Source organism: Quercus robur, chromosome 8 (assembly GCF_932294415.1).
Source record: "Quercus robur chromosome 8, dhQueRobu3.1, whole genome shotgun sequence".
NCBI classification, from domain to species: Eukaryota; Viridiplantae; Streptophyta; class Magnoliopsida; order Fagales; family Fagaceae; genus Quercus; species Quercus robur.
The window spans coordinates 23,989,533-24,061,621 of record NC_065541.1 but is presented as its reverse complement, the minus strand read 5'-3'; the positions used below and the strand labels follow the sequence as shown (position 1 = coordinate 24,061,621).

At 35.2% G+C, this 72,089-nt stretch overlaps 3 protein-coding genes across 3 annotated transcripts; 1 reads left to right on the top strand and 2 right to left on the bottom strand.

The window, feature by feature from the left end:
• Window positions 1-3,873: 3,873 nt before the first annotated feature.
• LOC126696071 (uncharacterized) lies at window positions 3,874-9,475 on the bottom strand. Its single transcript, XM_050392855.1, has 6 exons — window positions 9,230-9,475; window positions 8,585-9,106; window positions 7,997-8,476; window positions 7,025-7,804; window positions 4,698-6,913; window positions 3,874-4,564 (listed from the first exon to the last, which is right to left on the bottom strand). Exons 1-6 carry the CDS (start codon window positions 9,473-9,475, stop codon window positions 3,874-3,876), a joined length of 4,935 nt encoding a protein of 1,644 aa, XP_050248812.1.
• Window positions 9,476-34,048: 24,573 nt separating this feature from the next.
• On the bottom strand, window positions 34,049-34,858 carry LOC126696070 (uncharacterized). Its single transcript, XM_050392854.1, has one exon. The coding sequence runs from the start codon at window positions 34,856-34,858 to the stop codon at window positions 34,049-34,051; it is 810 nt and encodes a 269-aa protein (XP_050248811.1).
• Window positions 34,859-58,972: 24,114 nt separating this feature from the next.
• LOC126695047 (protein RICE SALT SENSITIVE 3) lies at window positions 58,973-61,841 on the top strand. Its single transcript, XM_050391656.1, has 7 exons — window positions 58,973-59,495; window positions 59,588-59,638; window positions 59,895-60,023; window positions 60,196-60,301; window positions 60,509-60,550; window positions 60,670-60,726; window positions 60,925-61,841. The coding sequence occupies exons 1-7, from the start codon at window positions 59,365-59,367 to the stop codon at window positions 61,657-61,659; spliced, it is 1,251 nt and encodes a 416-aa protein (XP_050247613.1). The 5' UTR covers window positions 58,973-59,364; the 3' UTR covers window positions 61,660-61,841.
• Window positions 61,842-72,089: the final 10,248 nt, after the last annotated feature.

Sequence of the window (72,089 nt, the reverse complement as noted above, 5' to 3'; positions counted from 1 at the left end):
CTCATCTTCGAAGTCATCCTCGTGGTCGTCATCAGAATCATCTACGTGCACACGCCTTTCTTTCCTTCTAGCATTAAGGACTCTTGAGGGACGCTCCTCACGCAAAGTAGTAATAACAGTGTCTTGCCTATACATCTGATCCTAAATCTCATTAAACACCACGTTCATGCGTTCAAATTGCTATTGCATAGCCTGCAATATGAAGGACGACTCCTCCCCTCCTTTTTTGTTTGATGTTTCGCCCCTGGAAGACATACTTTGAAACTATAAAGAAATGTTAGAAATAATTCCTCACAACACTCCCTCACATGTTTGCACTCAAATTATGTCACTCACACTCATGTTTTACTCTTGGTTTTTTCCTAATATTAGTCTCACACTTTCTTGCCTTTTTGCACTCATAGCTTCACCTTTTCAGTTCTTTATTAAACTAATAAACTTTATTAAGAAATTCAACTTGTAGTATTTAAACCAATACCGACGGCAATAAAATATTACAGAAACAATGAATTAAAGGAAGATGACAAAAGAAAACAATATTTTGGTTTGAGAGAACTGAAACTACAAACAACTTTTTTATGTTTCTTTTATTTTCTGAGAACTTCTTTTTTTCACTTTTTTTTTTTGAACTTGGTGCACTGCAGAAAACAAGAACAAGAAATAATGAATACAAAAGGAACAAGATAGGATGATAATAGGAAACGAAAAAAATAAAGGGATAGTAAACCTGATTTTAGAACCTATGCCCTGATACCAAATGATGCGAACCTCAATTGACACGCTTTGAGACCCAACAAATAATATTGGAATACTTGCCCAAGAAAGCTAAAATTCAGATTTCGATAGAAACCTCAACCCAACGTTTATAAATGAAATGCGAACCAAATGTATAAGTAACAGACCCCGACCCAATGATTATAACTGAACCACGAACCGAAGGTATAAAATTTGAATGCCACAAGGAAGAATCCTTAATAAGTTCACAGTTCTTGAAGAACCAAGAGAAGAAGCAAAACCTTACGTTTTTTTTTTATTTTTTATTCAATAAATCCTTCATTACAATGAGTGCATGCTATTTATAAGACATGACTGAAAATAGGAAAATATAAAAAACGTACTAAATAATAGAAACCTAAATTAAGGTGGATTTGGTCTGAAATTAGTAGCTCCAAAATAGGAAAATAGCTAAAAAACGAACTAAATAATAGAAGCCTAAAATTAAGGTGGATTTGATTTGAAATTAGCAGCTCCAAAATAGGAAAAATAGTTATTAATTGGTATAAAGATGGAAAGTCAATTAGCCATTAATCCACACCATAAATCATGCCCAATTAAGCCAAATCAGCCTTATCAATAGTTTGGATTAAATTTATTACGCATTCATCTTCTTTTGGGCCAAACTTGGAATGTCCTGTGTTAGAATCAGCCTATTAAGTGCTTTGATCTTCTTGAATCTTGCTCTAGTAATAGACCCAACTGGAACATGCAATGGATCTTTTTCTCATCACGGAGTGTTAATGTAAACATGCAAGCTTTATTACCAAAAGAGTAAATTAGAACTTATACACTTGTGGTTTGACCGAAATTTAAGTTGCCTACTTGTCATTTGAAATTTGACACTTTATCCACCTGATGTTAATTTAATTAGAGTTCTGTAACCCACTTCTGTTCAAAACAGGATTAAATATGTAATTTTGTTCCACTTTTATCTCTCTCTCTCCTCCAAAAACACAAAAAACATAAAAATACAAGATCAAATAAGATCAAAAACAATTCAGCGAAACACTTGCATCATGAGATTTCAAACCACATGTAAACAACTTAAATTTCGATCAAATCTCAGATGAATAAGGTGTCAAATTTTAAATCACAGGTAGACAATTTAAATTTCAGCCAAACTATACGTGGGTAAATTGTAATTTGCCTTTACCAAAATGAAAACTTTGATGTAAAAATGCAAGCTTGGATGTAAAGATGTAAACTTGAATGTAAAGATGAAAGTTTTATGTTTCAAATATGAATCTGAGCAAAATCTTCATGTTAAAACATGTATTCCAACATCAAGCATGTAAACCAATCATGGACCATGAGTAATAGAATCAATATTCAAGGATGGGCATGCGTGGCATGTGACACAGATCTAGTAAAGGAACATGCTTGCAACAAGTGCATGAACATGAACATATAAATAACATGTTAAATTCAAGAGTAGATATCCAAACTCAATAGCATAAAAGAAAAATATTTCAAGTAAACAAACATGCATAGCCTGTTATTCAACCAAACAAAGCATGATATGCAAGCAAATCAAAGCATGAAAATGGATGAAGTTTAACAAAATTGAAAAATGATACCCTAGAAAGCTTTGATTTTATGATAATGAATGAAAATAAATTTTTCTAGAGTGTTTGGAGGTGATTTGGGATTCAAAAATGTAGTTGGAACTATCTAAGAATGAGAGGAGAGGGGTTGTTTTTTAAAAAACCTGGACTATCTTCAAGGCCCAGCTTTTAGTTGAGCCTAGTTTTTCCAACCCAATTTTGGCTGCGCTTGGGCTTCGACTTTCCATGTTTTGATACATTGAGTCACTGACTTTGCACACTGATTTGAAGGCCTTTTTGGAATCCGATTTTCACGTTTTCACTGTCCACAGAAGGATCTCGCACCATACTTTCCATATGATCTAGCCTTGTATCAACACCAAGACCAAGTTGAAAGTTATCAGCCTCCAAAGCTGGCTGATCCAAATTAGTTATCATGTTTTTGTCAATTTTCTTGAATCAATATCTCTCAATTCGAACGACCTCTTGGCAAGCCGTTTGTTCCAAGATGCAGAGGAATATTTCTAGTTTAGGAAAGCGCGTGTTTTTTGGGTCCAATTTTCATGAGCGACTAGGAATTTGCGTGCAAGATGGGTGCCAAAACTCATTTTTTGTGGGTTTCCTATGAGTTTGCCTATTTTCACATTAAATCTTTTGACTTTCCGACCTCTATTTTGATAAAGAGAGGTGTCATTGGAAAGCATACGATGTCTATTTTCAAAATATTTTTTCCTTTTTGCACCAATTGTCAAATGAGCAAGCTTGATGCTTTGGAAGGTAGGGTGAAACAAAAAGTTTATTTGGAAAAGTCCTTTTTTGATATTTTCATAAATTCATTTTAATTCCAAGGAATTTTAACAATTCATCACAAGACCTTTCCAATGACTCCTCATTTGGGCCAGTCAACAATAGTTTGATTATAATTCAATTAAGATTAAGTTATAATCAAACTTTTTGACACGTTATAAAAATGATTAAGTATTGATCATGTTTTCATTATTTTCACAATATCTTACTCATTTTAAGTCTAATATCGGCCCATGAATTGTCAAATTAGAGGGAGTTTAATTATTTATAATGTGGGCTTAAACTTATCCTAATCAGATGGTTTGATTGTTAGTCAAACGTGGTTGATCGCAGCCAAACTATGCTTATAAACTTTTAAATGTTTGGAAATATTAATTTTGACATAAATGTATGAAATTTAACATTTGGGTGAATTTTTGACTTTGTTTGACTACTTGTCAACTTGGTCAATGCTTGGTCAACAGGGGCATTATGGTTATTTTTGTCTAATACTTACAAAATTTGGCTATCCAACAACCAATTATTAGGACAAATCAAATTATTTCTGGCATCCTCTTGATTCCATGATCAACTGGTGATTTTTGTAATTTAATGCACAAATTGAAAGTTTTGAAATTCCAAATAAGGTGGATAAAATATGATATCAACAATATGAAACAACCAAAAATTACACTTAAGACAAACTAAGCAGTATGCACAACTAAGCACATTTTTTTTTTTGAGAAACCAACCAAAACCGGCCATGCTATTTTATTGCTAATAAGTCAGAAAGAAAATGCTTAAGGATATCTGGAGGAACAGACTCCTTCCAGATAGAAACAGGAAAAGACAATCTTGCTCTACGAGCTAAGGCATGAGCCAAACCATTACCTTGCCTACGAGTGTGAGCGAAAGAAAAATACTGTAAAGAACTAGCTGAAGAAATAATGTCCCTGACCAAATGACCCACTACAAGATGATGAAAACACTGATTTTTAATTGCCAGTATAGAAGTTTCAGAATCCCCTTCAAAAATAGAGCTGCCCAAACTGAGCTTGTGCAGGAAGGTGACTGCTCTTCGCGCTGCAATTGTTTCCAGAGCAAGAATAGATAATGGCAGAGGAATGATCTTAGATAGGGCTACTAGTAGTTCTCCCGAGGAATTACGAAAAACGACACCAACACCTGCTGCGTCCAATTCTTCAAAAATAGCACCGTCAAAGTTTGTCTTCAAAGTACTCGGGTCTGGTGGTTTCCAGATATTCTGTTTTGGAGGTTGCTTGACGACAGGTTTGCTACGGGATTGCTGGAATTCCTGGAGATATTGTTGGGCCAGGTCCGACAGTTTTTCCAGTGGCGTTACTGCCTCCTCAACTCTGCTTTTGTTCCGTTGATTCCACAAGAACCAACAGTGCGTGATGAACAAATCTACTCCATGGGAATTCTGCATTGCACACCTGAAAAGATCAACAAACGTTAGAAAAGGGGGGAGACACAGCTTTCAACTCCTCAAAGCTAGTGCCCTACACCGGGCCAAGTGTCTCACAACTCCACAGGGCGTGAATGACTGTTTCAGGCTCTCTTTTGCACCTGGGGCATATAAGTGATGAGACAATCTTTCTCTTCACTAAATTATCCAACGTAGGAAGAGAGTTAGTGCAAGCTCTCCAAGCAAAAGTTTTCAACTTATTTGGAACCTTCATTTTCCACAAACCAAACCAAAATTTTTTATTTTCCCCAGAATCCGACGAAGAAGCCAGCTCACTGATTTCCAGTTCTTGAAGAAGCTTGTAACCCGATTTAACAGAGTAATTCCCATCCCTTGTTTTTGGCCAAATTAAAATATCTTCCTGAGGGGTGATACAAACTGGGATGGATTTTATCTTTTGAGCTTCAAAAGGCAGGAAGTTTCTGTCAATCAACACGCCATTCCACCAACTCGACTCAACCTCCAAAAGATCAGCAACTATTGCATCTGCTGGAATCTCTGACAAAGGGGAAGTGATCCTACCCGAACCACCACCTGGAAGCCAGCAATCAGAATATACTCGGGTTGTTAGACCATTACCGATTCTCCACCTAGCCCCAGCAGCCACTAACTTCCTAGCACCAAGAATGCTACGCCATGCATAGGATCCAGATTTTAATTGGGCTGAAAAGATGTCACCCGAAGGGAAAAATTTCGCCTTGAAAACCCGATAAAAAAGGGATTCCTTGTCATGAATCAAATGCCAAACCTGCTTTGCTAACATGGCTTCATTGAATTTGCTCAAATCTTTAAAATTTAACCCACCTTCTTCCTTGGATAGACAAAGAGTTTCCCACTTCTTCCAATGGATCGTCCGCCTTTCACCTTGCTGCCCCCAAAAGAAATTTTTTATCATAACCTCAATATCGTGGTAGAGGCTTAATGGCAACTTAAAACAACCCATAGCAAAGGTTGGGATGGCTTGGACAACTGCTTTCAAAAGGACCTCTCTCTTGGATTGAGACAAAAGTTTCTCCTTCCACCCTTGAAGTTTACCCCAAATCCTTTCCTTTATATAAACCAGGCTCTCTTTTTTTTTCCTCCCCACAACTGCTAGAAGTCCTAAATAACTCTCATACTCCTTTATTTCCGGAACTCCCAAAAAATCTTTCAAAGTGTTTTTAGTTGCATTCGAGACTGATTTCCCAAAGAACAAGTTGGTCTTTTGGCTATTGACCTTTTGTCCAGAAGCCAATTCATACAAAGCTAGGGCATTTTGGACCGCTTGCACGTCACCCAATTTAGCTCGACAAAAAATCAAGCTATCATCCGCAAAGAAAAGATGAGAGATTTGTGGACCATACTTACATAAAGAGAATCCTCGAATATTACCACCATTAATAGCTTTTTTGAGTAAACCATTGAGCCCTTCAGAACAAAGCAAGAATAAATAGGGGGATAAAGGATCTCCTTGTCTAATCCCTCTAGTTGGTTGGATATTCCCACGAGGTTCGCCATTTACCAAGATAGAATAGGAAACAGTTTTCACTGTGGCCATCACCATTCCCACCCATTTCTCATGAAAGCCCATTTTCAACATAATGCTCTCGAGGAAGGTCAATTCCACCCTATCGTAAGCCTTACTCATATCCAACTTCATAGCCATGAAACCTCCTCTACCATACTTCTTCGTCTTCATATGATGAAGAGTTTCGAAAGCAACTAGGATATTATCCGAAATAGCTTTATCCGATTGGAAAGCACTCTGAGTTTCAGATACAACAAGAGGCAACAAACTTCTTAATTGGTTAGCTAATACTTTGGATATTAATTTATAGAGGATGTTACAGAGAGAAATAGGTCTAAATTCCGTAACTAATTCCGGACATTTAGATTTAGGCACAAGAGTAATGTAAGTATGATTTAAGCTAGCTGGGATAGTACCTGAATTTAAACAAGATAACACTGCACAGGAGACATCCTTACCAATGGAACTCCAATAATGTTGATAAAAAATGGGTGGCATGCCATCGGGGCCCGGGGCCTTCAAGGGGGCCATTTGTTTAAGAGCCATGTCAACTTCTTGCCTGGTGAAGACCCTCAACAAATCTGAATTCATTTGCTCAGTGATAACCCAAGATACTGATTCAAGAACTTCACCAATATGACTCGGGTTTGAGGAAGTAAAAAGATCATTGAAGTAATCAATGAAGAGACCTGCCACTTTCTCATCACCGTTGCACCAAACTCCATTTGAATCCCCGAGCCGTTTTACAGAATTACGCCTAAAGCGTTGAGAGGTCTTACCATGGAAATACCTTGTGTTTTGGTCCCTTTCCTTCAGCCAATGCAATTTTGCCCGTTGTTGCTAAAGTTTTTCTTCACTAGAGAGAAGGTCTCTCAATTCCGCCTTAAGCATAAGAAGCCGATCTATATTGCCTCCTCTGACAGCCTCCTCTTCAACCTTCTTCACTAGATTTTTCTTTTCGATAAGAGCTAGATTGATGTTCCCAAAAGACGTCTTACTCCACAGACGTAACTTAGATTGACATTGTACCAGATTTCCTTCTATCACTGACATCGGAAAAGGGGAGAAGATAGCTGGGGACCAAGCAGATTCCACTGTAGAATGACACATCTCATCCTTTAACCAAACCTGTTCAAATCTCCATGGTCTCCAGGAACGAGCTTGAATGCCATTAGGGTGAATAATGATCGGTTTATGGTCAGAGAATACGGAATCTAGGTGCTGGACTGATGAGCCTGGGAAGAGAGTGAGCCACTCTGGATTTGCAACAGCCCTATCCAAATGCTCCCACACTGTGATACCCCCAGACAGACGCTTAAACCACATGAACTTTGGCCCCTCATAACCCAAGTCAGTGAAACTACATTCATCTAGAGTATCACGAAACTCTTTCATCTGATTCTCTGGCCTAGCATGACCACCCAACTTCTCATGAGACTTAGCAATCTCATTGAAATCTCCCGCGCACAGCCATGGCAAAGAAGAGCAGAGGTTGAGATGTTTCAGTTTAGTCCAGGATTCATGATGTCTCTGAGTTTCCGGATAACCATAAAATCCTGTAAAGCGCCAAGAGTTTGTCTTACCAGCATTGATCACAACGTCTATGTGATTAAGAGAGGAAGAAGTGACAGAGATATCAAAATCCGATTTCCACATGAGAACCAAACCGCCACCCTGGTTGATTTTTGATACAACGTGTTTCTGCTCAAGATCAAAATTTTTGTAAAAGGAACTTTAGCCTAGCTTCATCCAGCCATGTCTTAGCAATGAACACAGCTGTAGGATCTTGTGCCCGGACCAAATCACCGAGCTCCCGAATTGTCTGTGGGTTCCCAAGCCCACGACAATTCCAAACTAAGAAACTCATTGTTTCTGGCAGGGTTGCTGAGCAACCTTTGCCAATATATCACAGTGAACCTCTTCTTGATGAGAAACCAGACGACGCTTGCATGGTAATTCATTAGGAACATCCAGAGAATTAAAGGAACGTTTTGGTTGGATAGGCTTATCCCAGTTGGATTTCACCCGTGGGTCAGCTTGAACTAACCTTTTCCAAGTACTCTTTTTAAGTGCTGGAACCTCAGTAGAGATCGAAATAGGGACATCTGTTAGTGCCGTACTCATCAAAACAGGAGGCATATGAGGAATAAAAGAGTCACGTGACTGGGATGTGGGTAACTTAGTAACACACTCCTTGAGGCTAGAAAGATCAGATGGGGGTGGACTTTTTGTAGCTTCAGATTTTGAATTTCCTCCCAACTCGAGATTTGAGGAATCAAACTTTGATAATCCCTTGTCAATATTGTGGAGGACAGCCGAGAATAAATCATTGCATTTACTGGGGTTCGGAAAACTAGGAGATTCCAAATTTATCTACACAGTTGACTCAGATATATTTGGAATAGAATGCGTAAATTCCTCCCCCGTTATTTTCTCTTTTCCTCTTTGTGAATTTGAATTTGAAAAGGATTCGATATTAACTTCACCCCCAGATTTTTCGGTTTCCAAAATTGGCTGAGATTCCATCGCCGGAGTTTCCTCCATCACCATCTCCGCCGAACTAACCACAGGGACAACAGGAGACTGTTGAACTCTCTTTACCCGATCTTCATAATACCCAGGCACGAAAATAACATCTTTACCCGCTGTTGTATACAGTGCTACCCTCAAACTTGAGTTGAATTGTTGATTTTCAACTTTAAGAGTACCCTTACTTTGGATCCAGAGATCGCAATTTTTGTCATCATGAGTTAGTCGCCCGCACCAGTAACAAAAATTTGGCAACCTCTCATACTTGAAAGCCACCCAGGATTTGCCACCATCCACAAGAGTAATCACCCTTCCACGACAAAGAGGTAGGGTTAAATCAATAGTAACATGGACCCTCATAAAATGACCTCCTTCATCATCAACGGCACCTGTAGATTTTCTGACCTCCCCAACTGTTTCACATAGGCACTTAGCCATTTCCTTAGTCATAAAACGTAGGGGTATATCATGAACCTGCACCCAAAATGTAGCTTTATTAAATAAGAGTTCCCTAGCTGGAGTATCAGAATCATACCTCTGGATAACAACAAGGTATTTATCAAAACTTCAAGGTTGGTGGAGAATGATATGATCCACATCAGGGAGATTGTCAAAGACAAAGAGAACTTTATGATCCCCAAGATGCCTGATCTTAAAACCATTTGTTGACCTCCAGAGTTGCTTGAAGGTTTTAGCAACTGCATTCATGATCAGAAAGCGGGGGGTTAAAAATTTAGCAGCCAACAAATATTCCCCCGTGCGATGATCAGATCGGAGGACGTAGCCCTTTTGCTCCCTATCCGACAAAGAAAGTCTGTTCCATGTGTTTGCTAAGTCCTCCATTAGAGATAGGAGAAAAATGAATAGAAGAAAAGATAGGAGAAAAGAAGACTGTTTCCCAAGACCCCAAAGAAAAGACCCACGAGCTCAAGGGACACAGAGGTGTCACAAGAGGGAGAAACAGAGAAAGAGAACAGAGACAGTACAAGACAAAATTGAAACAAACTCTCCTTACAAACGCAAGGGACAAAAACTTCTACTGCACTAAGAGAATAGGGAGGACCCAGCTTTCCTTAGCGACAGAGAGACTTTTTCTTATGGTTAAATAAGAGATTTTTTAACTAAGCACATTATAATAGAACAAATGATCGATTCCACCAAGTTGGCAAGATTAATGAAAAATCACCAAATAGATCAAATTCCACCCCCCCCCCCCCAAAAAAACCAACATTAGAATCTACTTTTAAACTTGGAACTATAGATATAAGAATAGGTATAAATTCAGGGACGGAGCCATTCTTTGGCTTTGGGGGGCCATGCCCCCCCCCCCCCCCCCCCCCAATTTTGGAAAAAGAAATCAAGGAGTATATATATAGATTACAGATTTGAGTAATTTTGCCCAAAACAATTACACTTGCCCCCCCCCCCCCCCCCCAAGCAAAATCTTTTAAACAAAAAGAAAAAGCCCATTAAAAATTTACAAATCTAAAATCCTAAAAAATGCAAATTGGTAAACCCAAAAAATTAGGTCACAATCAGACAATTTACCAAAAACATTAGCCCAACCCTTAAAAATTTTGAAACAAAATTAATTTGACATCAAATCATTCCATCAAAGTGCCCGCCCCCCCCCCCCCCCCCAAAAAAAAACCTAATCCAGAGAGAGACACAAGTACAGAGACATGAGGCAAAGGGAATGAAGACTGAGACCAAAAATGCAGCAGCACCGCATAGCACATTGGTAGCAAATCAGCTTCAAAGAGAAACCAAGAAAGCTCTAGCATGGTATTTCCCTCTCTCATCTCTGTTGAGCAGAGGTAGAGCCTCTTTTCTCTCAATCTCTGTCTCTAACTCTCTTCTCTCTTTTTCAATGGAAGATGGAGAACTCTTTTTTTTTTTTTTTTTGTTTGGTTGCTAAATGAAGAATCACTGTTTCTGTTTCTATATCAATACTTTAACTCTCTTTTACTGTTTAGAGTTTGGACCCACATACTGGGTATCTTTTATTTTTATATTTTTTTATGAACTAACCATCTGCTAATTGGTTTTTTTTATTTTTTATTTTTTATTTTTTTTAACATATGCCGGTATGAATAAAGGAGCAACAATACCAATGAATAGAGGAGCAACAAATAATTAATGGTTGTGCTTGTCTTTTAATGTGTGTGTTTTTTTTTAGTTGAGATGGTTTGAAATTTTAATGGTTAGTAGTTAGTATTTAGTAAAGTTTGTTGATTGTAGTGTTATGCTACGTGCGTGGTGTTGTTATGTGCTTTTTTTATTTTATTTTTTTAACTTCGCCAATCCTAACTTGAACTTTTGCCTCCGTCCCTGTATAAATTGAATAATATTGTGCTCCATACTAATTTTCGTGTTTCAATAATCAGTTACAGATGAGATAGGAGTAATCTATTATATTGCTAACTTCAAACTGATGATTTGATTTTATCACTTTGTTGTAGTGGATGTGATTATCTTGTTAGGAGCCTTATCGGATAAGCTCTGCTTCAACAGTAGATATGCATACAAATGAGCAACCACCAATAATCCAAATCCAAAACTTCAAAGGAACTGTGGGAAAAGACAACTAGCATAATCAAAGGAGACAAAATAAAAATTACCTACAAAGGCCTCTGAAAGCCTCTTCACTGAAGAACGATTCTAGGCCTTCCTTCCTAATGGAATAGCTACACAAGGAAATGTTAGTATTTAATTCTCTATAAAATTTTATCGTTTACATGCAAAAGACACAGAATTTTGGAGGTCAAGTATATACAAAAAAGAGAAAATACCTCCTTGTCAAGTATAGGAAGCAACGATGGAACCTGCTATGATGCTAGACAAAGAGGATTTTGGAGTACTTTTTTGATGAGACAAAGGCAGGTCTCACCAAAACCAGGAAGGTGATAAGAACTTGATTGTGAAGAAGCACAATATGTGAAAGACCAGCAATGAAAACAATTCAGCATATTCAGCAGCTGTGAACAGTTTGTAAGCTTGTAGCTGTTGTTGTAATAGTTGTAAGCGTGTACTAGTTTAGTGCCAAATTCCATTTGGCACGTGCATAGCATGTGCCAAATTCCATTAAGCAGCTTGCAGTTAGTTGAGCAGGCGCTCGAAGGTAGTGATAAATATGGATTTGTAATTGTAACAAGGCAAGCTACGGGCCTGAAGTTTGTTCTTCTTCTATCATGTTCTTAAACTCTTATCTCTCCATTTTGTTCATAAGCTCTACCATTCTTCCATTGGAGACCTGGCTATTTCGAATAAGCCACCAAAATCCTTATCTTAGGTTAGATTCTTATCACAAGGCAGGGCAATGGTTGTGCCGAAGACAGTCACTCAGGCTTGAGAGAGAGTTTTTGCCTTTTCTGTTTCAAAGGGGAAAATTTTGAGTCATTAGATTATATCAATGGTTGAGATTTGAGGTATTGCACCTCTAATCCTTTTGTAATAGAACTCTTGCGTTTGGCCTAATTTGTCCAATACGTGCTAGTCAAATTTGGACACGCAATGTAGCTCTCATGCATTTTGCTTAGTGATAAGCTAGTCCAATGTAAATTATTTTTTTGGGGTTGGGCATACAAATTTTAGTTGGACTATCCATTTGCTAATCCAATGCTAATGCTCTAAGAGTCATATTTTCATTGGAAAGTGTCCTCTAACTTCAATCTGAATACAATGAACAAGTTTCTAATGTTAAAATAGTCAATCCTAAAATAAAACCCACTAAAACCCTACAAACCTATATATACAGGAGCAAACCCTATCATTTTAAAATTTCCCCTTGTTTCCTATATTTTTGTTATAAAAAATAAAAATTTATAGATAAAATTTAATTATTGATCCCTCTTAGAATTTTAAAATAAACGTACTACATTTATATAAACAATTAATGCATTCCTATATAAAAAAAATGATTAATGCATCATATTATTTTTTTTCCCTTCTTACTCTTTTGTCATATATATAGCTCCTTAAATCAAAATGTATTAAAGATGTATCTTCTTAAAAATAGTCAACTGACACATTTGTGGCGTTTCCCACATAAATAGCCAGATTTAAATTCCCCACCTTTATTATTGTAACTATCAAATTATCAACCAAAAAAAAAAAAATTCAAAATATGTGTTTATTTAATTAAATAAGTAAATAACTTTAATAGAAGCCTTCTTGATTAACCAAAAACAAAATTTTATTTATTTATTTTGCATTTAGAGAATTAGAAATATAGACAATATGTTTTTATTTTTTAGAAGAAAGGATAATTTCGAATTCTATGGTTAAGAAAAAAAAAGGGTTAGAGATCCATATAGAATTTTCATCCAAGAAAAATAATATTTTTCCTTATTATATATATATATATATATATTTTATAATGACTTGTATATGTTTAGGAATGTAAAATGATGTTTAATATTTAATTATTTAAAATCATAATCTTTTGATATGTTTTAGAATTCTAGAACTATTAGCATACTGTAACTGTATAATCTCAAAAATTATTTAGTGAAAATTTTTGATCTAAAATATTTGAATAATAATAATAATTATAATCAATATGAGTTGAAAGATAGTTCATATATATAGTTTACAAACTGACTTGATAAAACAAAATTGAGTTATGTAAAGGCTAATTAGGTGTAAATTATATTTTTTGTTATATATTAAAAAATAATATAGCTTAAATCTTGTTACACATATTTTTGTGTGTATATATAAAAATCCCATCTCAATATTAGAAGAAACAGGCCATCCTGCCGACATAATGTTAAATAGATCACCGACACTTGACCGTGGTAGTGTGCATGAACAAGTTTTCTGTTTGAAAATGTTTGCTGGATCGAAGTTGATCGAGTTACATCAGTATTATTGACTTTGTTGTCGGTGTTGTTTTTCTTCGATCCCTATCCTCCTCAGACCTCAGTTCATAACCTTTATTGTGAATTACATGCATGTGATGTGGATGGCAATAAAACATCATCCACATTATTGTCACGCAATTAATCTCAAGACATAATACTATCAGGCTGTGCTGCACTCTACTCATGAAAAAGGAGAATTGCATGAGAAATATTGACTAGCTAGCTAGGAATATATCTTCTTGATCCAAAGATAGCTTACGAAAAGTCTAAGACAATTATATTATTTTCCATGGTCTACATAAATGTTGGCTAGCTATTTCTTTTTGTCGTGTGGATTTTGTTTTTTTTTTCTCATTCCTGTACTGGTGATTATTAGGGTCCACCTGCCTTTATTTTTTTTCACACTTTGTCTCTCGCCGCTCAACCAGGGATCCTTTGAAAACCATTGCAATGGCTAGAGGTATATACTGACCAAGATCTTCTTCAATTTGTCGGCTATATATTTATAGTTGTAAAATTTACAACTATATGTTTTGTTGGTTTTAATTCCGTGCCAAATTTGATTGTAATTATATTCAATCTTTTGTACCTTGTATTTAATGTGGGATTTAATTGTAAGGGTTGTGTGTGAGAGAGAGAGAATGTGAAGACTCAAGCAAATTGAAGACAAAAGAGTTTTCGCAGGTAGCTCGCGACTAAGCATCCCGCAAAATGATGCATGTGCCCTACACATAACTGGAATGTGAAGAGTTAAGATAGATGGAGACAGCTTTGTTTCGCGTGTAACTTGTGGGTAAGGCCTTCCCACGAGACACTCGCGAAACATTCTGTTTTGCCAAATTGTCCTATCTGATATACACTTTCTGTACCCACACTATATATACCGTCATTACCCACAGATGTTGAGGAGTGCTTCAGAGAGAAAACCCTAGCGACAAACCATGAGAGTTAGAGATTGTTATACCCACATTTCTCTACACAATTGCTTGTGGATTTTTCTCAACTCCTACCTCTCAATTTCCATACCATTGAGAGGTTGATAGCCCAAACACTTACCATACCTTTTCAAAGTGTTCAGTGAGGTTTTGGTGCTGCTAGGAAGCATTGGAAGAAGCCAAGGATGGCAGATGCAACATGGAGCTTGTTGCGGGATCCGGAGAGCTAGACAAGACACGGTTTCGAGAAGCTTTGTTGGAGTAGGAGCTTGGAGGGCTTAGGTACATTGAGTAGATTAGGTTTGGAGGGTCTCTTGTTAACCCATGTATCCCAACTGATTGTTTAGTGGATTGATTACCACTTGGAGGGCGGCGGAGAGGTTTTTCGCCGAGTTCTTCGATTTCCTCTTCGATAACACATCGGCATGTTATCTTGTGTTTGTATTCTTCTTCTCTACTTTTTTACCTTTCATTTTACTGCTGTGTTATAATGATTATGGGTTAGAGTAGCTTGTTTGTTTATCCGCTCGCATTTACTCTATTCCGCACTTAATATTAAGTTAGAGTAAAATCAATCGAGCTGTAACTTTAATTTGGGGGTTTAAATAGCTCTTGTGTTTTCACACATTTTCGAGCATTCAATTGGTATCAGAACAGGTACACTCGTTGTGGTTTTATTACCTGAGTGTGATCCTAGACCCCTTGGCTTGTTATGGATAGTGCTATGGCAAAGGCCGATATGAAGTGTAGTAAAGGTGTTTGTGATAATGACTCTATAAGCATATTTGGAGATTGTCCTAGTAATGAGTTTTTAGAGTTATTCAAATCAAAGAAACATGCTAGAATTTTTATACAAATGCTGAAATCATTAGTTCATAGAAATCATGATATTCATAATAGCTTATGTGAGTCGAATTCCTTGATTGATAAACATAAGAGAAGGAGTAGACATTTGTGCGATAAACTTGATGGTTTAAAAAGAAAGCTTCACTCATCTATGAATGAAGTAAAGAAAGATGAGTCTTGCTTTGATGGTCAAGAATGCCTATCTCATGCCTGTCTTTTTGTTCATACTGCATTGAAAGTGTTTAATTCATGTTTGTGGTATCTTGACAGCAGTTGTTCAAGGCATATGACTGGAGATAAATCTTTGTTCAAAACCCTTAAAGAGAAGGAAGATGGCTTTGTAACATTTGGAGATGGTAGCCACTCACAAGTTCTTGAAAAGGGAATTTAAGATGAGTATGGTGGGAGAGTTAAACTATTTCTTAGGGCTACAAGTGAAACAACGGAAAGATGGGATATTCATTTCTCAAGAGAAATATGCCAAAAAACTTGTCAAAAGATTTGGTCTAGACTCTAAGAAACATACTTCCACTCCCATGAGTTCCTCGGCAAAATTGAGTCTTGATGCAGCCGGTGTGGACGTAGACCCAACACTATATCGAAGCATGATTGGCAATCTTCTCTATCTCACTGCAAGTAGACCGGACATCACTTTTAGTGTGGGGGTATGTGCACGATTTCAAACAGCTCCGAAAAGAGTCCCACTTAATGGCAGTCAAGCGAATCATTCGCTACATTAATGGCACATCTGATTATGGAATTTGGTATTCAAGGGACTCAAATGAGTGCTTGGCTAGATATTCAGATACTGACTGGGTCGGGTGCATTGATGATGAGAAAAGCACTTCAGGTGGTTGTTTCTATCTCAGAAATAACCTAGTCTCATGGATGAACAAAAAACAAAATTCAGGCTCTCTTTCAACGGCCGAAGTTGAATATATTGTAGCAGGGAGTTGTTGTGCATAACTATTATGGATGAGGAAGCTCTTACATGACTATGGAATTACTCAAGACACTATGTGTGTGTTCTGTGATAACACGAGTGCCATAAGTTTGTCAAAATATCCAGTTCAACACTCGAAATCAAAGCATATTGAGATCCGGTATCACTTCATTCAAAACTTGGTGGAAGAAAAGATTGTGTGTCTAGAGTTTATCAATACTGACAACCAAAAGGCAGACATATTCACTAAAACTCTTGATGGACCGAGGTTTGAATCTTTGCGAAAGACAATTGGTGTCAATATAATTCCTTGAACTCTATCTCCCATGTGATCTCAGTGTATTGATTGTTGCATATTTGCTTTATAAGTCACACATGTATTGTTGGATGATGTCATGTTTCTTTTACAAGTTTTTGTTTTGTTTTTGTTTTTTTTCATCTTACTTTAGTTGTTCTGTTTTTGAGTGTGTTCAAAAATTCAAAAACCCATAAAAATTGAAAAATCTTCAAAAAGTTTGATCGCTTGTGTTGTGTATATCACATATGAGTTTGGCCTAGTATCTTCGTACTTATGGTGTAGTGCATTTACGAGCTTAGCTTGTTATGTATACACATATATCTTTGTGGAAGAAATCTTGAAAACTATGTGTAACTGTTGTACATAGATCTTCAAGCTTGTCATGAATGATTGGTTAATAGTGATGGTCTTGATACTTGCATAGATTTGTACCTATATATCTTCCCACCTTTATTTTTTTTATGTTTTTGCAATAGAGCTCACCAAATGTAAATCTCAAAATGAAAAAGAGATTATGAGCTGCAAAAACTTGTCGCACATACTAGTATTTGACTAGGAAAAAGGGAAAGCGACTTTTGTATTGAAATGTATGGTGCTAAAAAAGCCAAAAGGCTAACTCTCAATGTTAAAATATCAAAAATTTCAAGCACTGATCTCAAAAAGGAGATGTATTATCCAAAAATGATCAAATGTCATGATTTATGCAGAAGCCAAATGAAAAGCTTCTAAGTTTTGTAATCATTCTCTTGTGGAAGGTCATATATGCTCATTTCTATAATTGAGATAGCCCACTAGACTGAGTACTAGTTGTGTATGACTTGATTAAATTGATCATTGAAGCTTCACTCTAGTCTAAGGACTATTCCACATTTGATACTCACCCACAACACACAAGACTTTGATTCAAATAATACTTATCTCATTTGTGTGATTGTACATGTTCAAATGTGATATGTATGCTCAATTACTTGTCGATCAAACCCAAAAATATTTTTGAGTGTTTTATTTGTTTTTGAAAGTGATTTTATACTTTCGTGCTTTTAAGTTTTTGTTTAAAATGCATTTTTGTTTTTTCTTCAAAAACTGGTTTAAAGGCAGTTTCACGAGAAGCTCGCGACTTAGAGCTTCCCTCGAAAAGTGCTCAAGGGAAATAAAATTTTTTCAACTTCACACAGAGAGTCTCACTATTGTCTCGTGAGTATTTCGCAACTAAACTCTTCTCGCGGAATGGTTTTAGGAAAAAATTGGAAATTTTTCAATTTCATATAGAGGCCATCGCAACTATCTCGCGACTGTTTCGCAACTAAAAGCTTCTCGCAAAAGCTTCAGTGTGTCTCGCGACTAATATTGCGACTGCCTAACCCGCAAAAAATGCGTGTTTTCAGTTTTATATAGCAGATGTGACAGTTTTTCAAACACTTAGTTTTTCCCTCGCACTGCCTCTCTCGAACCCCTCTCAACCCAAAATCTCTTTTCACTCAAACCCCATCATTTTCAAGCAAAAATATCTGCAAAATCACTTCAAGGTATGTTTTCCTAAACATTGTTTTCACTTTTGTCTTAAATTTTGCAGATTTTAGCTTAGAGTTTTAAAAATTGGGGATTTTTGAAAATTGGGTTGGGGTTCTTATTTTTGTGAAAATTTTTCAAAATTTTGATTGGGCTGAGTCCCATTTGCTATGTTTGTATCTGTGTTGGCCCCATGAGGCATTCTAATCATGTATTGAGGCAGATTTCATCTTGTTCATGCATTATTCATAGGTGTTGCTCACTGTTGCATGTTAGGTTTTTGACAGAATGTCCTAGTGACATCCTTGTGTTGAATTGGACTCAAATGAGTTCCAATACTTGGGTTTCCTTTTGATTGAACATGCTAGACATGTTTTGATCAATGGGAGTGTGTTTTACACACTTTAACCTTTTTGTGCCTCAATGCCTTACCATGCACACACTAGGCACACCCCATGCACCACCTATTGCACACACATGCACAGTCACTTAGCTTCATGCATTATGCGTATCTTTACATGTTTTACCTTGTATAGCATGTTGCTTTGAGCATGTTTTGCTCTGTTTTAAGCATATTTTCTTGTGTTTTGGACTAACTTGAATCTAATCAAGTTTTGTATTTTGTTTTTATGTTATTGCACTTGTTATTCTCTTGCTTGGTAATTATGTGTGCAAATCTCTCCATTTAAGACTTCAGCAATGAAAGGGGGTAGCAACAAAGGAAAGGAGCCTATGATTGATGTTGATAACCTCACACCAAGGCCAAAGAGGACTCAATCACCAATAGGAATTTTTGATCTGAACTATTTCAGATCCTATGTTGCATCTCAGAACTTTGAGAACTACTTTAAGGAAGCTCCATTGTTGGTTGAAAGGGCTATTGATTAGCCATCTTTTCTTGACACCAATATTCCAAAATGGTTTGCCACCAAGGATTGGAACTTTCTCCTCTCTAATCTTGATGACGCATATGAGAACTTGGTGACAAAGTTCTATGCCAATGCCATATTAACGGAGAGGGGCTAAAATGTTGGGTTAGAGGAAAGAGTTTCTCAGTAACATTGGTTTATCTAGCAGAGATCCTACACATTAACCGGCCAATACTTTCTACACCACTGGTATATGATGAGTTGAATCCGGATGAGGATGTTCTTAAGGAAGCTTTAGGAGACAATTTGGAGTTCGCATCAAATGGAAAGTCAGTAAGTGTGGCATCTCTATGTCCCGAATTGAGGCTACTCACGATGATCATGTTTAGCAACCTCTATCCTTTGTCAAGCACTAAGTACATGAATCTCGGTCGAGCACTATTCTTGCATGATCTGATCACTGACGAGGATATTGATGTGTGTTCTCATATTTTTCACATCTTGGCAAAAACGGCTGAATTGACTACTTCAAGGAACTGTCTTCCTTTCTGCCACCTTATCTCAAAGATTTTGAAGTTTAAAGGCGTGCATCCCTCTGAAGATGAGCATCCATATCCTCGGCCAAGTCCAATTAACATCCGCACACTCCATGCTAGTATGAGTCACACCAAAAAGAGTACCAAGCAAGAAAGTCATGCTACTCCGGGAAGTTCAAGCTCTTCCTCCCATGCCTATGCTGAACAGCTAAATAACATCATGGCTGCACTTCAAGAGATTAATACCAAAATATCCGAACTAGCTACCATCATACACTCCCAGCATATTTGCTTCAACACAAAGTTCACATCTCTCCAAACTCAGATGGACCAAATTCAAAGGAAGCTAGAAGAACATGGGGACTAGCTATTCCATGACAAAAAGGGGGAGATGGTGTCGTTGATAGGGGGAGTGTAATGATAGGGGGAGGAGAAGCTAGAAGTTGATGTTTGTTTACCGTTTTTGTTGCTTTCTTTTAAAGCTTTAGTACTCTGTTTTTAATTTCAGTTTATATTCAATAGTTGTGTTTATCTCAATGCTTTGTAGCATTTCTTTGTGCTTTTAAGATATTACTAATATGTCTTAAATACCCTAGTAGGATCTTGCTAATATGTCTTAAGTACACACTTTCTGTACCCACACTATATATACCCACATTACCCACAAATGTTGAGGAGTGCTTTAGAGAGAAAACCCTAGCCACAAACCTTGAGAGTTAGAGATTGTTATACCCACATTTCTCTACATAATTGCTTGTGGATTTTTCTCAATTCCTACCTCTCCATTTCCATACCATTGAGAGGTTGATAGCCCAAGCACTTACCACACCCTTTCAGAGTGTTCAGTGAGGTTTTGGTGCTACTGGGAAGCATTGGAAGAAGCTAAGGATGGCAAATGCAACATGGAGCTTGTTGTGGGATCTGGAGAGCTAGACAAGACACGATTCCGAGAAGCCTTGTTGGAGTAGGAGCTTGGAGGGCTTAGGTACATCGAGTAGATTAGGCTTTGAGAGTCTCTTGTTAACCCATGTATCCCAACTGATCGTCTAGTGGATCAATTATTACTTGGAGGGCGGCAGAGAGGTTTTTCGCCGTGTTATTCGGTTTCCTCTTCAATAAGATATCAGCGTGTTATCTTGTGTTTGCATTCTTCTTCCCTACTTTTTTACCTTTAATTTTACTGCTGTGTTATAATGATTATGTGTTAGAGTAGCTTGTTTGTTTATCCACTCGCATTTACTCTATTCCGCACTTAGTATTAAGTTAGAGTAAAATCAATCGAGCCGTAACTTTAATTTGGGGGTCTAAATAACTCTTGTGTTTTCACACATTTTCAAGCATTCAATAGTCAATGGAGCCCGTGCATTATATTGGAAAGCATTTGAGTCTTGTGTTGGTTCAAGTCTATATATATAGGAGTGTCAATTCAGGTTAACGTGTCGGGTTCGTGTCGTGTCGAGGTAGGTGTATTCGACTAAATGGCTCAACCCTAACCCGATCTATTTAATAATTGTGTCATGATCCTTCAACCCTAACCCGACCTGTTAATAAGGCGGATTGACCTGACCCAACCCATTTGACCCGCTTAATAAACGAGTCATGTTGGGTTGACATGAATGTAACACAACCCATTTCAACCTGCATAATATTAAATATAACATCCATCTAGAAATATTTTTTTTTCGACATCCCAAAAGCAGTGCATATACTTCAAGTCTTCAACCTACATTCAAAATAATATAGTTCAACAAAAATATAACATTCATATAGAAATAAGTTCTTTACACTCCAAAATAAGTGCATACACTTCAATCTAAATTCAAAATAACATAGTTTAACAAAAATAAAATAACATAGTTCAACAAAAATATAATATCCTTGGAACTCGCTAAATGCTAAGTATCAATATTGAAAGAATTAAAGCAAATAGTAGGCTAATCCCGACTATGACTACAATTATCATCCATAGATTCTAGTTTATAAACTATCTCAATAAACCCACTTGCAAGATATGCAGACAGTGTCCAACACTAAGACAAACACCAAAAAATACACATGGCACAAGACAAAAGCTACAACTGTGGCTTTAATCAACAATTAATATATGTCATATATTAATAATAGCACATGGGTTCAAAGTATATAGAACATAAATATTATGCAGAAAAAATTACTTTAGAATTTTGAAACACCAAGAAAACGGTTTTCTTTAATTCTAAAACTCACTAAACACATGAGAGAGAAAGAGAAATAACCAGTTTGAGACTTTGAGTTTTAGAATTGGGCATGAGAGTATAAGATAGTAGAGTGAGTAGTACGGTTGAAATAAAAAATAAAAAATAAAAGATATATATAAGAAGATTTAGAGATTTAGGGTTTGTAAAGGGAGTTCATAAGGGAAGTGAAGGGAATGAAATGGAATGATCATAAGGGAATGGAAAGGAATAGAATGGAATAAAATGTATTTAAGTAAGGAAAAGGAATGGAATGGAATTAAGTAACCTTGATTGGATGTTTTAAAATAAAGGAATGGAAAGGAATGAAAATGAATAGAATGTAAGTAATCTTGTTTGGAAGCAACATGGAGGGAATGGAATGAAATCATTTTATGACAATATTACTATTAGACCTTAATTTTAAAATAAAGAATTGAATATACGGGGGTATTTTGAGAGTTTAAGTAAAAAAATCATTAAATCTAATTTCATTCCCTCCCATTCCTCCCAATTTCAAGGGGAATGAAAATTTGAGATTTTAAGGGAGTAGAGAGGAATGAGTGTTCCCTTCTACCCATTCCATTCCCTCCCACTTAGGCTTCGCTTGGGAGTTCATAAGGGAAGGGAATGAAATGGAATGGAATAATAATAAGGGAATGGAAAGGAATGAAATTGAATGGAATGTATTTAAGTAAGGGAAAAGAATGGAATGGAATTAAGTAACCTTGATTGGATGTTTTAAAATAAAGGAATGGAAAGAAATGAAAATGAATGGAATATAAGTAATTTTGTTTTGGAGCAACATGGAGGGAATGGAACAAAATCATTTTATGACAATATTACTATTAGACCCCTATTTTAAAATAAAGAGTTGAATATACAGGGGTATTTTAGGAGTTTTAGTAAAACAATAATTAAATCTAATTCCATTCTCTCCAATTCCTCCCAATCTTGGGGGGAATGAAAATTTGAGGTTTTAAGGGAACAGAGAGAAATGAGTGTTCCCTCCTATCCATTCGATTCCCTCTTACTTAAACTCCCAAATAAGGGAATGAGCTTTCCATTCCCTCCATTAAAACTCCCAAACAAGGGAATGGAAGAACATTCCAAAATGATTCTTTTCATTCCTTTCTATTCCATTCCATTCCCTCCTCCCAAGTGAAGCCTTAAACTCTCAAACAAAGGAATGGACTTTCCATTCTCTCCATTAAAACTCCCAGAAAAGGGAAGTGAAGAATATTCTAAAATGATTCTTTTCATTCCATTCCATTCCATTCCCTCCTCCTAAACGAAGTCTTAGGGTTTGTAGGGTTTAGAGATCTAGAATTTGTAAAATTTTAATTTCCAATTATATCCCTTATAAGTTTTTGTAATTACTCACTTTTCTTTTTAAATTTAAAATATATGTTGGATATAAAAGGTATTTGACAATTCTAAAATAAAATGAATATTTATTTGTTATACGAGTTAAATGGATTGTGTTAAGTGCGTCATTTCGGGTTGACACAAATAAATTGACGTGTCAAACGTGTCTATTGTGGGTTGACCCGTTTATGACACGTTTCTTATCGTGTCGCTTTTAGGTTGACCCGTTTATGACCCAAACCAATTAAGGCTCAACCCTAACCCGCAAAAACCCGTGTCGAGTTCGTGTTGTATTCGTAGGTTGAGTCGAACATTGACACCCCTATATATATAGTTCAGCTTCAATAATATTTATAAAAACAATAATAGTCTTATAAAGAGATCGATATCGTTGTCAATTTTCTTTTTCTTCATCCAATTAATTCAATAGTTACCACATGCACTACAAGAAATTTGGTCTTTAGCGATGGCATATAGTCATCACTAATGCTGTAATTATCATCGCTAATTATATTGAGAGTACTTAATTACTTTGGAGGTTTCAAGGTTATTTTGGTCATTGTATAAGTTTGGGGGTATTTCGGTCATTTCAACGAGGTTATTGGTATTTTAATCATTTCAAATATTTTAAAAGAATTTATGCCATTTTAAATATTTTAAGAGGCATTTTGGAGGATTTGATAAAAAAAAATCATATTATATAAAAATTATTTTGGCTAGATATTAGTGACGACAATCTTTGTCATCATTAAAAGATCCCTAATAGTGACGACCTAATTCGTCACTAATATATAATCTACTTCCCTCCATTAATTCCAGCCACGTTTTTTTAGTGAAAAATTTTCCCTCCATTATATTTTGGTAGATATATTTGCGACGACATGTTGTGTTGTTGCTAAAAGGTGACTATTAGAAATGACAAGTTATATTGTTGCTAATAGCCTTCTATGAGCGATGACCAATGTGTTGTCGCTAATAAAAAAAAGCATATATATAATATATTTACTATATATTTTTGGCGACATATCAGCGATGACACAGAAGGTTGTCACTAAAAATGATTATTAGCAATGATAGATGTTGTTAAAATAAATCTCATTTTAGCAATGCAAATGTCGTCACTATAAAATATATTGTCGTTGCTAAAAATTTCCCTCCATTTTCCAAAAGTAAATAAAATTCTCTCCATGATGTTAGCAATCACTTATTAGCAACTACCTTAGCATCGTCGCTACTATGCACTTATTAGCGATGGCCATATATTATCGTCGCTAATGTGTGCCTAATAGTGATGACTTTTTGGTTGTGGCTAAAACATTGGTCGCAAAAGGCCAAAATTCTTGTAGTGATGCATGGATTCATGTTTCGCATAGTTAAAACTTTAAAGTGTTAGTGAGGGAACTAAACTGCAAAATTTGTGCCATGTTTCGTGCACTTCAAGTTGAAATGGTCTCTGTCGACTGTCATTATTCTTGGTATATACTTAGTTAGTGCAACCCACTGTTTAGAGGGAAAATTCAAAGTGTAACCATTCTAGTGAAGGGAAGTAGTAGTGCAATTCTTGGGGCATTGATATTTTCCATCCTTTTTGTAAGGACTAGATTAGCGACCTAAGCAAGACTGGATTAGCGACCCAAGCCCATTGAGAACAATGAAGGTCAGCTCAATAAGTTCAAAATAATTAATTTGTTAGAGAGTGGATCTTATAGGCGAACTACTAAGCCATGTAAGTTTAGGCTCAAGATAGATTGGGTTCAAATTGATTGGATTAGACACACAAATTCAACAAAATATCTTCCTCAGACCAATCCGAGGACAAATTTTTCTTATATTGATCAAATTTTTTATGTTTACAAAGTATTCTTCTCTTTCTCCTTTTTCTCTCTCAATCTTGCATGCCCATTTTTATGAAGGCAATTTCCTTATATAGTCCCCCCCCCCCCAATACATCCTAACCTTCCACCTGTTCAATATCTAGGAAATCCTTTGGATGCTTGTCCCATCAAGGCCTTTTTGGAGGTAATAGGAAGGGCTGTGAGCTAGGAAAACACTGTTTAGGTGTCATTTCTCCATAAACGCAACCAGTTCAGTTGGTGCAGTGCATTTAATGTGGTGGTGGCAATCACCTTCCCAGATATTTCTTTTTTCTATTGCTAATATGGCTTTGCTACATCCCCTAGAGCTCACCTCTCCAGAATGATTGACTTCCTAAAGCGTTCTCCAGGTGCCTTTGTTCCTCGACAACCTTGGTTCCACGTCGGACTCCTCTTTCCTCCTTAGCCTTCCGACCCATGTACACATGGATCTTTTAACCGTTCTCGGGTATTTGATCATCCTCAAACAAGGCCCATAGCCCAAAAATGTGCTTGGATCACCTACCCCCACAATAGCCCTTAAAAACTCCACCCCTTTCCCTTTCCCTTTCAGTGAAGATGGGGTTTTGATTTTTCTCTTTAGCTTTCACACGCTTTGAGAGTGTTCCCATGGGGTAGTGTCTTTTCATTTGCTCTGTGCACGTTCTTGATGCTTTGGCATTCGCAACGCCTCATTTATTGCTTAGTTTGGCGCTATGTTCCCCATGTTTTACGACGCAATGAAGATCCAACGATGGAGATTTTTCATGGAATTTTCAGTAGGAGCTTTCCTGCTCATCTTTTCTCCCTATATAAGGGATGTGGGGGGACTATTTCTTCCATTTTCCTAACTCCCAGTCTCTTAAAGAAGCGGTTTGAGGTGCCCCCTACTCATTTCTTTGTAAGTACCTTTCAGTTTGCACATAAATTTTAAAGTCTTTCCCTTCCTCGTCTTACAATTCTCACTCTCACTTTTTCATTTCCTAACATGGGTAGGTTTGCTGGTTTAGTTGACACACTCGAGGGCATAGAAGCCTTTAAGGCAAAATACAGCATACCACTCGAGGTGACAATAGAGCATTGCCTCTTCCTTTTAGGAGATTGGCATGCCCTTAGGCCAAAGGGGGCCGTGGTAATCCCTATGATTGCCTTTATAAAGGGTGTAATGCAAATTCCTATAGGAAGAGTGACTAGGGACTTTTTGATTTCTCATAGGCTCTGCCCGACCCAATGCTCACCTAATTTATTTAGGATACTAGGTAACGTAGATGCCCTAAATCATAAGATGGGAGTGATCCTCACCCATCACGATGTTAATTGGGTATACAACTGCTAATACCTCAAAGACATGGGGTACTACTTTAAAACTAGGGTTCCTTCAGTCAGGCTAATCTCGTGTCTTCCCGAATCCAAAATGGCCTAGACCAAGATTTTTTGATCATTTCGGGTGAATGGCATGATGACTTGCACTATCCAACACGAGACGGGCAGCCAGGTGGGGTATTTGTAGGTTTAAGTAACCATTTTCCTCCCATAGATAACGAAATTTTCTACCTTGATCTGTTTGGTTTTGCTTTCTTCTTCTTCCTCTTCTTCTTTTTTTTTTTTTTTTTTTTTTTTTTAAATTTTTTAATGGAAACTTTTCTCTTCGGCATCAATATTTCTTCACTTTTGTGTCTAATCAAGTCTTCACTTTTGTTGTAACAGACAAAAAATTTATAGCCCACGTCATTCTTGGGTATAAGCCCATCTCCTCCAACTTCCAATCTCCCAAGAACCTAATCAAGGCCAAGGATCCTCGGCTATACCTGATTGATGTCACAGTTCCTGGGTTCATCACCAGCCCTCCCCCTAGAGGGACCCGTCACGTCAATCTACCAAAGCAATAGACTGCCGAGGAAGAAGTGATCCCTTTAGGTTCAAAGCAAAAAGAGCAAGAAGAAACTATCTGAGTGCTTGAAGTAATGGACTTGGAAGAAGATTTTGACGTGTTTGATCGACCAAATTTTGCAGAATCCTCAAGCATCAACTCGAGACCTCTGCCCTCAACCCAAGTAAGCGGCAATCAAGAAACAATTGACATCCCAGAGGTAATGGTGTTACAGTGGAAGAAAACCAGCCTGCTTGAGTTGCTAGAATCACATGCTGGAGGAACCACACTTGAGGTGGCTATCAATCATTGGCCTCCTACTCCCTCCCCTCCCCTCTCGAACTTCTCCTACTGAGCTCCTAGAGAAGAAAAGAAGAAGGGACAAGAAAGGCAAAGAGACGTTGGAGGAGGGCGAAATTCAACCCACCAAGGACCAGGAGCCTTCCAAAGGGGCCAAAGCTGTGAAAGGGTTGTATAGGAGCACTATCAAGGGCTCTGGTGCTAAGGTGGTGCCAGATTGACGCACTAAGGTTCCAGCGTGGAACCCAGTGCTAGAGCTTGATGGAGTCCCTCTACCAATGAACTCCTCCATTAGAGACTTCCAACAAGGGAAGGCTGGCTACATGGCCAATGCCCTTGAACAACCTTTGCTTCTTCCTCAGGATATGGCTGACCTAAGCAGTTTGAAGAAACATGAGGTCTTTCTGACCTTAAAGTGGGATCTAGCCATGGTAAGAATTTTGAATTTCCATCTTCCTTTCTTTTGTTTTTAATTTTTAATTTTTTTTAGAGAACAGTCTAACCAATTTTTCCATTCTGTTTACTTAGGCAATTTAGACAGCTCACGTGGCTAAAGAGTGGGTAGATCATGCCCACTCTAAGTTGAAGGACGAAGAGGCATGCCGGGTTTCAGCCATAAAGAACCTGGTCGTTGCTAAAAAAAAAAAGAACAAGGATCTTGCTATAAAGCTGATAAGGAGAGGAAGAGTGTTGAGGCCAGGGACGGACCTAGGTGGGGGCCCAAGAGGGCCCGGGCCCCCCCGGGCCAAAAAAAAAATTAGTAGGTTAATTTTCAAAAAAAAAAAAAAAGAATTTAACTTGGGCCCTAACCATTAATCCAACAGATAGCCCATGTGAATCTTAAAAAAAAAAAATGTAAATCCAAAAAACTGTAAACCCAGTGGTCTAAATGGAAAAACAAAAGAGAAAAAGAAAAGAAAAATTAAGAATGGAGAGTGTGAGACAGAGAAAGTGAGAGGCGAGAGAGACCTAGAGAGTAGAGAGTAGTCGAGACTTGTGACAGAGAGAAATTGAGAGGCAAGAGAGACCCATCTTGTCGCTGTCCATGCCGTGATGCTGCCACCACACGAGACCATCTCACCGCCCACACTGCCACCATGAGACCTATCTTGCAGATGCAGACCCAAACGGCCACTAGCCATAACGCAGTAAGACCCATCTGCATCTTGCCGCCAGTTGCTCGATTTGTGCAGCCCAGCTTCGTTGCTCCAGCCTTCACAATTTACACTTAAGTATTTAATCTATCTTTCAAAACCTAATATAGTGTTTGTGAATCTTTGAATCTGTGCTTGTGGTGTTTGTGTTTTTAGTTTTTACTGATGAGAGATGATGGTGATTGTGGATTGAATATATGAATTTGTGCTTATGGTGTTTTTTTTTTTTTTTTTTTTTTTTTTTTGGCTTTTTGGCTTTGTGACTCTCTGTTTTTGTGAGTTATGAGTCTTGTGACTCTCTGTGTTTGTGATTCTCTCTTATATTATATAGAAAAGATCATAAAAGAGAGAGAGTAGAGTCTATAGAAATTAGAAAATATATTAGTGTTTGACCATTTGTTGTCTAGTAGTTGAACAATAAAATTGTGACAAGTGACAGAAATAGGAATAGATTGAACAGTGATTCAACTTTCAAGGAATAAAAATGGTAAAGTTAGGAAAAGTGTTTGTTAGTAGTGCATAATAAATTCATAGTGTCGGTAGCGGGACTGGGTGAGTGACAGAAAAAAGATATAAAAACAAAAGACAAAGACAAATCATATAATATACTAAATTGTCACACAAATTCAAGAAGATAATAGTGATTCACTTGTGCCTATTGTTAATTCATAATGCTATAACTAGTAATTTGAAATTAGATAAATTTATAAAAGAGCGTCGAGTTCCCTTTTCATAGATAGTGTATTAAGAAATAATAGTGTTTTGTGTCTTTTATTTTTCTTGGTAGGTGATTGTATTCTAATATATTAAGAAACAATGATTTTTGTATATTTGTCTTGGTTGATAGTTTGTTAATATTATATGGATGTGTATTTGAATTTTTTTGAAAATTTTTTTTCACTTATCTCCGGCCCCCCTAACTTGAAATCTTGGGTCCATCCCTGTTGAGGTTGCCTTGGCTGGTGCCGAGAAGCAGGTTGAGGACCAATGCCAGCATCTCTGTAAGGCTAAGGAGCAGCTGGCCATTGCTTTGGAAAAAATTGAATCCCAGCAAAAAGAGTTGGAAAGAAAGGAGGAAGCTGTGGCGTAAGCAAAACAGGTCGGGTATGATGTTGGTGTCAAAGAGACAGAAGAAAACCTAAAGGCCCAAGTCACAAAAGTCTATCGAGGTTATTGCCTCTGAGTATGGACTAAGGCACTGAACCTAACTGGGGTGGATGCCTTTTCGGAGCTGAGGAGACTCGAGAATGTTTTTTATCCACCAGCTTTAAGGATAGCAACCAACCTCACCACCGAGGCAGCTACTACCCTAGCATCTCTGCCCGCTGACCAGCCAGCTGTTGCCACTTTGCCAAACACAACTCCTACCATTATTACCTCTTTCGAGCCAGCCAACGAAGGAGAAGTTGGACCCGCCAACCCCACCCTCGAGACCATTTCCTGGGGGGGGGGGGGGGGGGGAGGAGTTCCCCCTTTTTTTTGTAATATATTTTTTTGACGCCTTTTGTACTCTTCTAGTATTAATGAGAAGTTTAATTTTGGTTCAATTATGTGCTCATACCTATAAAATTACTTGTGCTTTTCTTACTTCCCATTTGTACATCTTGCTTCTTTTTTCTTTTTTTAAATCAACTAAGGTAGAAACCCTTACTCGTTCTCGCAAAGGATAACTTAACCCTCTTTTGGAATGAGGGACTTTTTAAGGCCAAGGGTACGACAAATACCTTATCCACTATAACATAATACTCTCTTAATCCAGAGGAGAATCCCTTAATTTAATCCTCAGATCCCAGGAACCTAATACATCTAGGGTTTTAACTTGCACCCAATTATTCCAGAGGCTCAAATCCATTTAAAATAAATGATGTATGGGACTGGACTTAGCCAATATTTCCCTTTAATCATGTCATCAATTTTCAAACACTAATTGCTTTCTAATATAAGGTCTAAGGGACCGAGCATAAAAAATTTTGTTTAACACTTAACAAAATTTAGGCATTACCTTATCTCAGGCCCATGGTCCAAAGAGCCAAGCATGGCCGAGATTTTGCTTAACACTTAGATAAATAACAAGCATTAATTTACCCAAGGCATATGGTCCGAGAAACCAGACATGGCTGAGGTTCTATTTAACACTTAACTGGATAACAAGTATTAATTTACCCAAGGCATGTGGTCCGAGGAACAAGGCATGGCCGAGGTTCAGTTTAACACTTAACTAAATAACAAGTATTAATTTTCCCAAGGCATGTGGTCTGAGGAACTAGGCATGACCAAGATTTTGTTTAACACTTAACTAGATAACAAGTATTAATTTACCCCAAGGCATGTGGTCCGAGGAACCAAGCATGGCCGAGATTCTACTTAACACTTAACTGAATAACAAGTATTAATTTGCACACACATCAACTAATAGAAGAATTTCAACAACCATAATGAGACTAAAAGATGGCTCTGAAGCCTTTCATTAATAGTAATATCTTCGAAGATTATTTACATTCCACGGTTATGGTACAACGTTTTCATCCAAATCTTCCAGGAAATATGCCTCTATACTAGTTACTAAAATAATGCGGTAGGGTCCCTTCTAATTAGGTCCCAGCTTTCCCCATGATGGGTTTCTTGCAGTACCTACTACCTTTCTCAAGACTAAATCTCTAGGAGTCAACGGTCTTGACTTTATTCCCTTGTCATATCCTTGTTTAAGCTTTTGTTGATAATGCGTCAACTGGACCATGGCTACTTCTCTTCTATCATAAACCAAATCTAGGCTATCTCGAAGTAGTTAGTCATTTTCATTAGGGTCAAATTGGCTTGTCCTCAAAGTCGGGAACCCCGTTTCAAGGGGAATAACCTCCTCGAAACTATATGTCATGGAGAACGGGGTCTCCCTAGTTGACCTCCAAGGAGTGGTACGGTATGTCCAAAGCACATATGGGAGTTCGTCCACCCACCTACCCTTAGCTATGTCCAGCCTTTTCTTCAGTCTAATGACTATGACTTTGTTGATAGCTTTGGCCTGCCTATTCCCTTGCGGATTGGCAGGGGTTGAATACTTATTCTGGATGCCTAACTTGCAACAATATCTCCTAAAAGCCTTACTGTCGAATTGGAGTCTGTTGTACGAGATCAATGTATGGGGAATTCCAAATCTATTGACAATATTCTTCCAAATGAACTTTTTTTGCATCCACGTCCCTAATGTTAGATAATGGTTTAGCCTTGACCCACTTTGTGAAGTAATTGATCCCAACAAGAAGCCATCTTCGGTTCCCTATTGCTCTTGGAAATGGCCTAACTATGTCCAAACCCTACTGCGCAAATGGCCATGGACTAGAAAAGGGGTTCAAGGTGCCTCTAGGTTGATGGATGCTCGGGGCGTACCTTTGACATTGATCACACTTCTTGGTATAGTCTTGGGCCGTTTTTTGCATACTCGGCCACTAGTATCCCTGATTAAGGGCTTTGTATGATAAGGGCCTTCCTCCTGTGTGACTGCCATAGATTCCTTCATGTAGCTCCTCTAGTAATGGTTCTACTGCCTTGGGATGGACATAAAGTAGATACGGCCCGAAAAATGAACATCTATACAACTTCAATTCCTTAGAAAGCCAATACCAAGGTGCATTTCTTCGTATTTTCTTAGCTTCGCCTTTATCCTCAGGCAATACTCCATCATTTAAAAACAAAACCAAAGGATCTATCTAGCTCGGGCCAACTTTCATGTGGTGCACTCCAACCATGGTTTGATTCTGGTTGTTAGGCACTAGCAAATCTTCGACAACTATAATCCGAGGAAGACCTTGTTTTGAAGAGGTGGCTAGAGTTGCCAAAGACTTAGCATGAGCATTCTTGCTCCTTAGGACCTGCCTTATTGAGAAGGCTTCAAAGCTAGACTGCAATCGCCTAACTTTGTTTAGATGCCCTTGCATTCGCTGATCTCTGGCCTCAAAATCACCACTGATTTTTCCAACCACCAAACCTTGAGTCAGATAAAATTTCTACAGCTTCACCTTCCAGTTTCTTTACCATTATTATCTCGACCAACAAAGCTTCATACTCGGCCTTGTTATTTATGGTTGAAAAGCCCAATCTCAAAGATTTCTCAATAGTTATCTTCTCTGGAGATACCGAAACAATTCCAACACCAGACCCTTTTTAATTGGCCACCCCATTTGCGTAGAGCTTCCAGACTGGTCGATAAGGAACGGTAACTATTGTGACCCATGCCCCTATCTCTTCATTCTCCTCAACTATAGCCTTTTTGAGGCATTCAATGAATTCTGCCACTAAATCTATTAGCACTTGCCCTTTTATAATTGTACAGGTCAAATATTTGATGTCAAATGCTCCTAAGATTGTTCCCCATTTAACTACTCTTCCTATGTAATTGGACCTCCAAAGTAATGATTGCAAGGGAAGTTGAGTGAGGACTACAATAGTATATGCTTGGAAATAATAGGAGAGCTTCCTTGTGGCATGTACAATGGCTAGAATTGCTTTCTCTAGAGGTAAATAATGAACCTCTGCCTCTTATAAAGACTTGCTCACATAATAGACCGGTCTTTGCACCTCCGTTTCCATCCTAACCAATACTAGACTAACCGTGTAACATGTAATTGCAATGTAGGCAAAAAGAACTTCCTCTTTCTCTGGTCTTGAAAGGATAGGAGGATGAGACAGATACTCTTTTAGCTTTTCAAAGGCAACATTACACTCTTGAGTCCATTGAAACCCTTTCCACTTGTGGAGAAATTGAAAAAATGGTCTACATCTGTCTGCTGACCGAGAAAAAAACCTATTTAAGGCAGTAGTCATTCCAGTCAACTTTTGAACTTCTTTAGGGTTCCAAGGAGGTCGTAAGTCATTTATGGCTTTGATTTAATCAGGGTTAACTTCTATCCCTTTATGAGTAATCATATACCTTAAAAACTTACCTGAACTAACACCAAAGGAGCACTTCGAGGCATTAAGGCGCAACTTATGTTTTATAAGCACCACAAACACACTTCCCAGGTCATTTAAGTGCTCAGATACTTGTTTAATTCTCATGACCATATCGTCAATATATGCTTCTACATTCTTTCCGAGTAGAGACTCAAACATTCTGGTTATCATCCTTTAATAGGTTGATCCAGCATTTTTTAGTCTAAAAGGCATCACACGATAATGATAATTTCTAGTAGGGGTTAAGAAGGCTATTTTTTCCTAGTTGGCCAAGGTTAAAGGTATCTAATGATACCATTGAAAAGCATTTAAAAAGCTCATCCGAGGATGTTCAACCGTTGCGTCTACCAGCTGATCAATCTGAAGGATCGGAAAAGGGCCTTTGGGGCAAGCCTTATTCAAATCAATGAAGTCTACACACACTCTCCACTTTCCCAACTTCTTTTTCACTACAACTGTGTTAACTAGCCATTCTGGATAAAACATCTCCTTGATTGCTCTAGCACGCTTGAGCTTGTCTACCTCCTCTTTTATTATCTCAGCACGCTTTTTAGAGGAACGTCGAGGTGGTTGCTTCTTAGGGACAACCATTGGATTTACATTCAGATAATGACAAATAAAGTTTGGATCCACCCCCAGTACCTCATACATACTCCATGCAAAGACATCAATGTTCTTCCTAAGAAATCCCAACAACTCTTCTTTTTCCTAAGATGGCAACTGTGTCCTGACTTGAAAATACTTATCCATATCTGTGTCAATGACCACCTTTTTGAGCTCTTCACACAACAGACCCCCTTCCTTGGTCTCGGGGGAGTCTTTAGCTTTCGTTAATTGCTATAGGACTTCTTCTCGAGAAACCAAGACTCCATCTTCTGACTGATGTCTAATAGCCGCCACCAAGTACTGCCTAGCCATTGCCTGACTTCCTACCAACTCTCCAACTTGCCCCCATGGGGTTCTTCACCTTTATGTGCAGAGTAGAAGACATAGCTCCCATGGTGTGAAGCCACGATTTTGCCAAAATAGTGGTGTAAGGGGAAAAGGCATCAACCACTATGAAATCCATTTCAACTATCTTAGCCCTTGTCTGCACAGGCAACTTGATCATGCCCTTGGGGATGACTATCTTCCTATCAAACCCTACTAGAGGATAGTCATATCTAAGTAAGTCCTCGAGCTTTAAATTCAACCTTTTATACAGGTCGGGATACATGATTTCAACCTCGCTTCCTTGATTGACTAGAACCCTTTTTACGTCATACCCTCCAATAAGGAGGGTTACCACTAAGGCATTGTCATGGGGTTGATAAGTCTCAATCTTGTCCTTGTCAAAAAAACCCAGGGTTGGCCGAACTTCTATCTTAACCCACTTGGATTCATGGACCTGTTCCTCGGTATCTTGCCTTGCCGCTATGGACATGACCTCGGACGTATGACTTTTGGTCTGGCTTGGGATGGCGAGAATAACATTGATGGTTCCCAAGGGGGGCTTTGATATAGCCTCTCTTTGGTATCCCGACCCTACTTGGCTTCCCTGCCCAAAGGGCTGGTGCATGAATTGTTTCAGCTTTTTGACTTTAACCAATTGCTCCAAATGGTCATGGAGAGTTCTACAATCCTTGATTGTATGCCCATGACCTTGATGGTATTGATAGTAAAGACATTTTGGCCTTCCCCTTTCCTTGCTGGTGGTCCTCCTTAACCCACTTGTGCTCATAAATTCAATCCATGAGCTGGCGCATGCTCTATACCGGCTTCATCATTAATGACTTCCTCAAATTGTGGTTCGTAGGAAGACCCAACTTAAATGTTCTTATCGCTACATCCTCGAAACCTCTATCTATGATCTATCTCATTAAACGTCTCCCAATACCTATCAGAATAGGTTTTCAAGGTTTCACCCTCTCCCATCACCATAGACAACAAGGAATCCAAAGGCCGAGGAACTCTGCTGCATGTAACAAATCGAGCACCAAAAGCCCTACTAAGATCTTCGAAAGAACTTATTGACCCCTCTTCCAATTTGTCAAACCACCTTATGGCCACGGGTCCCAGACTAGAGGGGAAAACCTTGCACATTAGGGCTTCATTTCTAGTGTGTATAGTCATCCTCTGGTTGAAGTGACTCATATGCTCCACGGGGTCAGTTCTCCCATTATAAATAGTGAAGGTTGGCTGAGTAAAATGATGAGGGAGTTTAGCCTTATCTATTCTACGCGTAAATAGTGACTTGGAGATTTGGCGCAATGCCTTTCTTATAGCATCATTCCTCATGCTCCTAGGAGTTGGAATTTTAGTTCTTTTCTTGCGGTTTCATTCCTCCCTCTCCAAGCGTGAGGATACAGAGAAAGATTTACTGGGAGGTGTTTTGGACCTTCACCTATAACTGTAATCATCAACCAAATCAATCTGAGCTAGGAGGGGATACAACACGTTGCTTGTGACACAATTTCTTGCACAAATGATCAATCTCTAGCTTGAGATTCCTGGTTTCTTCATCATGTGAAACGTGACTTCCAGGCCTAGAATGGTTTCTACTAGTATGCTCTTTATAATTTGTTTCAACGTGTATGCTAGGAGTTCAATTGGCCTCTCGATCTACTCGTTGTGACCCCACAGATTCCTCTTTATTTTGTCCTGAACTCGCCATTTTTGCTCCTTGCTATGAGATGGAAAGCTTGACTAACAAAGGTTGTAGGTGCCTTTTTTCCCCATAGATGGCGCCAATTGTAAGGACTGGATTAGCGACCCAAGCAGGACTAGATTAGCGACTTAAGCTCATTGAGAACAGTGAAGGTCAGCCTAATAAGCCCAAAACAATAAATTTGTTAGAGAGTTGATCTTATAGGCGAACTACTAAGCCACGTAAGTTCAGGCTCAAGATAGATCGGGTTCAAATTGATAAGATTAGACACAAAAATTCAACAAAATATCTTCCTCGAACCAATCCGAGGACAAAGTGTTCTTATATTGATCAAGTTTTTCTTTTACAAAGTGTTATTCTCTCTCTCCTTTTTCTCCTTCAATCTTGCATGCCCATTTTTATGAAGGCAATTTCCTTATATAGTCCCCCCCCCCCCAATACATCACAGCCTTCCACCTGTTCAATTTCTAGGAAATCCTTTGGATGCTTATCCCATCAAGGCCTTTTTGGAGGTAATAGGAAGGGCTGTAAGCTAGGAAAACACTATTTAGGTGTCATTTCTCCATAAATGCGGCCAGTTCAGTTAGTGCAGTGCATTTAAAGTGGTGGTGGCAGTCACCTTCCCAGATATTTCTTCTTTTTGTTGCTAATATGGCTCTACTACCTCCCTTGGAGCTCACCTTTTCATAATGGTTAACTTCCTAAAGCGTTCCTGAGGTGCCTTTGTTCCTCGAGAACCTCGGTTTCCATGTTAGACTCCTTTTTCCACTTCGGCCTTCCAGTCCATGTACGCATGGATTTTTTAACTGTCCTCAGGAATTTGATCATTCTTGGACAGGGCCTATAGCCCATAAATGTGCTTGGATCACCTACCCCTACACTTTCGTTCAGTTGACTTATTTATTAATTTTTATTTTTTTAAAGATAAAAGTTAGAGTGTTTGAGAAGTGATGAAAGCTAAAGCTTATTAAAGTGTTTAGCTTATTTTTTGTATTATTTATGGGTCTCATTGCACTTTTTGATACTATTTATGAGTCTCACTGCATTATTCAACTAGCTTTTAGTTTTTTTTTCCTACAATATTTTCAGTAAAAAGTTTTCAATTTTGTTTTAGCTAGAATACTTATTTAGCTTTTATATATATTTCTAAAACCATTTTTTTAAGAAAAAAAAATTAATTAGAACTTATTTTAACTTATTTTATTTTTTAAACAAAATAAATTATTCCAAATACATTCTGTGGGGCCCGAGAATTTGTGGTCCCGGCCCACTTCATAATAGGGCCCAAGATCCAAGCCAAGGAGAATGATTTCCGAGGACGCGAAGTAAAAATCCAAAAAAAGGGCCCAAGTATATGGCCGAGGACGATCTTATGCTCGGCACCTCACAAAACGCCTGAAGAAAAGGACAAACTCAGTACAGGGGCAGTACAAGGGAGAAAGCTGCCAACACCGTAATATGGAACCCTGCATCTAACAGGCCCATACTCCAGACCATGCTATTTAACTTTTCTAACCACCCCCAACCGCTCTATGTATGGATTGATAGGACGAGTCTATACCCCAAAAAGTGAAACTTACACGTGGACACTGAACGGAAAGTAAACACTAGTATAAAAAGGAAAAGAGAGCCAAGGGGAAGGGAGGAAAAAAGACCCCCAAAAAAGGAGAAATCCTACAAAAGGGAGAAGGGGAAGGATACTACGCTCCTCGGACGTGGTCCGAGGACTTAAACCCTACAAGCCGCACCGACGGAAGGCTTAGCTAGTCAAGCCAAGTCCACCCTCATATAAGCTTCCATAAAAACCACGACTAGACCGCTGTCCAGTGACCAAGGTCCAGCCTTTCAAGCCCACACTCTACAAATTATATTGTTCGGGCCCTTTACATACGAGCCCAATGTCATTCTTGGGTCGTGAATAATCGTGTCCCGACACATTCTAACAATTTAGAATCTAGTTTTGTGTTATGTGTCTAAATTTATGTAAGGACTACACCATAATTATCCTCTAAAGTTTGTGCCATGTGTTCACTTAAGTTTTTCAATCTTTGTGCCAAGTGAGTTAATGAGTGCAAAATACTAAAAATCTAATATTAATGAATTATTAAATAAAAATAAATAAACCAATCACATATACTTAATAAAAATCACCACATAACAAAAATCACTACATGTTCTATCTTATTAAAAATTAGAAGAAAAAAATGATCATAAGTAGTATTAAATTTAGGTAAGAATTTTAATATGTGACTAATTATGTTTACTTGAAAAAAATAATTTGACTAATTATTTATATTTTTATGATAAAAATTGCGTTTAATTTTAAATGTATCTATATGTATGCATGTGTTACATGCTATTTTTTAAAAATAATTTGACTAATTATTTATATTTTTATAATAAAAATTGCATTTAATTTTAAATTCATCCATGCTTTTGCATGGGTTACATGCTAGTCTAGAATCTAATTAGATTCTACAATTGAAGTCTAATTTTGCTGCATGTGTCATAAATTATTTTTTTTTAGAGAGTTTAATTTCTTAATTTTGAAGCCAAATGTGGGATTACATTATAAATATTTATCCAAGTGAGTTATTGAGTAAAAAAACCAAAGAGTTTAGAATTAATGAATTATTAAAAAAAAAAAAAAAAAGTGCTTCACAATATCAAAAATTAAGAATTAATTAAAAATATTTAAAAATATGTACAATTTACATTTTCTACCTAATAATATTCTTACAAGATTTTTTGAAAAGATTTAACAAAATATAAGAATGACAATATATCAATAGTATTTAAATTATATATATATATATATATAAGAATTATACTATGAATCTTAATTTTTTTTTTTTTATAAATATATTTATGCATATGCATGGGATTAAAAGCCAGTGACAATAATGTGCCTTACTTGTAGACACATGTCACCCTTTGATCTTAATGAATTTGTTTTTTGGAGAGTTATATGTTTTCCAACAGAAGCAATTGTGATAATTAAAGATTTTGTTTGTTGAATTCAGATAGCAATGCTATATCGTAAGTTATTTTCTCATTTATTGAAATAGTTATTTGAGAGCATCCACATTAAAGAATAAAAAAAAATTGTAAAATTTACATTTTGTTTTGAAAAACTACTCACATCAGTGAGTGTATAAATGTGTATATGTACACATTTGCCACAATAACTATGTATATATTTCAAGACTCTCATGTGTATATGTACACATTTGCCACAATAACCATGTATATATTTCAAGACTCTCTCTCTCTCTCTCTCTCTCTCTCTCTCTCTCTCTCTCTCTCTCTCTCTCTCTCTCTCTCTCTCTCTCTCTCTCTCTCTCTCTCTCTCTCTCAAAATAAGACTGAGCCAATCAACTACCCATCCCCATCCAAATGGACATGTTTGATTGTGGGGTGTATATTGCGTGTGTAAACTAGATTTAGACCTATATTTGAATTTCTTTTTGTTTAGTTATAAACAGGTTAAAAAAAAAAAATCAGGGAGAGCAGTGCTGCGCGCCCTGAAAAGAAAAAATAAAACCTAGAATGGCGGTTTCAAAGCATCACTAAACCTATTTTCAAAAAAAAAAAAAGCTAAAATATATATATTAATATTTGTTTATGAAAGGACATATAGCAGCGGTTTTAATCGTTGTTCTTGTAACTGAACACCTTTCACAGGTGTTTCTTGGACAAATCTGATGTACTAGCTTTTATATATATATATATATCAAAATTCCCTTCTTATCAAAAAAAAGAAGGGGTTTTAATCACCGATATATAGGAGATGATCTACTATGGTTATTCGAATTGCCGGGATAGTTGGATCGGGTCTATTCCCTCATTTGGTAGAAACTGTTGGTAATAGGTATACAACACTGCCGGGTCGGTACCCATTCCAGCAGTTTGCAAATTAAAGTGCAGATGTTGCTAGCCTAATCGGGTACCTGCCCCTGGCCTTATCCATTTTCTCAACTTTTATTCATATCATATGGTGCTCATTGTCAAATCTCTTATTGGTTCCCAGTGCCACACATCATGTCACCCCGTCTCATTCAAAACAAGATGGTGGTGTAATCAGCCATGTTCTCCATTAATGCTAACTTATTATTATTGACTATATTCTACAAAGACAAGGGAAAAAATCCATTAAAAAGAAAGTTCAATTTTTCCTTGTACTTTCTCTGCTTTAATCACAGCAAAGTGAAAATTTTAATGTTGTCTTGACAATAGGATAAGAAGAAACTTTTAAGATTTTTTTTTGACAAAAAGTTAGAAGAAGAAAATTTAAGATTAAACTAACACAATTGTAATTATGGTAGTCTTATTATCCATTTTTAATTAAACATTTACTTAAATTTTATAATCCTGATAGCTAAAGGCCTTGTAGCTGAATTGGCACTTCTCCATACACAAAGTGTTTGGGGGTCTAGGGGGCAAAGGGTTCTAACTGTGAAGTTAGTAGCATATTGTAATTATCTCTAAAAAAAAAAAAAAAAAATCTATAATCTTGATAATTGAGTTGTAGACGTGCATGCATGGCTTGTTTTATCTCTTGAAGCATTATTGTAAAAAGCACTGCCCATTGTGAGGTACAACTTCTCCAATCTGTGCATTCAGATTGTCGTAGAAGTTATAGTTCTTTTCTGTTGGAGCATTTTAATATTAAATAATTAAAATAAATAAATGTTACAATATAAATGTAAAGATATGGAAGTAAATATGGAAGATGAGGAGTTAGTGAAAATGTTTAATTTCACATTGAAAATGAGGGAGACTATCTTATTCTTTTTAATTGTGGTGATTAATGGGCTAACATGAATTGTTTTAGATATTGGGTTAGATACCTGCGTAAGAGGGTGTTGTGTAATTTCTCTATTTAAATAAATAATATTCAGAAGTATTATTCAGTTTCTCTTTATGTTATTTCCATTATTATTGTGTTTGCACCAACAATTTTAAGGAGATTCATCACATGGAGCCTACACAAGAGAAACCAAATGAGTCTGTTGGAGATCTCAACAAGCCCTTTCACTTTAAGGGAGCCCACTTCAAGAGGTGGAAAGGAAATGTCCTTTTCTACTTGAGTCTTCTCAAAGTCGCCTACATCTTCATTGATAAAAATCCATCAAAGGTTCCTACCGATGAGATGAGTGAGGAAGAATATAGTCTCCATCAAGAAAAAATAGATAAGTATACAAAAGATGAATACAATTGTCGCTCTTATCTTTTGAATTGTCTTACCGATCATTTTTATGATTATTATGATACAACTTATAATTTTGCCAAGAAAATTTGGAAAGCTTTACAAAGCAAGTATGATACCTAGAAGGCTGGTGCAAAGAAGTATGCTGCTAGTAGATTTTTTCGTTACCAAATGGGGGAGGGAAAATCGGTGGTGGATCAACCGCAAGACTTCCAAATGATTGTGGCAGAATTGAGATCTGAAGGCATAAAGATTGGAGACAATTTGGTGGTAGCTGGCATAATTGATAAACTACCACAATCTTGGAGGAAGTTCCAAAAGGCTTTGCAGCACAAACAAAAGGATACATCCTTGGAGACTTTGATCACACGCGCCCTTATGGAGGAGGAGGCTAGAGGACAAGATGCACTCATGACACAAGAGAGTAATAGTAATTACACCACAAAGGTAAACCTTATTTCAGCCAATAATAATATGCCCAAAAATCATTTTCCTAGAAATGGTCAATTAAAGCCTAAAAAAAGAGCCTCTAAAAATAATAATAAACCTCAAGGAAGAGGAAACCCGAATAAAAATTACAATAAGAACCAAGGACCCTCTTCACAAAAACAATTTAATAGATCTTGCTTTGTCTGTGGCAAGAGTGGGCATATTACTCGATTTTGCAAATTTCAGAAACATGAATCTGTCCTGTAGGCTAACATAACCAAAAAGCCTTTGGTGGCTATGATTACAGACATCAATATGGTGCAATATGTTGAAGGGTGGTGGGCAGATTCTGGTGCTAATAGGCACATCTGCTATGACAAAAATTGGTTCAAATAGTACACTCCTTTTGAAGAAGAAAAAACTGTTATGCTTGGTGACTCTAGCAAAACCAAGGTTCTTGGGAGTGGTGAGGTTGATTTGAAATTCACTTTCGAACGTTTGCTAACATTGAAAGATGTACTTTACACTTTGTCTATGAGGAAGAATTTGATGTCAAGTTTTTTTCTTAACAATGCTGGCTTCAAGCAAACTATGGAATCTGATAATTATGTAATTGCTAAAAATGGATTATTTATGGGCAAGGGTTATACTTGTAATGGAATGTTTAAATTGAATGCTGAGAATAATAAAGCATCTACCAGTTTAGTTCATATGCTTTCTTCTATTAATTTATGGCATGCTCGTTTTTGTCATTATAAATAGTAGATATGTGGGAATCATGAGTAGTTTAGGATAAATTTCAAGACTGTCAAAAGATTTTGAAAAATGTAAAACTTGTAGTCAAGCTAAGATTACAAAAGGGCCTCATAAAAGTGTTGTAAGAAATACCAAATTGCTTGAGTTAATTCACTCCAATTTTTGTGAATTTGAGGGAATTTTAACTCGTGGAGGAAATAGATATATTATCATTTTTATTGATGATTTCTTAAAATATACAACTATTTATTTGTTGAAAGATAAAAGTGATGCTTTTGAAAAATTTCAAGATTTTTTAAAAGAAGTTGAAAGTCAATTCAGTAGAAAAATAAAAAGAATAAGAAGTGATAGAGACTGTGAGTATGACTCAAGTGCATTCAACTCATTTGTTCAGTCTTTGGGAATTATCCATGAAACTACTGCACCATATTCACCTGTTTCTAATGGTGTGGCTGAAAGAAAAAATAGAACTCTAATTGAGTGAACAAATGCCATGTTAATTGAATTTGGTGCACCTTTACATTTTTGGGGTGAAGCTATTTTAACTGCATGTCATGTTTTGAATAGGGTGCCACATAAAAAGTCACATACCACACATTTTAAGATGTGGAAAGGACATAAGTCAAATTCGGGATATTTAAGAGTATGAGATTGTCTTGCTTATGTAAGGCTTACTGACCCTAAAATACCTAAATTAGGTATAAGAGTTGTTATCTGTGTTTTTCTTGGTTATGTGATTAATAGTGCAGCCTATAGATTTTTTTACCTTGAAAACAAAATAATTTTTGAATATGGTGATGCAATTTTTCATGAAGAAAAATTTCCTTTTAAATTGAAAAATAGTGGGGGTGAAGAAAATATTTTATCACAACCTAGTTCTTCTACTTCACATTTACAAAATCAAGAAAATTTTGAAATGGAACATAGAAGGAGTAAAAGAGCTAGAGTTGAAAAGGATTTTGGTCTTGATTATTATGTTTTTAACATTGAGGAAAATCCCCAAAATTTAAAAGAGGCTTTAACATCACCTGATTCTATATTTTGGAAAGAGGCTATAAATGATGAGATGGAATCTTTAATTTCTAATAGAACTTGGAAATTAGTAGACCTTCCACCGGGTTGTAAGACCATAGGTTGTAAATGGGTCCTTAGAAAAAAATTGAAACCGGATGGATCAGTAGACAAGTTTAAAGCTAGACTTGTTGCAAAAGGCTTTAAACAAAAAGCCGATCTTGATTTCTTTGATACTTTCTCTCCGGTAACAAGAATTACATCTATTAGATTGTTAATTGCTATTGCTGCAATTTTTTATTTGAAAATTCATCAAATGGATGTAAAAACTGCTTTTCTAAATGGGATCTAGAGGAAGAGATTTATATGGATCAACCCGAAGGCTTTGTAAAGCTTGAACAAGAAAGCAAGGTATGTAAGCTAATTAAATCCCTATATGGCTTAAAACAAGCACCTAAACAGTGGCATGAAAAGTTTGATTCCTACATGATTGAGAATGGTTAAAAATCAAATGAATGTAATAAATGTATTTATTCTAAATCATGGAATAATTTACATGTTATTATTACCCTCTATGTGGATGATATGTTGATTTTTGGCTCAAATATGCATGTTATAAATGAGACAAAAAATATGCTTAAAAGCTATTTTGATATGAAAGATCTTGGTGAGGCTAATTTTATTTTGGGCATGAAAATTACAAAAACATGTGATGGGATATTTCTTGATCAATCACATTATGTTGAGAAAATATAATTTTCATGATCACAAAAGTGTAGCTACTCTATTTGATTTTTTTTTTTTTTTTGAAACAACCAACTGGAATATCATTGCCAAACAGAAAAGGGAGTACAACAAAGCAAATAGAGCAGCTCATGAGCTTGCACAGACAGGGCAGCTCATGAGCTTGCATAGTATGCAAGGCAGATGGAAGTGTCTCATGTTTGGAAGAGAGTTTGTCCTCCTATGGCGGTTCTCGTTGTCCAGGTAGATTGTGTTTAGTTTGTACTGTGTTGAGCTTTTTACTCTATTTGATTCTAGTGTTTATTTATTTTGTGTGAATAATAATGATGAGATTTTTAATCAAAAGGATTATGCTGGCATCATTGGTAGTTTGCGTTATGCTACTGATTGTACTAGACTTGACATTGCATATGCAGTAGGAGTACTTAGCAGATTTACTAGCAAGCCTAATAAAGATCATTGGCTAGCTATTGAGCGAGGCATGAGATATTTAATTAGTACCAAAAGCTATGGCTTATTTTATAAAAAGTACCCTGCTGTGATTGAAGCTTTTAGTGATGTTGATTGGAATACTTTGTCAGGTAATTCTCTCTCTACCACTGGTTATATTTTTACCTTAGGTAGTGGTGCTATTTGTTGGAAATCTAAAAATAAAAAATAAAAAATAATTGCTAATTCAACAATGGAAGCTGAATTAATAGCATTAGTTTCAGTTAGTGAAGAGGCAAATTGGCTTAGAGATTTGTTATATGAAATTCCACTTTAGAAAAAGCCAATTCCACTTATATTTATTCACTATGATAGCATTGCCGCAATTGGTAGAGTTAAAAACCGTTACTACAACGGTAAATCCAGACCTATAAGAAGAAAGCATAGTACCGTGCGATCTTATTTGAATAGTGGCATCATATTTGTGGATTATATTTAATCTAATGATAATCTTGCAGATCCATTTACCAAGGCCTTGGCAAAAGATAGGGTCTGGAATACATCGAGAGAGATGGGACTAAAGTCCATAGAATCTTGAGCCATATATGAGGATACCCAACCCAAGGACCAAAGATCTTAAGAATTGGGCTCAATGGGAAAAACGAATCATACAATGGTTGTAAGAAATGTAATATTTATTTTTTTAATTATTTATTTTATAAATAATTTTTTAATTGTTCATCTCTATGATGTAAGTGCATTTATCCTGTAATGTGGAGAGGTTGAGTAAGAAACTCTTAATGAAGTTTGTAGCTCGTATGAGTAGGGTGTCAGAATTACAGGAGCACCCTTGACAAAATTTCACTTATGTGAGTGTGGGGGTGGGACCGCTCCCTATGAGATTTGAACTTAATCTCAAATACACTCATGAAACTGGGATCAGCACACCTAGGTTGTTATGTATAAGCAGTGACACTTAATTTCCCTAAAATAGTCCTGAGACCGCTGTTTTACTAAGTGAAAGTTTAATGCAGAGCACACCATCATGATGCATAGTGATTCATCTTTGCCTAGTAATCTCTCTTTAACTAAAATTTAATATTAAAATGAGTGAGGGATTGTTGGAGAATTTTAATATTAAATAATTATAATAAATAAATGTTACAATATAAATGTAAAGACGTGGGAGTGAATATGGAAGATGAGGAGTTAGTGAAAATGTTTAATCCCACATTGAAAAGGAGAGAGACTATTTTATTGTTTTTAATTGTGGTGATTAATGGACTAACATGAATTGTCTCAGATATTGGGCTAGATACGTGCTCAAAGGGGGAGGTATGCAGAGGTTGTACTAGCCATACAACACTTGTTGAGTTGTTGTATCTTGGGAGAGACAAGTTAGAGAAGGTCTGCACCGGTTACAAAGTTTAGTCAACCAAGCGCTTGAATCTTTTTAAAGAGAGCGAGAGCCGTGCCTCAGTCCAAATAGTGTTGTATAATTTCTATCTTTAAATAAACTAATCGTTAACCTGTGCGATGCACGGGGAAACTATTAGAAAATAATAAAGCATGCATATATTAAAAGACAATTTAAGTTCATGTGTGCTTGCAAGGGATACATACCTAAATAGTTCTTGCGGTAGAAATAAAAGCCATATCTTTGAGATAAAGAACTGATGTAAACAAACTAACCTTACATAAAACAAATTAAAAAAAAAAAAAAAAAACATAAAACTGATGTCATGGGAAATTCAGCCACATAGTAGTAATATATAAATCTCTTAAAATCTAAACCTAAACCTAAACATAAGGACTAAATATATAAACAAACTAACCTTACAAAAGCTGAACTTTATAAGCTAAAATCTATACCGTGAGTTGTAGATCTTGAATGCTATACTGTGCGTTTAGGGCTTCCTACATTTGGAGAGAGAGAGAGTTTGTAGAAACCAAAGAAAATCTCTCTATAGCTTAAGAAATACAATATACTAAAATCAAAGAGATAAAATTTTCAGAGGACAAAATATTATAGATAATTTAAAAGAATTTTGGTTTAATTCTTGAACACTGAATTGGAAATTGATTATATGAGTATTCAATGGTGAACAAAGTACTATGTATTAATTAATATATAAACAAAACTAACCTTACAAAAGTTGAACTTTATAAGCTAAAATCTATACCATGCATTGTAGATCTTGAATGCTTTAGGGCTTCCTACGTCTGGAGAGAGAGAGTTTGCAGAAATCGTGGCTTTATATTTCTTAACTTGAGAGAGAGGTAAGGTTGCTAGGGTTTTGTAGATCTTGAATGCTTTAAGGCTTCCTACGTCTGGAGAAAGAGAGAGTTTGCAGAAACCGTGACTTTATATTTCTTAACTTGAGAGATGGGTAAGGTTGTTAGGGTTTTGAGGAGTTATAATTTTTATTTATTTTTTATTTTTTATTTTTTAAATATTGTGCTGACGTGGAAAATTGTGGTGTCACCAAAGGCTTCGGTATTTTTTATTTTTTAAATATTGTGCTGACGTGGAAAATTATGGTGTCAGTAAAGGCTTCGGTTTTATATATATATATATATATATATAGATAATATTCAGAAATATTATTTAGTTTCTCTATGTATTATTTCTGTTATTATTGTGTTTGCACCAACATTTTCTTTGTCAATTTATTCATCATGGATGAATCGATGGAAGAACTTTGGAAACATTTCAAACTTTCAAAAGAGGAAAAAGGGGTTATGATGGTGGAAGTTTTTGAAGTTGTAGGTTCCAAACAGCAGGCATAGTATAGTATTTTGTTCAAGCTGCAGACTAATAAAGATTTCAATAAAGAAGCATTTAAAGCTACTTGTGGCAATCTTTGGCACTCTAATCAGGGTGTAACCATCAGAGAGGTTGGACAAAATCTCTTTATCGCTATTTTCAGTTCAGAAGAGCACTTGACATCTGTAATTGATAAAAGCCCATGGTCCTTTGATAATAAATTGATTCTGATGAAGCGTTTCCATGGTGATTCTAGCCCAGCCAATGTCACATTCAGCCATTCTCCCTTTTGGATTCGTATTTTTAATATCCTTATAAAAAGTATGAACAAGGCTGTTGGAACCCGTATTGGCAATAAAATGGGGGAGCTCATTATGGTGGATGCACCTAAAAGTGGGCTTGCCTGGGGCCCTTTCCTTCGAATCAGAGTAAATATGGCAGCCACGATGGTTAAATCGGGGAAATTGGTGCCGTTTAGTACGATGCCAGAAGGAGACAAATCAGCTCTAGCGTGAGAAAAAGAATTAGCTCCTATTTCCATAGGATTTTTGAAATTTCAAACTGATAAAGCAGCTAAGAATATAGAGGTTTCATCCAATTCAAACTCTGATAAGGATAACTGTCCTATCCAATCAGATTTGGTTACTCCATGTTCTGATACAAACTTGAAGTTGGTGGATAATTCGTATATTTATCATGAGTCCGAAAATTGTGATAAGGCCAAAAATCATGTTGCAGAGATAATTAAGTCTTCCTCAACCACTAAACCTTAACAACACAGCTTTTCGGGTTTTGAGACACAAGCTAGGAATTTCGAAATTCCTTTTGAGAAACTGCCTGATATTTATGAGGATATAAAGATGGAATCCTAATCTGATGTAACTACTGAGAATCTAGAATTGAAGATTGCATCCTTACGTAGCTGGAAGCGGGTTATAAGGAATAAGGCAAATTCGAATTCTAAGGATTCATCCACCTCTATGCCAGTACCTACAAAGCGGCTTGCTGGAGCATTGATCCTACCACAGACCTTGATATTAGTCATAAACAAAAAAAGCAATCGATTGAAAAAGACAATTTTCAATCATTTGCTCCCACCATTGGGGTTGGTACTCAACCCCAATTCAATCCATGAAAATTCTCAGCCTTAAAACCAAAAAAAAAAAACTCATTATTTTGATGTCCTCGTAATTCAAGAAGGTGTCATTTGGCACTTTTCCTGGTTTTTTGGGCATTTAGAGACTTTGAAATGAAGATTTGCTTTTCTTACAGTAGTTTGGATGTTGAAGATTTTCCTTTTTCTTTGATTTTTTTTTTTTCTTTTCTTTACAATGTAATCGTGCTACTCTTGCGTATGTTAGTGTTGCAAAAGAGAATGAGGGGGTCACTATTTAGTTAATAGAATATCTCTCTTTTTCTTCCCCATTGTATATTATGATTCTCAATTAATAAAGTCTACTATTGTTTCCTCTAAAAAAAAAATTGAAGACAAGAATTTCCTATGTTTTAGGTTAACAAAATAAAAAATTAGAGTACAATCTAAAGAAAAATATATTTTTAAAAAAACCCAGAGCTTATCCTGTGATATATAAATTTGATTCTCTCTCTTGGGTGCAGTATCTGGACCACGGGTGCTCTACTTCTCCATTTGTTATATAAATGTAAAATGTTAGTATATTATATTCAAGATTTGCATTATATATATATTATTATTATTATAAAAGGTTAGAAATACATTATCATTTTATTTTAAAAAATGTATATATGTTTAATTTTTGCTGCTGAGGGTTATAGAGCAAAGGTTAAGAAAGATTGATATCATAGGGTTAGGTTAAGAGACTAGAAGAAGGAGGATTTGAAAGTGGGACCTACAAAAGATACGGTCATGGGTTTGGAGCGAGGCCCGGGCCGGTCAATGCGGAAGTGAGGTTGCCCCGGGATTTAGATTGATGCGCACATTTTGTACGTTTTTACAACTACCAATCCCACGCGCTATCGATTCACGCTCCATGCTTTACTCTTCAAAATCTCCTTTAATATATATATATAAACAAAATTATAATATTAAAGAATAATACAATTTTTATTTATTTTGTTATTGATATGATTAATTATTATCACCATAGTTTGTAAAATTTTTATAATAAAATTAACAGTATCTTTTGTATTTTCATATAAAATTAAATAAGTATGGAGTAACAAAGTTTTTAACGCTTTTTTTTTTTTTTTTTTTTTGAGATAGAAATCATATTCTAGTATATATGTGTGCAGAGTTCCCTCTTATAGATTTGAATCTTATCTCTTGCCATTTTCAACCAACAAGAACTTGTACTTGTGGAGTAACTATCATGCTAAAGGTGTACGGTGATAAGACTTTATAATAATTTGTGAGATAACATGATATGATTGGTGCTAATAATTTATTACTAATAATAAACTTATATGAAAGTGTGTTTTTCTAATTAAAATTAACCAAATTAATAGTTATGACTTTTTTTGGGAAAAATTACATTATGAAACCTTAAACTTTATAGTGTGTAATAAATAAACATTATTATTATGAAAGTAAAAAATTAACTTCAAAAATTTTAAATAGTAGCATATTAAACCCTATGATTTCAAAACTAAAAAAACCTTGAGATTTCATAAAATAAATTATTAAACCTCATACATTATGTTTGAAGTTTATATATATTGGGGTTTTAATTTATTATTTTTTAAAATATTGGGTTTAATTTATTACTTTCGAAAATATATTTTTTAAGTTCTTACTATAAAAAATATTAGGATTTAATTTTTTTACTTTCAAGACTAAAAAAGTTAATTTGTTACACCTCTAAATTAATTTTTTGAAATCAAAACTCTAAACCATAGAGTTTAAATTGAATTTTTTTCTAAAATTTTATTTTTACAATTTTATTCCTTAAAATTTGTATTATATATATGTGGTGGGCAAAAATAAGTTTTTTCATCACACAATTAATTTGTAGAAATAGGATGCCAATCAACATTTAATACCCCTATTTAGATGGATTGAACTAACTAGAATTGAAAGGATTAACGTTAATTATAATTATATGACGTGAGAGTTGGTTAAAGATAGCTTTGGATGGCTTATATTATGTTCCTCAAGTTTGGTTCGAGATACAAATTACACTTGTTCTTAGATTGCAATCACAATTTTCTATGTCTCTTTGCTCTCCGATGTTTTTTTTTTTTTTTTTTCCTCTCTTTCATAGAGGCTTCTCTGCCTTATATAGTCTCCCAAGTTGTATCTTAGCCTTCCACTTGGAGGGTTAGGGTTCATTTTCCTTGATACTTGTCCCATCAGGACTTCATTGGAAGATTTTTAAACTAGGGTATGAGCTGTGATGACACCATTCAAGGGTCATTTTTTCATTAATGTGGCCAGCTAAGTGGATTTAGAGCATTGAATGCGGAGGTGATAGATGTTTTATCTACATTCTTCCCTTCTTTACTTGACGACAAATCTTCATCCTCTTTCTCGATTTATACTTGATGGTCTTCAAACCAGGCTCTCGATCCTTCTGTGGACATGTTAGTATTCTCAGGGTCCTCAGGCATCGTAGTATTCCTGTACCTGTGATGAGTTGTTTATATCTTTCCCAAGAGCTTGTTGTCAGTGCCTTTCGAGGTCTGTTCTTCTGACATTGGACTTCTCTCACATGCCCCTATTCTCGGATTCTAGTCCTCCCTAGGCCTGTTCAAGATTCTACCGGCACCGAGGAAACCGGCCGGCGCCGAACCGATCCGACCGATACAAAGCTTCACCGTAGGTATTCGGAGAGGTGGTCGGCAGCGATTTGGGCATACTGAAGGCGGCCGGTGCGGCGATCGGCGGCCATTTTGCACTCCGACAAGAAACCGCACCGCACCGCACCGGTATGTATTTATATTTATATGCTATAATTTATATGTATAGTTACTATAGGCTTCAATATACAGAATGTGTGAAGGTAAGAGCTTGAGAGAGGCAAGGAAGGAAGAAGGAAAAACAGGAAGAAGGAGAAACGGCGTTGGAGAATGGAGAGAAATAAGATAGCGTAATAGGAAACGTTGTAGGGTTTGAAAATTTTAACTACAAAATAGCAAAACGACGTTGTTCAAACCTGTTATTAATTTTAATATGAGTCTTAAAACGACGTCGTTTTGGTATCAGATTTATAAAAAATAAAAAAAAATAAAAAAAAAATAAAAAAAAAAACTTGAAACGATGTCGTTTCAATTCAAACCCAAAATATATTAGTCCCCATCCCCAGTTGTGTTCAGTTCCCCACCTCTCTCTCTCTCTCTCTCTCTCTCTCTCTCTCTCCTCTCGTTAGTTTTCCTCACCCAAGCGTCTCTGCCTCTCCTCTCTCTCTCCCCTCACTCCTTAGCCTGTAGCCCTTCGCCACTTGCTGTCACTGTACTCTGCCGCTTGATGCCATTGTTCTTGGAGTTTCACCCTCTCCCCTCCCCTTTTTTGTCCTAGCTAAAGCTCCTCCTTGTAAAGCTCCTCCTTGTGATTTGAAGTGGGATATTTTTTAGAGAGATTGTGAATTTGTTTGTATTTTGTTTGTTTTCTTTCATGTTTGTTTTTTCTTTGGAATATTGGGGTTCTTTCGTGTTTGTTTTCTTTTGTGATTATGTTGTATTTGGATCTTGAGAAAATTGAGGAATTTACCGAACTAACCGCACCAAACCGATATTGTACACTGCACCTCATGTAGACCGGTTTTACCCCTCCACTGGTTAGGTGCGGTCAAGCACGAGGGAAAACCGCACCCTATAGGTGTGGTGCAAAAAACACTTTCATAACCGGCCGCATCGCACCGTGTATAGGCCTAGTCCTCCCACAATATATATATATATATATATAAATATATATTTTTTATAAGATATATCATATAATATTGATATGAGGTCATCAATACGTACTTTCCATGATACGGGGAGTGTGATGTGGAGCGCGTGGTTATAAGGACGAAGGGTGTCGCAAGTATAGCACGCAGAGCCCCGCAATTCGTGCGCTTCGTTTTCTTTATGAGAAACGATGCACCGACTCACTGCCATGGCACGTGAGCACGTGATGCCTTAACCTTACTATTCCTTTTACCTTTGTTAACTTTAATACTTACTATAATAATACCCTGCAATTTGTTCTTAATGGCTAAATGATTAGAGCACTCTAGTCGCATTTGACTACTAGAACCCCCTTGTCGGTGAAAAGACAGTTCAGTACATGCATGGCATTATTTGATCTTCTTCTTTTCATTATACTTAAATGAATAAAATGATTTTCTATCTAACTTTTTTTTTTTTTTTTTGAAAGGCTATCTAACTTATAATAACAAAGTAGTGACATGCAATGATGAGAGTATATTTTTTTTTGGTGGAATGATGAGAGTATATTTGCTATCTCACTTCTTTCTAGATTTATAAGGATTTGAAGGTAAAAAGGGTGTGACTAGGGTTAAAAGTTGGTACTTATCAGTTCCCAAAACCTAGACATATACCTTAAAAATATCAAATTCTGATCAAGTCTAGTTTGTGGTGTGTTTTTATGTTAAAATCTCATCATTATATTATTTGATCTTTCTATTATGGTGGATGAACAAAAGAAATGATTTTCGATCTAACTTCTAAGAAAGTAGTGACATGCCATGATGAAAGTATTATATTTGCTTTCTGACTCATTTCTAGATATATAAGGATTTGAAGGTACGGAAAAAAGAGTGTGACTTTTAGTGTGTGTTTGGTAATCTTGTAGTTTTTAATAATTTATTTACATATTATTTATTAAACAATATAATTTTTGGTAACTTTTTTGTTAAATGTGTGATAAAAAGTTGATAACTAATTTATTTTCAGTAAAACTAGTTTTGTTATTTAAAAAAAAAAAGCTTAGGCAAAAGGAAAAAACTAAAAGCTATAGCTTTTAGCCAAACAATCTCTCTCTCTCTCTCTCTCTAAACATGAATTTAAAAGTAAACAAGTTGAAATTAATTAGGTGGCCTTTGTAGTACTTTGAGCAATGTTGCATACAATATTTTTCACAACTATTAAGTGAAACCACTTTATTGTCAAGTTAAATAATATAATGGGGAAATATCAAAGTTTTATTAAATAAAAGTCTTGTACCTAAAAATGTGCATGTTTTAAAGAACCATAGTTTTTTTCACACAATTGTTGAGTTAAATAATATAACGGAGAAATATGAAAGCTTCATTTCTCCTTAAATAATAAAGCAGCTAAAAAAAAAAAAAAAGGAATGAAAAGAATTTTTCTTATAAAGAATATCCTTTTCATTCTCTCATTTGATAGTTTAATAGGAGAGGAAAGAAAGGAATAGTCCATTCCATTACCTCTTATATAAGCCCATTTTAATTATCCCTCCAAAAAATGAGAGGAATTTAATGGAATGGAATATGTTTTAAAGAATTTCACAGCCTCATAATGCACATATTTTTTTCTTGCCCTTAAATGCCTATACCCAGCCCCTATTTTATTAAAAATTGGCATAATATAATATTAATGTTGTTGTAAAAGTATTCACTACCATTTCCTTCCAAACAATGTTAGTTTTCATTCCATTTCTCTTCTTTCAAAATTTAAACAACGGACATAAATTTTTTTAATTATTTTCAATTTGTATTCATTCTTTTTTATTTTATACCATTCCACTCAATTCCATTCTTTTATAAACTCTTAAACATAGGGCTTTTATAAACTCTTAAACATAAGGCTAAACATGAAGAAATAATATAACAGGAAACTATGAAAGTTTCATTTCCCTTTAAAATTGTCTTACTTAAAAATACACAAGTTTTAAAAAGCAATAATTTATTTTGGCTAAAAAAGCTTCCACTTATGGAAATATTCTAACCTTTTAAGATTACCTGTCACTTTTATATGGTAAAAAAAAAAAAAAAAACTGCCTAGAATATTGTAACTTAATTTATATATCTTGATGTTTCTAATGAGATATTTAGGATTTAAATTCGTTTTTTTTTTCAATTATTGAATTATAAAAAAGAATAAAAAAAAAAGCCAAAAAAAGTTTTGTAACTCAACTAGCTTTTTTTAGTGTTTTCAATGAGGATACTCGAAGTATAAATTTCCTCTCCCCAACTATTGAATGTATTAAAAGAAAAAAGAGAATGATTAATAAATTTTGCATTTTATAACATTGATAAAAATCTTCTTAAAAAATGATAAAAATAATTTTGTAAGATATTTTTGCAGCAAGAAGATTTAAAGGGGGACAAGCCCTCGTGAGATCAAACCCAAGCTCATTCGTAAGAGAGAGAGTCGGGTGGTACGAGCTGAGTCAAGTGGTTTAGTGACAAAAATCAATTTGAATAGTTTTTCTATCTATTTTATTATTTTCCACATATATATATATATATATATATATTTGCAATGGTTGTTTATTTAAGAATAGCATAAAAGGAAAAGTGGACTTTTTTTTAAAAAAAAAAATTTCTTTTTAAGGATAGAATTTTGTTTCCTTTTTGTACAATTTAAGTTTAGTAGGAGTACTTTTTTTTTTTGAAGAAAGGTTTAGTAATTGTGAAATTAGTATCTGTTTGAATAAACTTATATTTATTGTTTTATTTTATTTAAAAATTGAGATGTGTAAAAATGCCATTATACCTTTATTAAAAAAAAAGACAGATTTTGACTAAATATATCTAAGTAAATAACAAATAGACTTGAAACCAAGCTAAAGCAAAGAAATTAGAAATGCTTAAAAAGAATAAGTGAACCATTCAAAAAAAGAATAAAAAAAAGAGGAAGAAAAATAAGTGAATGATAAAATTTAGCAACAAAATTAATTAGAATTACATAGAAAATGAACTAGAGGTGGTATAAGCATTCCATTCTTTAGTGAAAAAAAAAATTGTTAATTAATTAACTATCCAATATCAATAAAGGGCAATCTTGGTTTTTCCAATTTCCTTAATTATGCAGACATGTTAGGCAATTAAAAAAAAAGGAGGGGGCGCCCAAATGACTATACCTTTTTTTTTTTTTAACCTTTCTTGCACATACAATAGTACGAATTTATGATGATTACTCTAAGTTCGTCCTTACAAACTGACATAATAACAATATCATATTCCCTTTAAATATTAATTAAATCTAACAATCAGAATCCATCCTATCTCTTTTGACTGGTAAAGATTCTGAGCCAAGCCAATTGTCTTAATTATCCTTCGCATTATGGTGATAGAAAATGGTTTAGGGTTGTTTGGCAAGTTTGACAATAACCGTGTTCATTTCAACCAAACAACGAAATGAATAGCATTTTGCAGGTCCATGCAAAAAGGAAAAAAGAAGAATAAGAAGAAACTTTTGCATAATATACGAATATTCAATGAACCATGTTTATCGGTTTTTCATTTCAAAAGCACCATGTTTCTAATGGCATATAGGTTGTATGGTTCACGGTTTGTCCCCTTACTTTTGGAGGTTGCAAAATCAAATTTGATATCTATTTCACATTTTCAACCTAGAACAAATGGGAGATTTTAATGTGTATTTGAACTTTAACAATGTGACTATTGTGGATTTTGTTTTTTTTTTGGATAGGTTACGGATATCATATGATAAAAAGAAACTAAGTCATGGAGTGAAATCTTATATAAAACCAACATACTTTTTCCCAAATCATAGGCGCTGAAAGAGCTTGTTGTCCCATCAGAAAACATGATTGTGAAAAGGGAATAAAACATCTAGGAAAGCAAACTCTTTGAAGCACACATAAGACATTATCACAAATTTACCTTTTATTCAAAGTTCAAGTAGACCAAGGTTGTTAAATCTGGACCGGACCGGACGATCCGACCCGGTTACTCGTGACCCAGGCCCCAATCCGATTCTTTAGCCAGAGAAAACGGGTCCTAAAATTAATTGAGAAAAACGTATGCTCCAAGTATGGAACAAGCAACCTCGTAGGAGTTTTGGACTTTTGTCCATCACGCTACCCACTAAACTAGTAGGCTTCCTTGTGTGCTTCTTGACATTTATATTTTATTTATTTTAATTTTACAAGATTAATAGTTTTGGATTTAATTTTATCACTATTTACTTAATAGTATTTTCTATTTTTTTTTCAAGAATTATTATTTCACATCAATAAATATGAATATGAAAATTGTAAATTTATGTTAAAAATGATTTTATTTTAAATTAAAATGCATTTTTTATTCAAAAGATTAATAAATACAATTTTTTAAAGCTTGTTTATATTTATTATTTTCTATTCACTTTATAAAAATAACAAAAATACATTTGAAAGTTTTTTTAACTGCATAATATTTTTTTAAGGGTAAATTTTCATATTTTTACACATTTAATACATTTATTTGTATTTTAATTAATATCAAATTAATTTTGACATCATTACGGTTCGACCTCGATTGGACCTCGGTCCGACCTTAAAAACCTTGAACCTCTTCCTTCCCCGGTTCTTTGAACGGTCCGGGTTTGAAAACCTTGGTATCTACAAAATGGTCAAAACCACCCGATATCAAAATAGGCTGAATTAGGGGTTTTACCATCACATAGATGATTTTTTGGGGGTGAATTACTGATTTTTTTTTTTTTTGGACTGAATAAGAATAACATTAAAAGGGAAAGAACTTACAGAAGCAGGAAGCATAACCATCTTTGTCATGAATCCTTCAGCAAAAATCAGGGATAGAAGAAGTGGTATTTCCTCACACCTAGATAAAAAGAGTTTATTTAGTAATATTATGGACAACAAAATTAGATTCTCTAAACATATGATTAATACAAATCAGTAAAGGAATTTAAAACAATTTTATTACTAGTTGTTATGTTTTCAATTGCCCAATATGGGGAAGCCTCTAAACTTTGAAGTGGCTGGATCACATTCAATTCATCTCCTTCACAAATGACAAAAGTAAACCCTAAGCTTGCTGCTTTTTCTTTGCTCCTAAATGAGCCGCTTTGGCTTCTTCTTAGGGTCTTAATCTTCAATTATCTCCATCCATTCAAAAATGATTTCTCCATTGTGGTTTTGACAATGGCTAATATGTCTGCTCATTCCTTACTAATGGTTGCATCAAAGTTATATTTCACAAAACAAGGAATGGAGGGATTCCGTAGGTAGTATTTGGAGGCCTCCTTAGCTACAGATTCCCAATATGTCAAATAATTATTCTATATTTAATATGTCTAATTAAGAAAAAAAATCAATCACCTATTTTTTAGGTTGCCTTATGATGCAGTTTTTTGTTGTCTATATTATATTACAACAAATAGTTGCAAATAACATAAATTTGGCCAAAATAGGCATTTGCCCCTCTCTCACAAACTTTCTAGCAAAATGCCTTCTTTCTCAAATTAAGTAGGGAAATGCTCCTGTTTTGAAACTCGATTTTTGGACAATCAAGTTATAGCGAACTGAAAATTAAAAAAAAAATTTTTTTTTTTGAAACTCCAGTTCATGGACTCGAGTTCCAGAAATTTTTTTTTACCTAAGTCCACGTTCGCTATAACTCGATTTTCCAAAAATCGAGTTTTACATTTGAAACTCGATTTTCAAAATAAGGCCATTTCCCTAAATAGTTTCAGATATGGGGCATTTTACTAGAAAGTTTGTAAGAAAGAGGTAAAAGCCCATTTTGGTCCATAAATTTCCTTACTTCTTCATTTGAAAGTATCAAATTTTCTTGAAATCAAATCACAAACTTAACCCAATTGGTTAAGGAATTGAACTCAATATCAATTTTTTTTTTTTTATAAAAAAATGTAAAGGGCCAAAGGGAGTTAGTCCAAATGATTTTTGTCATTGGACATTCAATGAATAACTTTTGTAGGAATTCTTATTCTGCCTCACAAAGAATTGCACTCCTTTTCCTTTATGTGGATTCTTTTACTTATCACTGACTAAGATAAGATTATCTGCCAAGCTAATTCCACATGAATAATTTAAGTTTCTCTTGGGCTTTTAGTTTCAAGAGCCTTTTCTAATCCTTACATTTTGTAGATTGATAAATAAATGATTTTATAAAATAACTACATTGTACCAAATTTAGAAACTATATATATACATCAAACAAAGAAAATGACATCAAAAGTTCTGTCCATTCGCATCAATTTATAACATTAGCATGCGTGATGATCATTGTTTAGAGAAGAGAACTAATAAATTCTTTTCTTCATCATAAACGCTCTTCGGATTATTGAAGTAAAACATTTTATTTGGTAGTGTTTACTGCCACAAAAGGTAATTTTGGATGTTCTTATGAAGAGTTATGTAATTCGAAGGCATTATTCTAACTCTAAGGGAACTTTTTTTTTTTTTTTTTTTTTTTTTATGAACTCATTATTCTAAGGGAACTTAAATTCCAATCATTCACCCTTTCACATATTGTAACCAAAAAAAAAAAAAAAAAAAAAAAAAAAAAAATCATTTTTATCTTTATTTTTTACTTGATTTCAACTACTAGGAGACAATGACACTCACAAAGGCAATGAGTTCATCATGGAAGAAAAGCCCATGAGCCAAAGAAAAATATGTTAGATGTAACTTTGGAGAGTACTTTCAAGAGCAAATCTATGCCTAGCCACCCCACTCTACCAAAATGGGTTTAATCATAACAAGCAGCTCTGACTAGCCGAACCTAACCCTGCAACCAAACTGAAATTTCTCACAAAGGAAAAGGGTAAAAATGTAATTTGCATATCAGAAACCTCAGCTTTTTATTTTTCCCCTCACTTTCACTGTTGTGCTTTGCAAGAGACAGAGAAAGAGGATAAAAGCTGTCCCCACAGTTTTTCATGGTTTATTAATACTTCCAACATTCATCTCTCTCTCTCTCTCTCTCTCTCTTGCTTTTTTTACTCATCTGTATCAGGATTACCAAACCGGTTTACTTGGTAGTACAAACAGAAGAGTAGTAGAGAGAGAAAGAGAGAGCCAACTAAAACATACACAACTGAGAGAGAGAGAGATGAAAGAGTACTCTTTGTGGTTGTTAAACATTATAGAGCTGCAAAAGAAGATAAAAATTGAGTTGAGTTAGAACTTAGAAGTACCTAGACAGTGTTTCAGAGGTTGAGAGGAGATAAGAGAAGAGAAGAGGAAAGGAAACTCTCTAATAAGTGTGTGAAGAAGTGAAAGAGAAATAAAAAGAAAAGAAAATAAAAGGCATATATATTAAGTGTTAGAAAGAAAGAGACAGAGAAAGAGAAAGAGAGATGGTGGGCTCAGGAGCATCAGATAGGAGCAAAGAAGCTGTTGGGATGATGGCCCTTCATGAGGCCCTCAGAAGCGTCTGTCTCAACTCAGACTGGACTTACTCTGTCTTCTGGACCATCCGTCCTCGCCCGTATATCTCTCTCTCTCTCTCTCTCTTTTATTACCTCTCTGTGCCTTTTTATTATGCTTTTAATTGAGCTGCTTCTCTTCCTATTATTGCAGAAGAGTCAGAGGTGGTAATGGGTGCAAAGTTGGAGACGACAACGGCAGCTTGTAAGTTCAGCTTAGTTCAACACAGTTTGTATTATTTTCCATCCTTTGCTCTGAAACGAGGCAGAGCACTATTACTCTTTTTCTTTTACAAACAGAGCAACTACAGTGTGAATTTTGTTAATGGGAGATGGGTCTTTTTAAGTTTTTTATGATCGATAATTTGAGATGGGTATTCGGTAATTTTGTCACTTGTGTCCTACAAGTTTCAATAATTTTCTGAAAAGATATAATTTTTTGTTTGTCAAATTTTGTGAAGGATGTTGATGTGGGAAGATGGGTTCTGTCGAGGAAGAGTTGGGGATTGTCTGGAGGAGATTGACGGTGAAGATCCTGTTAGAAGATCCTTCAGCAAGATGTCCATTCAGTTATATAATTATGGAGAAGGGTGGGTACTGGGTAGGTGTTTTGTTTTATTTATTTTCTGGTTGTGGTTTCATTTCTCTGTCTCTCACAAATGAAAATTTTGTACCATAGACAGTAGAGAGAGATATAAAGGTGAAGCATGCTTATTATATATAATGTATATGAGGTCTGATTGGTTGAAATGGTTTCGACAGGTTAATGGGAAAGGTTGCATCTGATAAGTGCCATAAATGGGTTTTCAAAGAACCAACCGAATGTGAACCAAACATCTCCAACTACTGGCAGAGTTCTTTTGATGCTGTATGCAGTAAAATCCATACATCAATGATTTTTTTTTTCTCCTTACTTAAAAAAAAAAAGAAGAAGAAGTTTGTGACTTCTATTTCAGTTCTATGTATATGTATTAGATTCCACCAAATATCTATGTTAGTCTGGTCTGCTATTGGTTACATGGTACTATAGCAATGATTGAGGTTAACCTCTCTATTTTGGTGCTATTTAATGCAGCTTCCTCCTGAGTGGACTGATCAATTTGATTCCGGTATTCAGGTCAGAATACAAACAGTTCTATCACTATTGCTAGTCTTTTGTTAAAATTTTTTCCGATTTTTGACTACTCATTCAATTACTTAGACTTTTGTGCGCTCCTTAATTAACTCCTTGACCAGACAATAGCTGTAATTCAAGCTGGCCATGGTCTTTTACAGTTGGGTTCCTGCAAGATTGTGAGTTTATTTTTTTCTTCTTTTTTCTTTTTATTTATTGATTATTTATTTTGTAGGAAATTATTATATATTTGCTTGATTTTCTAATAATAAATTTTCCATAATAAAGATTAATTGCAAACATATTGTGCACGCACAAAGGCATTAATATTTTGAAAATTGTTTGATTAAACTGATAGATGATATATGTTATAACAGATACCTGAAGACCTCCATTTTGTGCTTAGAATGAGGCATACATTTGAATCTCTAGGCTATCAGTCTGGTTTCTACCTCTCACAACTCTTTTCTTCAACCAGAAACAGTTCCTCTTCTTCCTCACTTCCTTCAAAGCAGTCACCAATTCCAATCCGCCCTCCTGCCCCACTCTTTAATTGGGGCCAAAGGCCACTTCCACCTGCCACTTCTATGCTTTCTTCACCCAATTTCCCGACGGCCAGACTTGGATTTCCACAAACCAAAGATGAGACACACATGTTTCTCCTACCTCATTCATCCGAAACCCGAATTGAAGACATGATGGGAGAGCATGAAAGCGACATCAAGTGGCCAAATGGGTTGTCTTTCTTCAATGCTCTCACTGGACGTAGTGATGATGCCAAGCTGTTGTTCAACCCAGAGAGTTTGGGAAACAAACCAGACCAAAATCACCACTCTCTCATCCTTGAAGGGAAGACTACGAACCCAAATTCAGATGCATCTAATATGCATAATGGTGGTGGAGCAAACCCCAATGAGTTCTTGAGCTTGGACAGCCATTCGGAGAGTGCAAGAAAGATGGAAAACAAATTTAAGAGGAGTTATACTTTACCTGCTAGAATGGCTTCATCCTCTTCTTCAACTTCCGTTGATCACCATCAGCACCAACCTGTGGAATATAGGAATTCAGAAGCAGGTATCTACTCCGATGTCATGGAGACCTTCTTGGAGTAAATTGAAGACGCTTGTATTGGAGGGGAAAAGGAGATGTTGTAACTAGGCAGATCTTTTCTGTTCGTTTGTGCTCATGTTCTTGTGCCTGTTTTTATGCGCTCTTGTATGTTGTGTTTCCTTAAACTGTTACTATGACTTATGATCATTTGTTTAGTTCATCAAAGCATAAATTTTCCTTGAAATCTCTGACCACTGCAAAAATTCAACAGAATATGGAAGCGGTTGGCAGTCATCACTGCCTATTCCATATGGTCAATTTTCATCACAGCCTTAGTGCCTAATACGATTCCATGGCTAAAGGTAGACATTCTCGTATTTAAGGCTATTTAAAACCTGAGGCCCCTAAGAATGGCTCCCCCTACCCGTGGGTCTCTTATATATTTAAGGCTGATTAAATCAATCTTTAGCGCCATTTAGCAAGGACATTGTTTGTATATCCTGGTTCCATGGGTATTTCCTATCCCAATTTGATTTGATCTTAACGTTAAAAAATGTGAGACATAGCTTTAATACTATAATAGAAGTGCTGTTGGGATTGTGAGTGAGAAAGAGGGAGAAAACGAAAGCATACATTGAATTAATATGGTTTTGCTTGATGGTTAACAGTCACAACAGAAGCCTTCTAGTTACATATTTATTTCGAGGAACTCAAGTATTTCAATGAAATTATTGAAGGTTAAATATATATAGTAATTAAAGTTAAATCCTAAGCTAATTTTAGATTAGCCCTAGGGTTACGTTTCTTGCACAACAAGTTATATTATAATTATTTGACTTGGACTACAAGTAGGATTTAGATTACTTTATTTGTAATATGAGTAGTAAGTCCTAGTACAAAGTGGTGACTGGGGTAATGGACTCAGGTTTTGACTAGGGTTGCGTTTTGGTCTTCAAAACCCACTCATTGGAAAGCAAGACACTTATAGAAATATATGGCCAAGCTTGATTAAATTGCATGAACAGAAGTTGACACTCGATGTATAAAGGAATGCTCGAAATAGATATTGGTGGTAGTCAACTACAAATGGTGCTTAGAGAATGACTACTACTATGATCAGAGGATGGCTGATCCAATCAATGATTGGAATAGTGTAGATGAATGCATTTTGAGTGGTTGATAATGGCGACACCAACAATCAGAATACTAACATCAACTGTGAACATCACCGGTGGCTAGTTTTTTTTTTTTGAGAAAATTGGTTTAAGGGGCACATTTACCTCTCAAAGGCAACATGAGCGAGTGGTTACATAGGGCTGTATCTACCCTTGTAAGGCTCATGAATAATAAGTAGTTACATGGAGGCTTGTTTAGGCCTATATATATGGGGTAGGTGGAAAGACCTTTCGGTGATGTGTGTAAAGGATGATTTTATGGTAGCTCTTTTGGTATTATGTAGATTGACTTTTCAAGGGATTGAATTGTGTGGTTTGTGATGGAAATCAATCTTTGGAATTGAAGGATTATATTTACAGTATGTGATAAAGTTGCTAAAAAGTAAAAAATGGCACTGTCGTATTGAAATGATGCTCGCTTGAAGCAGGGAATTAAACATGGAGTTGGTGGCTTTTAAGAAAATTCAAAGAACTTGATTTGGTGGCTTTGGTACCATATTTAAAAAGGTAACATGCTTTGATATCTTGTTAGAAGTGTTGTTCGGACTGTGAGTGAGAAAGTAAAACCATGTTAAAAATTAATGTGGTTTAACTCGATGACTTATGTTTAATTATAATGTAAAGCTCTTACATCTTTATACTGATTATTTTGTGTGTTACAATGAATTCATTGAATAATATATATACATATATAAAAGATTCTCATGCTCTTATTAGGCACTACTCAACTTGTTCTTGCTGGGTGTCAATTAATTAAATTGAAAATTTGATAATCAAATTACGCTAACACAAATAAAATTTAACTTACAGCAATTGAAGGCATTTAATTTTTTGGTAATGCGTTTTCAAATTGATCTTATTCAAAGTATAAGATATTTTAAAATTTACTTTTTTCTATGTATAATTTTTTTTTAGAAACCTCATTTTAAAAGCTCAAATAATAAACCTTATTTGTACATTTGGGTAAAACTTAATTATTTCTAATAACTTATTGCATAATATGAAACAAGAACTAAAAGTGAGCTCATTTCCAAAGAGTTAAAAGATAAATATTTGAAATAAAACTGAAACAAAAGCAAAAATCTAAAAGTAGTTAAGTTGTAGCCAAACGAGTGTGTTTGAGATTTGCTTTAAAAAAAAAAAAGTGCTTTTACTTTTTTTTTTTTTTGGGTCTCAATCTGCCTTTGTTTTTGCAAATAATCTAACTTTTAGTTATTTTTTTTCTAAAACACTTTTTTAAATAAACTAGTTTTTACCTTTTTTTTATATATTTATTTATAAATAGTTTTTTGTTTTTTTGTAACACATATAACATAAAAATAATAAAAACCCATATATTTTGATAAATATTTTGCAAATAAGCTGCTGAATATAAATAAAAGCCAAAAAACCGAACATAAGAAGAAAAAATGCTGCCCTTGCCTATGGTTGAAGCCGAACTGTAGCCTAGCGTGGGCAAGTTTACCGTTCATGCATATGCTGAATCGCTTTTACCGAGTGATATGGGAATCCTACGTCTGACAGGCATTTTCGGCGCGTCGTTTTTTCAAGTCTCATAGGCTAAGGGATCGTCCAATCCATGCATAAAAAGCATGTTAAAAAAGAAAAAACGAAAAACTAAAATATTTGAAGGTCGTGACAATATTGCTTTTGATGCTGTTCTACATAGCATTCGAAACGGGTCACTGTCATTGGGGATTTCCTTTGACTTTCACCAACTCTGTTGGGACATACGCGTAGATTATAGTGTGTAAGTGCTTAGTTTAATAACAATGATTTCTAAAGTTTAGCACGTAATTACTGCATACTCTCAGGCTGTTTTTAGTTTTCCACAATGACAGAGATAGAGATAGAGATTGGAGCTACACTAGCTATTACGGGGGTAAAGTTTAAAATGATCTTCAAATAATTGGAAGAAGGTTCTATATATAATCTTATGTCTTTAATTGCCTTTCTGATCACTTCCCTTCTCCTTCTGTGGGTTATAGCGAGACTCAGGCCCATTCAACAGAATAAAAATACAACTTTGGATGAAAAGGTGTAGGTAGCTTGAATTGGATTCAAAAATTTTATAAACTATTGGATTAGCCAATTTATTATTCCATACCCTGATTCTCTACTATGGCCCAGGTGGGTTTATGGATTTCGTCCTCTATCACTAGCTCAAACTAGCCCCATTCACACAAAAAAAGAAGAAGACATGGGTGTTTTTGTTTGTTTTGTTTATTTTATACTTTTTTAGTGTTTCATTCAACCAAGTAGAATATACAAAATTCTTAACATGAAAGCATAACAATCAAATCTTCATCTTTATAAAAGACACGACATACAATTAATAACTTTGAAATTTAAATAACTAGTCGCTAATCCGAGTTATGCACGGAAACTTATCTATTTGTGAGGTAAACTAAAATAATTTTATAAAATCTTAAATTGATTAAGAAACTACACCATTGCATGATTTGCTCTTGTATGACTTCAATTTATGTTACAATTTGATGAAGAAGCCATTGCTTGAACGTGCAATGGCTTATTAAAAATTTGTCAGACAGTTTTAGATATTGCAAAAAAATAACTCAAAAATTTAGATATTAAAACTTCTGAAAAAAAAAAAAAAGAATCAGATGATTCACTGTTTAGAAATTATTGAAACAAAACAAAATATGTATGACTAAACAATAGAGAAATATAAGAGAAAGATGAGTTACATTCAAAAGAATAATCTATGACTATAACCATTGAAAGGAATTAAAAGATCCAGAATCTACAAATTATAGATAATAAATAAATAAATAAATATATATATTTATATATATGTGTGTGTGTGTGTGTGACTATACAAATTCAGATGTTAAAACTTTCAAAATGCCAAAAAAGATATAAAATTAAAGAATAAGTTATAGAAACAATTCAAAAAATATATAATTATTCAAAAGAGAAATATAAGAAAAAGAAAAAAGTACACGAACCCATAAAGTAATAAGTTTTAAATTTTAACGGGTCTAAATTTTAAACGAACCTTATCAGTATGTGGCCCATGCTAAAAAATGTTGAGTAGGAGCCCATGTTGAAATAATGAAAGTGATACCTCCTCTTAATATATTGTATATAATCTTTTTGCTCAAAAAATTAACACACTTTCATATCGTAAGGTAAAACAAAGACATGCAGTAGTAGCAATCTTAAATTTCAATTATTGCAAACTTTTTTATCTTGTAAAAAATGGCTAAAGAGAGTTTGATGGTTCATGTACAAAAATTACTTTTTAAAAAATACATGAAAAATCATAAAATAATTTTTTTATTTTTTAACAATGTAAAGGAGAAGAAAATAATAGAAGAAGAGCTCATACCTCTACTCAGCTTTAAAAAAAAAAAAAAAAATTGGGATTTACACTGCTTCTATAGTGTTCATGATTAACCTTGCAATTTTGAAGATAAATTATCAACGTTTGAGTTTGAGTTTAAGTTAAACTTGTTAGAAAGATAGAGTTTCATTTCTTGTTAAGTTTGAACTAAACAAAAATAATTTTATTTTAAAAAAATGATAATGATGTGACAAGTTCTGGAGAAGTCAATAAAAAGTCAAAAGCTTCAATTATATATATATATATATGTGTGTGTGTGTGTGTGTGTGTGTGTGTGCGCGTGCATGTGTGATTGGGTTCAAGTTATACCTAGTGTAACTCTAAGTAATGTTACACTACCCAATAATTTGTTATAGAATTCATATTTTGAAAATTCCACTATTGAATTACATATTCTATATGTTCTTAACAATCATGCCAATTTTCATATCAATTGGATATTATTTACCATTTGATCTATAAATTCATCTTTTATGCATTATTTTAAATTACAAAAACTTGAATTTAAAAAATTGATTGATGACATGACTATTAATCTTTGATCACCTTGAAATTTTATAAGTATAGAGAATATACGAAGATAATGTAATCTAATGGTGGATTTGTCAAAATTTGTATCCAATTAAAAATTATTGAGTGATGTAGCATTGCTTATAATTACACTAGGTGTAACTTGAACTCAACTCATATATATATATATATATATATATATAAAATATGCCATTAAATGTAAACTATTAATCCCACGATTTCCACTTGTATTTCTTCAAAAGAAAATCAGTTACATGGACATCATGTTATATGGTACGGTTTCTTGGGGGTATTGGAAAATTAGTATAATTTAAGAGTTTGCTGAAGATGACTACAAAATATATTGATTTTCTTGGAGTAAAAAATTTAAATTTTATTATCAACCCTTTGTTGATTGATGATACAAATAAATTGAAGGCATATGAGAAGAAATTTTATGGTGTATTTCAAAAGCTGATCAAGTTACTAAAGCATTTGAAGTATTTGTTTATTTGGATGGGAAGATTTCAGATCTCAAAGATGAATTTGAGGACGACTTTGTTTCAAGTGGAGGGGTTTGATGTAGGACAAAATCTACTATTTAATTTTTGTAATTATTTAATTTGGTATTTTTATGTAATTTTGGTTATTTTAGGTTTATGTTATTTATTTCCTGGTTTTTAGGTGCTTTTAATACTTTTTAGGTCAACTTTGGTTCCTATTATGGTTAGGTATTAATTAGGATTTATTTTAGAATATATTTTCTTGTCTCTCAAGTTTTACGGAACCCTTAAATAGGCCTCTAAGTATGTAAACGTTTTTCATAGATAATTAATAATAAAATTCAAAGTTTTTCTCAATTGTTTTCTCTGGTGGATTCCAGATTTATCACCTTGTGGATTTAAGGAACCCCTCGTGGACTTGAGGTTTACTACTAGAAATTAATAGTTTAGTTTTTGTTCCATAAAAGAGAACATCATGTGTGCTTTCTTCAGAATTTTGCGACATCACTCCAGCATTGGCGGCTTTGGTGGTTGAGCTACCTATTTCAGTGGTTTGTGATTGAAAAATTTTACATGTCACACCAAACATTGAAAATATTTTGTGTTGAAACAAATGGAGTATTAGTTTCACAACTCTAACCTTTCAGTGTCTCAAGTGCTGTTTGTACTCTTTGGTTTTCCTCCTTTGCCTCAGCCTTCTTTGATCTACCCCCATGCTGTTAGAACTCTTTGGTGTCCCTCCATCATTGTTAGAGGTTTTAGTGTTGCCTTGCCGCTATCAAAAGCCGCTCTCATCTGTTTAACCATTGCCTTGCTTAAATTTGGTTGTTTCCACATGCTAGGTAATTCAAGTCAAGTGTCCAACACACACCATCACACACCCTATGGAATGTGTTGGTAGGGCTGTTCGTTAGACCCGACTACCTGACCCACTCGCTTGAATTAGGTTGACTACTACTTGAATAGATGCTTGTGGCTATCGGTGGCAGGTGTTCTCTTCTAAAACCTGATGGGATCAGGTCGAGTAACAGGTCTTCCCTCTAAAACACAACATCAATCGACCTGACAAACCCTCTACCCAAATATCTCAAAAATCTTGTCGGAATCCTCCATGTCTACCAAGAATTTAACCCAAAATCACATCGCCATCAAAGATTCCACCTAGATTTGGCTAGAATATCGCAATCCCTAGTGAGATTTGGTGGAGATCTTGCAATCTTAACCTAGATCTGGTTGAGATCTTGTGATCTTTGGTGAGATCTAGAGGAAATCTAAAAGCTTCGACGAGATCCACTAATCACTACTGCCTTATTTATTCCAATTGAATTCAACTCGACTCGTGCAAAGCCTGACTCAAACTGGCCCGATCACCGTATTGGTTAATGATGGGTCCTTCGATCTGCCACCTGATGGACTTGGGCCGAGTTTGGGTTGAGCACAAACCCAACTCGGACAGCTAACTCGTGGACAACCCTATTTGTTGGTATCAGAATCTGATCAGCAATTGCCATGTTAGTTGCGATTGTTGACTTTGACTAGCCAAGTGTTTCATACTCAATCTTTCATGATGATTCCATTTTTCCAGTTTGATTTTGCATTTAAAGCGTCTACATGGCTCAAAATGAAATTTCTCATCCTATTCATGTCACATTACATGGCAAAAACTATCTTAAATGGTCTTAATTTATGCACAACTTTCTTAAAGGTTGCAAACTATTGCTGTATGTCACCCAGAAGCTGGAGAAATCTATCAAGGGTGCCTTTGAAAGTAATGATCAATTCCTGATTCGTCTTATTGACTAGGACAATAACAACCATCAAATCCTTAATTGACTACACAACACCTCTATCGGTTCCATCTTTGCTCTATTTGGCAACAATGTGAATGCTAAGTCTGCCTGGGATATGCTGGCCAAATGTAATACTACACCTCATGGTTTTGGGAAGTATTAATTTATGGTCGAATTGTACCATCTCAGGCAAGAAAAGTCCAGTCATTGACGAAGTGCCTTGAGTACTCCTCCGGCAAGGCATTGACCTTGACAAGCTTTGTTTGTTTAAGTTTTGGTTATTTAAATTATATGAAAATGATTTTTATTTCATTTTATTAAAAAAAATATTTTTTTAGAAAAGTGTTCATGTGTCCACTTATTTTTGGTAAAAAGGGGAGTATTATTTAGAAAATAAAGTTTTTATACAACAATAGGCTTATAAACCTTCAAAAGACGCAGTTTACTAGTACCAAGTTGCTTCGTATCCCACATAAAAGTTTTGGATAAACAAAAAATTTGGGCATATGTCAGAAACTTTCAAAATGCTCTGTTGCTATCGACCCTTTTTTGCTAGCGCATCCGCACATCCGTTAGTCTCAGGGTATATGTGAAGTAGATGGACAGTCTATGCTCGTGCCATTAGGTCTTGCAATAAGAAATTAAAGGGAAAACATCCTGTGATAATATGCCATTAGTCAGGGATGGAGCCAGAACTTAGAGTTAGAGGGGTTGCTTTGATGCTGGTTATGTGCAGTGATTTCGGCTTCCGACTCTGCTGTTGCTTAGTTGTTGGTTGTTCAAAATTTTTTAAAGGGTAAAATTGTTTGTTTTGGGTAAAATTGGTTGACTAGGCTTAATTTTTTTAGTTTTACTATTGGTAATTTTGTTGTTGGACTAATTTTTTTGGGCTTGTATATTTTGTTTTAGATTTGGCTTTTAAAATGAAGAAAATGCTAGAGTTACAAACTTTTTTACAAATTGCTCATGTGATGAGTGGTTATTGGTAAGTAAAAAAATAATGTAAGTTGTAGGCCCAAATGTGAATCAATAAGAATTTGTTATGTTAACAGTTTGTAAATATATTGTAGAAAAATTTGTGACTATAACAATACTCTTAAAAGAATCAATGATATTGTTAAGGAGACAAAAATGTAATTTTATAAAACAAAATTGCTAAAATTATTACCCACATATATAATAATAATATATTAAAAAAAAAATTGGGGAGGGGGGCATGCCCCCAAGTCCAACCATGGCTCTGTCCATGCCATTAGTGGTTAGCCAATTGATATTAGTAGTAGAGTCGGTTTCTAGGGAAATAAAATTAAACCCCCATATCCCATGCTAATGAAAGTCCCTGTTGTACTAGCCATATCTTAGCCATATTATTAGTAGCTATACCTGAGTTCAAGAGAAACCATAAATCCTTAAACCCGAATTATTGTGCAAAATACCACCAGCACCTGCCTTTCCTAGATTACCTAATGAACTTCCATCTTTATTTAATTTTATAAAAGGTTCAGGAAGGGAATGCCATTTAATAATCCAAGGGACAACAACTTTTAAAGATTTAACAGGACAGACAAGATGATAGAACCAAGGTTGTTAAAATCGGGATCTTACGTAGGATCGTGGGAGGTAGGTGGGATTGTAGATCATAGGATCGAATTGTGGATCATAAGATCCTATATTGTTTGAGAAAAAAAACAAAAAAAATACATATTGGTATGTTAAATAATCACATAAATTATTCATTCATTGATATAATTACCATATATCATTACATTCAATTGTAAGCATTATTTAAAGATGTCAAAAACCTCAAAACGTGACACTCTATTAGGATATTTTTTATTTGGGTCCAATTGACACTCTCTTTACATTAGAGTGGAAAAACTTGGTCTATTGGGATTTATTTTTCATTTGGGTCCAATGGAGCCTTCTGTCAAGTTAAAGAAGATTAAAAGAAACTAAGGTCGTTTGGGATTGTCAGAATTGTATGATCCTACCAATCTTGAACGATTGCAAAAATCCTTAAAAGATCCAGATTGTTTTTGACAGGTGAGATCGTAAAATCGTAGGATCCAGATCGGGATTTTGACAACCATGGATAGAACTCAGTTGCTAGCTGAATGAATTTGTAAACAAGATGAGATTGAGATATAGATTTATTATTGAAAATTCTTATAATTCCGGCTAACCAAATTTGCCAAGTAAAGAATGTAAATAACAAATTACATGGTACCTAGTTACAGAATTAGAATACAATTAAAATCTGATTTAGATGCTTTAATTAGATTTTACTTTAATATATTATATAATGGGAAAATATACTGTTAGTCCCTGCTCTTTAATTTAGTCCACAAGCAATTTTAGTGTGCATGTAAAGTTTAAAGTGATTTCTTTCACTTGAATAAGAGGAAAAAAAAACCTTAAATTTTGTTAGGAGCTAAAAACAATCATGTTAAGTTTGTAAGAGATTAAAAACGATCAATTTAGAAGAGATTAAAAACTAGTTTTGTTAATTAAAAATGTTGAGACAAAAAATGAAAAAAAAAAAAAAAAAGGCAAAAAGCTTTTAACTAGCTGACAACCAACGATAATATGTCGTGTGGTAAGTTACATTTAAAAAAAAAAAAAAAAAATTCAAACTTATGGTGTCCTGCTATAATAATATTTTAAACTTATAGCGTCCACTCTATGATGATTGTTTTTTATCACCAGGTCAAGATTCAAGACATTGATTGATTTTTTGTGTAGACAAAAATTAAACCCCAAATTTTTTATTTCATAATAAAAAATTTTATGAGTTAAGCTGTTAGATATTAGCTATGATATATTCCATGTTGAATATACTTATATAGATGCGGAAAAAGGAAGCATAAAATAGGAGCACAAGAACACAAGAGTTACGGGGTTCAGCCTTATAGCCTATGTTCACGAAGGAAACCCTCAAGGGCTACATCTTTATTATATAAGAGTGTTACAATGAACCATAACATGGGTATATATAGTAGACTAAACCTTAGACTAATAGATTTCTAGTACAAGTAGAAGACTTGACTTGCACACAAAGTAGAATTAGGCTTGGGCCTATACTAATCGGCTAATATATTTCTAACACCTCCTCTTAAACTCAAGATGGAAGCTTGATGAAACCTTGAG

What these genes read in the sequence shown, in the direction of transcription:
- LOC126696071 (XM_050392855.1), bottom strand. Translation starts at nt 9,475, where the DNA reads ATGGAGGACTTAGCAAACACATGGAACAGACTTTCTTTGTCGGATAGG. An exon ending in TCTTTGACAATCTCCCTGAT is followed by an intron (nt 9,107 to 9,229) that starts GTGGATCATATC and finishes TTTTGGGTGCAG; the next exon opens with GTTCATGATATACCCCTACG. An exon ending in TCATCACTTATATGCCCCAG is followed by an intron (nt 4,565 to 4,697) that starts GTGCAAAAGAGA and finishes TGATCTTTTCAG; the next exon opens with GTGTGCAATGCAGAATTCCC.
- LOC126696070 (XM_050392854.1), bottom strand. Translation starts at nt 34,858, where the DNA reads ATGAGCACAAGTGGGTTAAGGAGGACCACCAGCAAGGAAAGGGGAAGG.
- LOC126695047 (XM_050391656.1), top strand. Translation starts at nt 59,365, where the DNA reads ATGGTGGGCTCAGGAGCATCAGATAGGAGCAAAGAAGCTGTTGGGATG. An exon ending in GGAGACGACAACGGCAGCTT is followed by an intron (nt 59,639 to 59,894) that starts GTAAGTTCAGCT and finishes AATTTTGTGAAG; the next exon opens with GATGTTGATGTGGGAAGATG. An exon ending in GGCAGAGTTCTTTTGATGCT is followed by an intron (nt 60,302 to 60,508) that starts GTATGCAGTAAA and finishes TATTTAATGCAG; the next exon opens with CTTCCTCCTGAGTGGACTGA.